The sequence below is a fragment of the Ostrea edulis genome, chromosome 1, assembly GCF_947568905.1.
Source record: "Ostrea edulis chromosome 1, xbOstEdul1.1, whole genome shotgun sequence".
Taxonomy (NCBI): domain Eukaryota; kingdom Metazoa; phylum Mollusca; class Bivalvia; order Ostreida; family Ostreidae; genus Ostrea; species Ostrea edulis.
The window spans coordinates 35,466,595-35,532,162 of NC_079164.1; the positions used below are offsets into that span (position 1 = coordinate 35,466,595).

Genomic DNA, 65,568 nt, shown 5'->3' on the forward strand with positions numbered 1-65,568 from the left:
AGAGGTCGAGCAATACAAGGATAGCACAACTGTTATTGTCAAGTACACATATGATGTCATGATGTACCTTCATTAGTGCATACCTTCTTAAATTAACTAAAATATCAAATCATGTATGAAGTTGAATTCTTGTGAATAATTCATTAATTGTCTTCACCAGACTGTACAATATCGTTAATGTACTTAAAATTGAAGCTCTTCGTGCAATTCGGCAGCACATAATACAAGCAAATCACAAGAACACACACATGAATACTAATATATATTTATTATTTAATTATCATAGGATACATTAATGAAATGCATAATGTAGTAACAATACTTAACGGAATTCAATGTATATGGATTTCATGTAAACATTATGATGACGCAATAGTGGATTTCTTCATACGGGTAATTTCAGCAGTCTCCCAGTATCGTACGTAAAATCAGATAAAAGTATACTATTAACAGTAAAACAAGGCAGAGAGACGAGTGTAATATTATGCAAATATAAAGAGAAAGAGTATCATATACAATTGCAATGTAAAGCAGAGCTGTTCACATTTATACAGAACTCACATAATCACTAATGAATAGTTATACTGTAATGAAGTGCTTAGATATCAACTGAAAAATGACCATGCGAAAACAAAATGACTCTACGTATTGGCAGGATTATCGTTGATTGATGGCAAATGTCATATGTTCTTGCTGAAAACAGCGATGATGGCCATGACAACTAGTGTAATTGTATTACATATCACCATGGAGACGCCTTGTGTCCTACACTTCAGGGAGTCGAACCTGAAAAAGATGCGATTAAAATCACATTTATCACAAGTCATTTTAACTTTGTGTTTTGAAGTAGAGACATGAAAAAATAAGGCATTGAAAACAACGATTGCTTATAAACAATATTTCATATTTGTATACTGCATCGTGGGCTCTCCATTTGTTTCTTACGAAGAATTGAGTTGAAGAAAGTAAGGAGTGAGAGTCCCATACATATAAATATGCCTTTTGAGAAGAGCACTGTCAAATACTGTTAAATATATATTCTAGCCATTTGGATATTAATATCTTAACATTTAAATTACTTTAAAAAATTCACTTCTCATACCCTATTTCACCCCAGCCCCAAAGTTATTTAAACACTTTTGTGTCACAATTTTATGCCATGTATACATTTTATCAAACATATACCCACAGGCAACAGCGCTCACCTAAGTGACATTGACCCTGCTGTTCCTCCGAAGATTTTAATAAGATTTTCTTTTTACCCTTTAAATTCCCGCAAAAACGTTTGACCCCATATCATAATCCCATCCTAGCCCCTGGGGGTCATGATTTAACCAAATTCGAATCCACGTAACATAGCGATCCATAAATTTTCAAATAGAGACAGGCTACTGACAAATAAGTTTATGTTACAATACAAAGTTCTCAATAATCTCGTTTATAGTCAGCATTTTGCTAATTATATGGTCGTCAGCACTACACTGGGGTGAGCACGAATATAGAACAGTTGAGCGATGTATCATGCAGTATCTATAATCCAGACTATCTCAGCAAATAACTAAATCGTTCCATAATTTTTTCCTTATACAAGTAGCTGCAGAAATTATATATTGTGCTTAATCTAGGAATTGCACATTTTTGCCATGCCTTCACTACAACGATCTATATTTTGGGTAGGAGAGACGTGGCAGAAGCGCGGGAACAACGTTCTCAGAATCCTCTTCGATATATCCTAGTTATGTCTTCATTACGTATAACTGATTTTTTTTTAAAATAAAATAATTCATACAACAATTCTCATCAGCAAGTTTTTCTCTTACCAGGTAATTAGTAAACATGCATATTCAGAAGAAAGCAGCATTATTTCATCCATCAAATCTATTTTTAGAGCGCAGAGATAAAAGTAAAAAACAAATTTAAATCGGTAATTTTCCACCCCATTTTGAAATGTTCATATTACATCTCAGTATGATAAAGTTATCTTACATTAATAGGTGGGGAAGGATTGTAAGATGTGTTATATTCAAGACAATTCGTAAAATAAAAATCCTGGTAAATCAGCGGACAGCCATCTTAAATTGAACGCTGGCTAACCAAGGTTGACTACATCACCTCGTTAAAATTATTTTATCTAGTGCAAAAATGCAATTGAAATTAAAATATAATCAGGGGCAGATTACTCTACTTAACTAAAACAAATGTCCTCTCCCTTTAAATATTGCCAGGATTTAACATAAACTCACAGACTGAAAAGTCCCGCCATTTTCTTTTCGTATTCGATGTCTACAAGTGAACCTTGGAAGAAGTTGCGTCCGTCTTTAAAAGGGTACTCGTAACCTTGGCGACATGCACATTTATAGGCACCTCTGGAGAACTTGTATCCGGCGATGGGGGAGCACTGAAAAACACATAGACTTGATATTTCATTGAATTTCATAAATCTCCAACGAGTCAAATTTTAAAACTTTGTCATGAACATCTCCTTTTACAAATATGTGCAATTACGGCAAACGACAATTAAACCTCCAAGTACAACGTCTCTCGTGGCATTTCTATTTCTGAAAAGGTTTTTTTTTTTAAATTTATATGCATGTCTCTTTACAGAAGGACGTAATAAAGATGTAGATGGACCCTATATGTTCATACAAAATATTATTTGCCAAAACAAATTGTAAAATTTCGAAAGGCAAAATTGTAAAATGATACTAAAATAAGAGTTCATGATTATGGTGTTAACGACTTTTTGAGATTTGTTGAATTTTTCAGTGGTCACTTTGTTTTAATTTTTAATATAATAATAAGATCTTTATTTATCCAGGATTACATATTTAGCGATAACACTAGTTTCCAATATGGTCCTGCATATACATGTAACATACATACAGACAGATATTAGCCACATAAACACAGAAGTAGAGTATCTATAGATTTACTTAAGATGTAATTATGAATGTAAGATCAATAGGTATAAATGAAGCTAAAATGTCTGGTTATAATTTCTCTTAAAACACATTACACTTGTTGAGTTTCGTATAGTTTCCTCAAAGCTTTTCACATATTGCGACCTGAAATGCTGAAAGATCTTCTATAATATTCAGATTTTGTCCTGGGTACATACAATACATTTGAATTAGAATTTCTGGTTTGCCTCTGACTAATTTCTGATACAATATGTAGAATGTGGAAAAAGCAAAGTATTAAAAATCTTTAATAGCGCATTATTTGACATAAAATATTTTATTCTTCTTAAAATGTCAATTCTCTTGAAACCTTGTTCATAAGTGTTTCTATACGACTTTTCCAGGACAAAGTTTCATCAATAATGACACCAAGTAATTTTGACTCCTGAACACTTTCTATGACATGGTTATTTACCAATAAATTTAATTTTTGACACTTTGATAATTTTGTTGCAGATCCAACAAGCATACTTTGAGTTTTAGACAGATTTAAGCTTAATTCATTTTTCCTTCATCCAAATCATACAGCGCTGAATATCTTAACACATCTTCGACTCAATGTTTTCCACTGACTTATCTGTCACATCTTGTGAAGAATCATCTGCACTGAAATGTTCAAAGAATGTTAGCAGTGAAAACATCTAGGTATAGTAAGTACCTAAAGAGATAACAAATTCTTTTATACTTCCTATGAAACACTGGTTTAATAATAGAAACAGAACGATAAATGATCTGGATTCGGAACGTTCATTGAAACCAATAAATACCTCAGACGTATTCATAATTGCCCTATGGTCGATCAGCCAACATTAGAAATTGTCCTCTAAGTACATCAATAGATTTTATCAAGTATTGCATAACCAGAAATATGGATACCTTGTGCCCTTCCTTCGGGCAAAGATTATTGACGATAGATAAATAGAACGAGATTTTTCACTACTGCTGTCATGGTTGATATTCATGGTGAATGTCCAGTCTTTCTATATCAGTCGAAGATGACTGCAGTTGTATGATACTGTATATATTGCCTAATTTTGATAAATAATTTTTTGTTTATCAATTTCCGTTTTTTCGATTTAACTTTTGAATAAATTCAGATGTCTGGTAGTGACACCTAGCGGTGCATACTTTTGACTCAGTGTTTGGGTCGGCCGGGCACCGTCACCTGTGGTGATTTTGAAGATTTACCGAACAACAAAGGCTGATATTTAAAAAAAAAACAAAAAACAAAACAACCAGGAGGCCCATATCGCTCAGCTGAGTCACATTGGCCCTGCCGTTCTTCAGCTGTTGTGATTTATATATATATATATATATATATATATATATATATATATATATATAAACTCATATGCAAAACGTAAAAGATCTATCTTAAATATTTCTGGAGATATTGATTATGTAAGATTTTTATTAGAATTAGGTCAAACTTCCATGTCAAAGTCACAAGGTCAAATACCAAAATATAACAAGGTCTTGTCATAAAGAATCTACATGTATATGCATAATATGACAACCCTACCTTAAATAGTTCAGGATATATTGAATAGGTCAGGGTTTTTTAAAAAGTAGGTCAAACTCCAAGGTCAAATGTTCAAACACCATTGTGTCACAACGTCTTCCCATAAAGAATCTATATACAAAATAAGAAAACCCTACCTAAAATGGTTCTGGATATATTTGATAGGCCATGTTTTCTTAAAGGTACATGTAGGTCAAACTCCAAGTACAAAGTCAAAAGACATGATATGAAATGAAAGGTTTTGTCATAAGAAATTCATATACAAGATATGAAAGACCGAACATATTGACTAGGCCCGATAGATTTTTACTTAAAGAACGTCAAACTTTCAGGTATATGTCACAAAATCACACACCACTGCATCACAGGAAAGGTCTTGCTTAAAGAATATACGTAAAATATGAAAGACCTTACTTAAATAGTTAATGAGATACTTTTAAATATTCTTCCTATATATATCAGCATATAAAAATTTGATCCCCTATCGTTATCCCACTCTACCCCCGGGGGACATGATTTTGATATATTTGAATCTGCATTATGTCAGAAAAAACTGGCGTGTGAATTTCAACTTTTCTGACCCAGTGGTTCTTGAGAAGATTTTAAAATAACCTCAACCTATTTCTGCATTTTCGTGATTATATCCCCTTTGAAAGGGAACATGGTCCTTTATTTGAACAAACATAAATTCTCCCTATCCAAGGTTGATTTTTACCAAGTTTGATTGTCATTGGTCCAGTGGTTCTAGAGAAGAAGATGAAAATGTCAAAGGTTTACAAATAGACGGACGGATAGACATACAACTGACAAAAGGTGATCAGAATAGCACACTTGAGTCTTCACCTTAGGTGAACTAAAAAGAACGTTTCCATTTTGAAAAAACAGGTGTTACAAAGAACAGTTTTTAAAAATTCTTTTCTCAACAAAAGTAAAGACTGAACTGACTTTAATTAACTGTACGCAGGATGAAACCAAAATCAAATAATCAGTGAACTAATCAGTATAATTAAGCATTGACGGGGCATGATAAGAATTTCGTACTTGCGGGTGTATATGCATTACAATTATGGTAATTCTCAAAGTCAGGGGACTAAGTATGAATATTTCTAAAAATTATTAGTGCCAGGACATGAACAAACTCAGTGACTTCACCATGTGATGAATGAATAACTTCCCGTAGCATTGATATGTCTGTTTTATACTTCCAGTGCACCGTCTACTTCCTGTAGCATCACTATCATTAGTAGTCAATATTTCCATAGTTTTCTCTTGAAGTTGTATTTCTTCTCTCTCTCTCTCTCTCTCTCTCTCTCTCTCTCTCTCTCTCTCTCTCTTTGATTTATTAAGTTTTTTTTATGATATTCATATTAGTCCCCAGATTTTTTCTTTCCACTTCAACACTATATTCCTAACCCAGTATAATTCATTCCTTTATTTGATTAGAGTTCATCGCTAGTATTTAAACGTCATCTTTTTATAAGACCTACTGTTTGAGATGGGTAGTGACACCTGGTGGTACGTCTGGGATGGGTAGTGACACCTGACGGTGTTTTGAAGACTATTGAGGATGGTAGTGACACCTAGTGGTGTTTTTCCAAACCTTGCTGCTTGAGATGGGTAGTGACACCTGGCGGTTTTTAAAGGATTTACTGTTTAGGATGGGTAGTGAAACCTGGCGGTGTTTTTAAAGACTTGTTTTTGGGATGGGTAGCGAAACCTGGCGGTGCTTTTAAAGAATTGCTTTTGGGATGGGTAGTAATACCTGGCGTTGTTTATAAGACTTACTGTTTGGGATGGGTAGTGACACCTAGCGGTGTTTTAAGACTTACTGTTTGGGATGGGTAGTGACACCTGGCGGTGTTTTTGAAAGCGTTTTGGATGCTGAAGGACTGGTAACACTGGTTGATCTCCAGTTCCTCTAATGGAATGTCAACGGTAACTACACCCCTGCAGAAAATTAAAATACCTTCATTACACTGTTCAAAATAAAATTACATAGTAATTGATTTACAAATAAAATATTCAAAATGTTTAAAAAGACCTAGAATCTCCAAAAGTCATCATTGACCGAAATCTAATCATGGCGGATTATCTACAGTCTCTACTGCTTAATTTCTTATTCAAGTGATGCAGACTCAAATGACATTACAATGCAACCACACCTACTCATCACCGAGGCACAGAGAAAATACCGGCACATGACAGTGTTACCAGAATAGAATGTATGCTTGTATCGTTAAATTGAATAGTGTGTTATTAATTGCAGCATTCATTTCCAAAGTATACACAGATTATACCTTTCAATTATTAAAGCTTTTAAAAACCAAGAAACCCATATGCCACATCGTTCACCTGAGATACTATAGCTTAGCTGTTGTTCAGTTGTTTTATTTTTTTTCTAAATCTTTACTCTCAAATAACTTTTGACTCCATATTGTGGCCCAAACATAGCTCTAAATGGTCTAGACTTAACCGAACTTGAATTCACACAACAAGGGGATGCATTGATTTCCTTTATATATCTATTTAAAACTTTTTATACCCTACTGTAGCCCGGCCATGCCTCTGGACCTGTGATGTAGATGAACTTGAATTTGAACTACCTGTAGATGACTAATCATGCCCCTGTTATTGTTGAAACGAACCCACATTTGGTATATCTAGCGGTCCGTGTTTGCCCAACTCTTTACTTTGTATTCCTTGTGGGAGTTATGAGATTGATCATTTTTCGTTATCTTCGTTTTTCATGAAGATTTTTAAAGATATTTCCCTATATAATTTTACTTTAAACTTTGATATATATCCTATTGTGGTCCCCACCTACCCCTGGAGGTCATGATTTTAATAAAATTGAATATGTACGACCAGAGGATGTTTGCATACTAATATGGCTAATCATGGCCCCGCTGTTTTTAAGAAAAAATGCCCTATGTATTGCTATGTTAATACTTTATCCCCTATTGTGGTCCCATCCTTCTTCCGAGGACTACAAATTCAACAAACTTCAATCTGAACTACATGGGGATGCTTGCATATCATCATGACTAATCAAAGTCCTGTTGTTCTTGAAAAGTGTTTTCCTATACATCTGCATGTAAAAGTTTGATCCCAAAATGTGGCCCCAACCTACCTACTGGGGCCATGATTTGAACTTTGTATCTAATTTATATCAGGAAGTTGTCATGTAAATTTTCTGGCCTTGTGATTTTTTTTAGAACTGTTTTAAGTGACCCCACTCTATGTCTGCCTTTTCTTGATTATCTCCCCATTTGGAGGAAACTGGCCTTTCATTTGAACAAAATTGAATTCCCTTGAACACGAATTGTGCTCCTTTGTTAGCTGATCTATTTTTATATTCTTCTGAAACATAGTTTATTCAAAATTTTCTACTTGAGAAGATAAAAATCTATTGCTGTGGCCTTCAACTCGTCATTTAGATATATTGACGACGTTTTATCTATTAACAATGATCATTTTCATTCATATGTCGATTCGATATATCCCTGTGAACTATACATAAAAGACACCACAGAGTCCTACACGTCCGCTTCGTACTTACATATTTTATTGAAAATGAATATTAACGGCAAACTAATAACTCAACTTTATGACAAACGGGATGATTTTAGCTTTTCCACCGTCAACTTCCCATATTTATGTAGCAATATTCCATTATTGCCTGCATATGGTGTTTATATCTTTCAACCGATTCTATACGCAAGAGCTTGTTCTGCGTATGATCAGTATCTAAATCGAGGTAAACTAGTGACAAACGAGTTGATGTTAGATGGGTTTCAACAGTCTAGTTTACAGTTAGCATTTCGCAAATTCTATGGTTATATGGTCGTATAATGATGTACTTTGCCAATACAACCTATCATTGGGTCAAATGCTATCTGACGTGCTTCATACCTATTGTTAGTCGATTCTTGGAACATTGATTTTGACTACGGATTACTCCGTTAACCTGATCAAGATATAGGAATCACGGTGGGTATGATCGGCCGACGGGGGATTCTTATTCCTCCAAAGCACCTGATCCCACCTCTGGAATGACTAGGGCTCCGTGTTTGCCCATCTCTTTAATATGTATTCTTCATTGGAGTTATGCGATTGATCACTGTTCGTTATTTTCACTTTTCATCCAAGGATGATTAGTGTCAAGGTTGAATGATATAGTCCCAATTGTTCTTAAGAAATTTTTTTTAAATGCTACTAAATTTTATCAATTGTCAATTATCTACACTTTAAAAAGGGCGTGACACTTCATTGGATCAAACTTGAATTACCTTTGATATGCTTTGTGAAATTAGCCCTGTGGTTTTAGAGAAGTCGAAAATGTTAAAAGCCCACAGACGGACGCCAGACATAAGATGATCAAAGACGTTCGTTTCAACTTTAAGCACAGGCGAATTACATACACTGTAGTTTCACCTGATTGTTTTAAGCCTACGTTTACCACAAAAATTCAAACGCCCGTACGTTTTGACAACTATGAGTAACCTAGAAACAAGAGAGGTGGAATCATTTATTCGTTAATTCTTTGTGATTTCAGCTGATCTTGTCGAGGATATACCAACAACTTACTTAAATTTCAGTTTGGTCCTAAGTCTATCCAAACCAATGAACGGAACAGCATACGTAATTACCCAGGCGTCCACACGACCGTCACATCGGAAGTAAGGCTGAGTCCATATTCCGTGTGTTACACTAGGCGCTTTGTATCCCATTGGGTAGTATTCAAAGTTCACCGAACTCGATCCTTTAATATCAGAGCGTACCTGTCAATTTAAGAATATTTCAATTTACAAGAGTGATAAAATGAACGAGCAAATGATATTTCTTAAAGAAAAAGACGACAAAATCAAATTCATTTTGAATTTTACATCAATCACAAAGATATGGTTCTATGTATATTATGAATATAAGTCCTATAATAAATTATCAATCACATGTTGTGTATGATAGTATGGCACAAATTTTATGAAGGAATTTCTTTCCACTTTGGGCTACTGTTGACATGACTTGTATTATTTCCAAATGAAAACGTGGACATTAATGTCTGAATGGTAAACATAATTCATACTAAATATGGTCAATCCTAACTTGTAAACCAACATGTCTTATTTTGCCTCAGATTCCTACTAAGCCATTGTTTTGTTATTTTATGTCAAGCATACATGTATTTCTTAAGTGGACTCAGCTAGTGTACGCCTCATATATACTCGTTCTACAGCTGTGAAACAGGGTCAGTTGATTTTGACTGACCGACATAAAATCATATACTAGGATATCAATTCTATGAGTTGACTTTGAGGGAATTTGAGATGAAAATCGACGAAGTCAGCCATTTTGGAGTTCACGCTGTAATGTACCCTGTTGATATTTAGTGTAGGTATGTGATTTCAATATTTGTAATTTCTTGTGATGTTAAATGTCTTCATATCGGTAACATTTTGTTTAAGGTTAATCTCTCGAAATCGTGTAATTAACAGTACGTGTTGATTTCCTGGATACCTTTGCCTTCATCCTGTACTTCTTAACGCCTGCAGTGTTCGTCTGCCAACGCTGGCGGATTCTAACGTACCAATCTTCATCAATGTATCTTTTCTTGAATCCTCCCATGTCAATGGCGTACACGCTCTTGTCCCGCTTCCAAGCAAAAGGACCGAAGAACTCCCTCGACTTTCCATCCCAGTCCTCAAACACGTGGGGTTCGAAGTATATACCGCTGGACAGCACCTTGTAATCCGCAATAACGTTTGCTAGCACCTCCCCAAACATCAATTCGTTGTGAATTCTGTTCCCACCTTTAAGGTAGCCAAAATTTTCACCTGGCATTACATTCTGAAACCAGATGCTAAGAAGGTGAGAAATTCGGAGAGCAAAGCGGGCCTGGGTGTCGAACTGCTTTTCTACCCCGTATCCAACATCCCCAGGCAGGAGCATAGCTCGATTAGAAAACGTTTTACAGTTATCTCTGTTTATCTTCTTGATCGTTTGGAAAATTCCCTGCATTCTGTCGAAATTCATCTGGTCAAACTGAGCCTCTCGCCTCTTTCTCTTCCTCTTTTGTTTCTTTATCAGAGGCTTTCGTTTGAAATCTTGATCGATGTAATCTTTTTTTACAATTTCGCGTTTAATGGGGCGAGGTTGCTGAGTTTTTCTCACAGCCTCTCTTCGAACTGGACCATAGAATTGGCTGGCATTGACTGACCGGAGTTGGCGTCCATTGAAGCGATCCGTTAGAAACGGATCGGATCCAGAATCTCTTTCTACTTTTACATTAAGGGCGCTTGTGTCCACAACCGGAAGCACCCGGAGATCTGCGTAATGATAATGACATATATAATAATATATGTGGCAATGATAATGTTAATAAGACTTGATCATAGGTAAGGGAATCCTATAGCCAAAACATCTTCAATAAGAAAAGCTTTGATTATGATAATTGAAAACGTTACCCTCTTCGTTTGATTCAACATGACTACTTAGCTAAAACAATATTGCTGCCGTAAATCGACTTACATCCTGTCGGTCGGCATTTGTAACCAACAGAAATTTCAAATTCTGTAGCTTTCTCCAAATCTCCGCCTTTCCAGGGAGGTCCGACTCTTGGGGGATAGCTGTACCCCGAGTTACATATGCAGGTATACGCCCCTCGCTTAAAGCCCTTTCCAGAAACATGTTTACACTGCAAGAAAACAACTTTTGATATGATTAACACTACATTAATTATGTGACATATTCATGCTTTCGTGGTCGTAAAATAATACGTTGCCAAGGTTTGGTTTTTTTTTGGGGGGGAGGGGGTTGGTTGGTTGGTTGGTTGTTGTTGTTATCAAATGTTTCACCTTTCTTACACATATGGTTATCTCTCAACTACGTATTATATATTGAATATCTGACTTCAATGGTCTTAATTTTACGCGCACCAGAGTGATCTTGGTTTACACTCACCTGCGTTGTCTTAGTTTTACACTTGCTGACTCCCGACAAGAAACTTGGACCAGGGTTCCCGATACTGACTGGACAAGCGTTAAAGTCGACCTCCAGAAAGTCGATATCCATTACGGCAACGCCGACAAATCTGCAGAGGGAACGATTGACTATGAAATCTTTTTATCTTTCAAAGTGATGAGATTTTTCAAACAGTGCATACTAATATATCTGTTTGGCAGTAGAAACTTTGTTTAATTTTCTAACAGAAAGATCGGGAAACAAAGGGTAGCTGTCAGGGAAGTGGTCCTGACTAAGCCATCAAAGTTACACAAGAGCTCGTTACAGGAAAGACAAAACCTTAGGAAAAGTATAAAATTTCTTACTTTGGTCGTCTGAGGTGGGTCCAGTTAGAATATCTCGGCATAAAGTCCACGATGGGTGCGACGGCGCTTACAATCCATTTGTTGGACATTTTGCAGTCAAAGTAAGCATCGGTAAAACGTACAGGCATGTACATATCGTCTGTGTCACCAATACCGGGGGAATTCGGACCAAAAAACGGGGTGGTCTGAAACTCGTCATGTAGCCAGCGCCCCGTTCCATTGGCATATTTCACATTCACAGCGTAAGTAAATTTTTGCACTGAGTCCATTGTAGGTTCATTATCCGGAAGCCAAAAGCTGTACCAAGGGGCCATTTTATAACCTTTGTGTGTGTAGTTCCCTATAGCCCCGATATCCTGCACTAACGTTGTTCTTCCAGTAGGTTCTCGGAGAATAACTCCCATATCGAATGTATCGTCAAATCTAAAAGATCGAACACCGAACAACGGGAGTGTCTTATTGAAGTCAAAGTTTGTCATCCAGTTAGGATAATAGTTGTGGTTGTCAAACATGAGAGCTGACGCGTTGAAGATCCCCTTGTTAGCGTTGGTATCCGCCGTTACAGACACGTAGTTATAAAACCACCCTGGCTGATACTGGAAGTCTGTCTGAGTTTTGTTTAACTTTTGAAATATGTAGCTGTAAAAGTAAGCCCTGTTTAGTGCCATATTATGCATATGAACGAGAGCTGTTCGGTTTTTGTACCAGATTTTGTTCAAAAGTTGGTTAGCTCTCGGAATCTGAGATACACTGTCTTTTGGTAAGGTCATCGCCTGTTGTGTTTTTGCTTTACAGTCTGTCGATTTTTGTATAGCTACCATAAGTCCGTTTATTTTACCATAATTATCCTTGGGTACCCAGTCAAATACACTCTTGTCACAAAGTGTGACTGTCGCCATCACAATGATAACCACACACACTATTCGTTCCAGCCTTTGCTCCATGGTGGGATTTTTTCTGGCTCCCCTGTGAAAATCAGAGGAAGGAAAAAAGTATTGATATACTTTGGGTTTAATGAATCTAAGAGGGGCGGGTCTGAACACGAGAACTGCGAGGGATAGCTTGGTAGCTACGTTGCCAATGGTTTTTGAAAAAAGCATATGAAATGCGTACTGAAGCATTTTAGAGTGCATGTCACCCTATTTGTTCAGATTTGAATTAGGGACTACGTTACAAGTATGATATTAGACGACAATGTTATATTTTTGAAAAAGGACTTTTGATTCATGCAGTTTTTATGACTTTGTTCTCCTGGAAAAATCGATTTCATAAGCTTGTCACTTTTCCCCTTCAACTCTATACTTTAGAAATACTTTGCTGTTCTTTCTTTTATTTCTAGTTTAGTTTGGTTCCAAAAATAGAAAATGAATAATTGTATGATAGTAAATACTAATACTAGCGACAAAAAGTAACACAGAAAATGAACATTTATATAATAGTAAATACTGACTACAAAAAGTTCAATACTGACTACAAAAATTTAAATACTGACTACAAAAAGTTAAATACTGGCTACAAAATGTTAAATACTGACTACAAAAAGTTAAATATTGACTACAAAATGTTAAATACTGACTACAAAAAGTTAAATACTGACTGGAAAAAATTAGATACTGACTACAAAAAGTTAAATACTGGCTACAAATGTTAAATACTGACTACAAAACGTTCAATACTGGCTACAAAAAGTTAAATACTGGCTACAAACGTTAATACTGACTACAAAATGTTCAATACTGGCTACAAAAAGTAATACAGGCTTCGTTCGTGTTAGCTGTAGAACTGTAGCTCTCCGAAAAAAAATATTGTATGTGGCTTTAATGAATATTTGAAGGTATGTTTGGACACAAGTAAAGTAGGAAAATGTGTTAGGAATTTTTTTATATTAAATTTATGAAATGGTGATGCAAGAATACAACAATATACTGTAAGGCCTCAACCGTGCGCATTTTTTCTGCGCCGTAAATCAAAGGTTTTTATTGGAGATGAATCTATAGCTCTCTGATGTCCCAATATTTTCCCAGAGAGCCTCGGTTCTGCGCCTACGTTCATGGTACAATCCCCGTGGGGATCCGGCTTAGAATTGGTCCTCAGTACCCCCTTGCCTGTCGTAAGAGGCGACTAAAGGAGGCAGCCCTTTGAATGGGACCGCAAAGCCCGAGATCCCATGTCACAGCATGTGTGGCACGTTAAAGATTCCTCTCTGCTCATTGGCCGTAAGCGCCGAGCATAGACCTAAATTTTGCCGACCTTCACCGGCAATGGTGACGTCTCCATACGAGTGAAACATTCTCGAGAGGAACGTTAAACAATATACATTCAATCGTTAGAAAGTATTCAGACGAACTGCCAAAATGATTTAGTTAAGGATCTACATAGTGAAAAAACATCAACATCAGTTCACATAATAGGATCTGGTCTCCCAATTCCCACTAAACCCCTTGTATTTTGTTTGTGTATGAAATTGAACATCTGATTTGGTCCCAAGACAAAAAGATGGTGTATCTCTTTAGTCTTCGTCTTCGTAGAAAAGCAAACAGGGAAAGGGGAGGGGTTTTGGTTGGATCTTTAGTGTAATTACACATTTTTAGATGAAGAGTTCTTAAGATTTATAGCATACTTCAAAACGGCTTTCCCGTTATGATCAGTACTTATTTCCTGTATACAGTTGTTCAATACTTCAAAAGAAATACCAAAAATACCCTGTCCTTAAAGTTCACGGCGCAGTATGACACTTTGAATTTTAACCTCTTCATTTCAATATTTGTTCGTATTTTCGATGAATTTGCCTGATAAGGCTATTCATTTCAAAACGCACTGAAATAGAAATTGGACACGACACGGTCTGTAGCGATGCAATTTTTTTTCTCGTTTTATTTTGTGTTGAATTGCAAGCGCCAGCACTTATCATGAAAATTTTCAGTAGGTATCTTGTCTAGATGGGAAATATTTATTCAAGGTTACAAAGTTTTCTCTTTATATAGAAAGAGCGCACCAATGTCACTTTCACGGTTGGATGCGTGTGTACTGTTACACCTGATAAGATTGTTTTCTTTTTAGTGACTCGGACTCTATGAGACTCAAAAGAAGTATGCTCTCCGCTGGTTATCCATTCAATACAATCATATTTGAAAATTAAGTTTGATTCAGTAAATTAGAAAACAAAACAAAGCAAAGCAGAAACAAAGACAGGAACAAAAACAAATTAAAAACAACTGCAACAAAACAAAACCAAAAGAAAAACGAAAACCCGACATATCCATACTTTGGTTAGGATATTTTTTAGTGTAGATGAAAGAAGTTAAAATTGAAAAACTATGACAAAAAATAATCTTCCTATACTAGGAATGTTTAACGAGAAAATCGTCGTTTGAATCCGGCATGTAGCAACAGGGTTCGGGGGAGGACAGCGTTTTTCCTTATATATTTTATGTTCGTTGATGTTGCATGCTACATTCGTTTTATCGAGTGGGTAACCCACTCACTGCCCCCACCCCATTCATCCCATTTACAGTTTGGGCAGAAGCACCCTTTTAGAATTTTATTTTTAATCATTATTATCATTATTATTATTTTATCATTTGGCTTGTCAACAATCTTTAGACTATTGTGAACTCAACCTTTTTTCTAGTTGCCCCCACCCCACTTTGAAAACAATTCTACGTGCATTTGAATTGCACCAGACAAGGGTGTAAAACTAGAACTATTTGTTTTATCATCTTCCAGAGTTTTATATAATATATTACTATGCATTGAAAGTCACGTCTGTCCGTGCCGCACAAAATCTGGTCACATGGATTTTTCTTGCAATTTTAGTATCATTTCTCATGGACAAATTGATTCTATTGATCAATATGTTTCATTTCTAGCGCAGTGGCAACTTGTCCGATAGTGAGTGAAATCATAGCTCAGCTTCCACTAATTGTACGTTCTAACAGAACAAACATACTGACACGGTGAACTGTCCCAATGGTGTTCTAACAGAACAAACATACTGACACGATGAACTCTCCCAATGGTGTTCTAACAGAAGAGACATACTGACACGGTGAACTGTCCCAATGGTGTTCTAACAGAACAAACATACTGACACGATGAACTATCCCAATGGTGTTCTAACAGAAGAAACATACTGACACGATGAACTGTCCCAATGGTGTTCTAACAGAACTAACATACTGACACGATGAACTGTTCCAATGGTGTTCTAACAGAACAAACATACTGACACGATGAACTGTCCCAATGGTGTTCTAACAGGAGAAACATACTGACACGATGAACTGTCCCAATGGTGTTCTAACAGAAGAAACATACTGACACGATGAACTGTCCCAATGGTGTTCTAACAGAACTAACATACTGACACGATGAACTGTTCCAATGGTGTTCTAACAGAACAAACATACTGACACGATGAACTGTCCCAATGGTGTTCTAACAGAAGAAACATACTGACACGATGAACTGTCCCAATGGTGTTCTAACAGGAGAAACATACTGACACGATGAACTGTTCCAATGGTGTTTTAACAGAACAAACATACTGACACGATGAACTGTCACAATGGTGTTCTAACAGTACAAACATACTGACACGATGAACTGTTCCATTGGTGTTCTAACAGTACAAATATATTGACACGATGAACTGTCCCAATGGTGTTCTAACAGTACAAACATACTGACACGATGAACTGTCCCGATGGTGTTCTAACAGAACAAACATACTGACACGATACCCTATATGGTGTTTGAAAAAAGAAAGATTGAACGCGTTGTGACTGCATCACAGATACGGTAATTCCAAAAAGCCTCCCCAAAAAGTCCTCCCTCCCCCTTGAAGATCAAGATCCCTTAGACTAAAAAAATGAAATCACTTCTGGTCGGTTTTTCAGGATACTCCGTCAGTTTTGTGAAATGCAAGGGATGGTTGGGATTGTGGGTTGGGGGGGGGGGGTCTGTTATCGAATGTCGAATTAGATCTATCGAAAGTCAATGATTTTGTTTATGACTTGAAGTTCTAATACTGATGAATAAAGAGAAAATAAAAAAAATTAAGCTCACATATTATGATTACGTCAAAAGTACATATGATACATGTATCATTGATTTGACGCATGTAATTCTGTGCAATATTGCAGAAAAGGTGATGATCCAATAAATATTAGGGTTGTGAAATATTAGGGGTGTGCACTCTCTCTTACAGTTCGCCTGTGTGTTATCTTTAGGGTGTACACTCTCTCTCTAAGTCCGCTAGTCATTAAAACACTTTCAGTCTAAATTTTCCCATTCAAAATTCTATAAATGGTTTCCAGTGATCCAATGTATATTCCTGATCGCAGAATCTTGCTGAACGTTACAGTGTATCATATGTATAGAATGCAGCCATACTCAAGTGTGCTCGCTATGAAAGACCAACAGGTGTGTGCATTGCCTTGCTTTGTCGCCACAATAATTATTTTAGGCTAGAAATATATTTTTTAACTGATTTGCATGGCAGTATATGAATGACAAATTTGCACTATTCAAAGGGGTGTTCAAAATCAATGATACGAATATGAAGCACTTTAGCACTGAAGGGTTGTCCTTTCTTATTCCCTCCCCCTTTCCGTTTAGTAACATAAAATGTTGTTATTTTGATCAAATCAATAAAATGTTACACTATGAATTTCACTCTTTCTGTTTAAAAAGAGCATTCGTATGTTTTGCGTATATATCTTGTATTCCTACTTTGAATCGCATTGGTGTTGTTTTCAGTAATAAATCACGTACATATGTTTTACCCTAATATGTACAACAAAACTTAATTAATCTACCAAAAAAGGAAGAAAATAAAAGAAAAATTCTCCCTTTTGAAACATATCAGTGCATGTGCGCGTGTTCATTACCAAACTATACAATTAGAGACTCTGTTTAACCTTGAAGTAGCTAATTTTATCATCGCTTCTTCAAACATCCTTCTTGTTGTCCGATTTCTTACTGTTAAAATTAAACAGTTTGATGCTGTGATTCAAATTTCAAAGAATAACGAAATTCAATTTACATGTGCTACCATTGGAGGGATTGTATTTCAACACAGTGAACAACAAATATCGGGTCTGTGGAATTGATTTTTTTTTTAAAGAAAAAAAGTATTATAATCGTAAATACGTAATGAAGACGCATCCGAAATACCAAAATTCTCCTTGTTAAGTTTTTGGGCTGAACTTATTGTATTTTTATTTACTACAATTAATTGATGCTGAGGATTTTGTTTGAATGAAAAAAAAAGTAACTTTTGTAACTAACTTTCATAGAAAAAAGATTCCGATATGGTGAGAATATTTAATGTATTGTTATGGAGCTTCTTCCCTTGATGGCGGCGGTTTTACATATTAGTTTGAAATGATAGAAATTCACAAACACTTAATAAGTTAAAACATTTTGATTCTAGATTTTTTTTTCTTCTTCTTCTTCTTTTGGGGGTGGGTGGGTATTTTTTTATTTTTATTTTTATTTTTTAGTATTATAATCCTCTTACATAGGAACTAAAGCTTACCTTTCGTTTTTATTGAGTCAGAGACATTTCCAAGTTCCTATCAAAGTTATAACTAAAATTTCTGGTACATCCAAGAATTAAGAACACAGTTTGAATTTAATTTCCCAGTATTATTATTTTCCCCCTCAAATATAGAGGATCCGAATTAGACTGGAAGTAAGAGAATTGAGGGTAGACGGCCTTGAAACGGTGACGCTACGAGTCCACCCTTCACACTCCAACAGTTTCAGGCTCTATTGTAAAATATACGCTGTGTAGACCATATGCGGATTTAAACTTTCCAGTTAGGTATAGATTTCACGGTTAATGAAGAATGAAATCTATCATTATAACTGGATTTTATTGAAAGGCGTTAAAAAAGACATTTGTTGATTTCATGGAGTTGATTAAGATTTTATTATTATTATTATTATTATTATTGGACACCTGATTGATTAGAATGATCAGATTCATTTCCTTAGCTAACAGAAGGGACTCTGCGTACTTCATTTTGACTGACAAACTCAAAGGACGACTCTAAGATCAGACATTGAAAATATATCATGGCGATATAGTGTGCTGAAGTGGAACAGTGTTGGTGTAATCAACTGTAAAAACTTGTAACTTCTTTACAATTTAACGTGTTTTTTTTTTAAATTATCTTTTTTTTCCATTTCATTATTTGGGGGGGGGGTGATGTTTAATGTTGTTTCATTACTATTATTTGCTTTGTGGAATGTGCATGTCATTGACAATGCATTTTTATCGTTATCTTGTGTGGAAGGGAGCGAATCAGGAATGAGTTTTTGGAGGCGGGTTATTGCCTATACGACGTTTTATCCATTAACAATAATAACTTTCATTTACATGTCGATTCGATGTATCCCTATGAGCTCAAAATAAAAGACTCCACAGAGTCGTCCACTTCTGCTTCATACTTAGATATTTTATTGAAAGTAGATATTAACGACAAACTAACAACTCCACTTTATGACAAACGGGATGATATCAGCTTCTCCATGGTTAACTATGGTCAGCTTTAAAATCGCAAGCTATTGACAAACAAGCCGGTGGTACAAGGGGGGGGGGGGGTCAACAATCTCGTTTAAAGTCAGCATTTCGCAAATTCTATGGTCGTTATAACGATCTAGTTTGCCAATATAGCCTATCATTGGGTTAAATGATGTCTGACGTGTTTCATACCGATTGTTAGACCGTTCTTAGCACACTGATTTAGACGAAGGATAACTCCATTTACATGATCAAGATATAGGGCTCACGGTGGGTGTGACCGGTCGACAGGGGATGCTTACTCCTCCAAGGCACCTGATCCTTCCTGTGGTGTGTCCAGGTGTCTGTGTTTGCCCAACTCCTTATTTTGCATTGCTTATAGGAGTTATGAGATTGATCACTGTTTGTTATCTTCACCTTTCATTCCAGGGGAAACTCTATACTGAATGTGTTTAATGAGAGAAATACTATACTGGACGCTATACCAAAGGGATGTAATACAGGCCCTTTTTTTCGGGGAAAATTTTTCACTACTTAAAAGATATCAATAACACATCGAAATATTTTCGATTTAGAGTATCAATGTTTTAACATAAAATTTCCTCCTGTATGGTATTCCATCGGAAAAATGCACCCAGGTCAGAATTTTCTCCGCTAAGGGGTCTAGTGTATGAACAAGTAAAGATAACGGACAGTGGACAATCTCATAAATCCCATAAAGAATACAAAATTAAGAGAAGGGCAAACATGGACCCCTGGGCAAACCAGAGGTGGAATTATGTGCCTAGGAGGAATAAATATCCCTTACTGACCTGTCACATCCGCCGTGAGACCAGATCTTGATAAGATAGACGGAGTAATCCGTAGTCAAAATCAGCATGTAAAGAACGCCCTAACAATTGGTATGAAACACGCAAGACTTCATTCAACCAAGTGCTACCTTATATCTGCAAATTAGATCATAATGGCCGTAGAATTTGCGAAGTGTTTCAAACGAATCAATTGAGAGACATTAACATAATTTGCAGTTGATGATGGAATATTGCTACACAAATATAGGAAGTTAACGATGGAGAAACTGAAGTCGTCCTGTTTGTCATAAAGTTGTGTTATTAGATCGATATCTGTGTTCAATAAAATATCCAAATATGAAGCAAATGTGAAGACTCTTTGGTGTATTTTATTTGAGTTCACCGAGATCTATCGACATATGTATGAAAATAAGTATTTTGATAGAGAAAACGTCGTCGATATACAGATATCTAAATGTCGAGTTCAAGGCCACAGCAAGATATTTTTCTTTTCATATGGAAGCTTTTGAATACATTCTCCACCATAAGAATTCAAAAACGAAAAATCGAAAAACAAAACGGGTTTGCTAATAATAGAACACAGTTTGTGCCCAATAGAATTCCAACAGACAGTTGGAAGACCTGTTCACCAAGGACTATGTGAATACCTGTATTGCCACTGAAGAACCCCAACGTCCTTCAATATCAACTTCAGAGTTCTTGTATGTAGAATCAGAGTGGTGTTTAACAAAACAATTTTAGGGATGACTGAGCATACGATATGAATATTTCTGTGTTCCTTTTTCATTTAAGCAAACAGCTTCCTATGATGTCAGAAAGTTACTATCCTTTAAATAAAAGGACTGCAATACGTGAAATATAGACGTGTTTCTAACAGGAACTTAATATTCTAAGATGAAATAAAACTGTGTTTTGCACATATTTATTATAAGTCTTATTACTAAAGCTGTAATTATATATAGACCCAATGGAAATGAAACATTTCTGTAGCTTTGACATTTAACCTCAGAGTTATGACGGTGGCGGATCTAGAGAGGATTATGACAGTAGCGGATCTAGAAGGAATTTCGGGGGTTGCAACCCCCTCTTAGGTTGAATATTTTGTTTTAAAACAAAAAGTTAACTGTTTGTCATTTTGCGGTCTTCAAATAAACATTCCCTCCTTTCTCGAGCGAAAAAGATACCAAAACGGATCACAACCCTCTCCCCCTTGAAAATTCGGATCCATCACTGAATCATATAAATCTGGCTACAAACTATTGATGCTTACTTGCTTGAATGTCTTTTTTTCATTTCTAAAGCTCAACACAACTTCACAAATGATATCCATTTTAAGACATGAACAACAATATCTTCCTTTGTTGAGCGTTGCTGAGGTGAATTTGTCGTCTTGTAAAGTTTTATGTGCAAATTAATAAATTACACTCCATAAAATAAAGAATACTAAACACTGCTTTTCATAAACCATACAGAACTTTTTTTTAATGAAACATTGCTGATTTCGATGAACGAGCAAGCTGACTTTCTTCCCCATGTGTACGCGGCCATTTAGATCGTATCTATAAATAAAGGTCGCATCACTAAGCCCCAGAAGAATTTTTCTCGACTTCACAGAAAAGGCTTAGGGATGATCCGATCGGCTTAACGTACATTCGGGCATGCGCAAGCTGACTTTCGCCATAGCATCCGGTTTAAGGTATTTACACCAGAAATTATTTTCACTATGTATTACTATATCGGGAACATATCATTAAAAATCAGTTTGCTACAGAAAATTGATACCGAGTAATGCAGACGGAAATATTTTGTGTTACCTGTCTCGTCTACCGACAACGAAAAACAACACCCTACATATCATATTCTATTTTCTTTTCTACCTGCAAACAAGACTACCCTCAAATCTACATATTTTTCACATGCGTGTAAACCACAGGTGCAGCACGTTTTAAATATATATAATAAAAATGTCTTTCTGTAAACAAATTATTGAATAGCATCTATTCATTTGTTAATGAATGTTGTCTAAAGAACAAACGGTGTGATTCGGAAGAGTTATCTTCTTTTTTTTAAATTTGAAAATATTTTTTTTATCACATAACAACAATATGAAACAATATACATATTTGATATACAAGTATATACTCAACATAAATCATATATCACATAAAAAATTAAATTCGAACTATCATGCATTTTATAAATTACGTGACAGATTCCGAACAAACATGTATACATGTAATGAGAATGAAACATTATATAAAATAAACTTGTATCAACATATCAGTTTTCAATTTTTTTTCTGATACATACAATTATAATCATTTATCATATATAAAACATAGAAAACATTGTATTAATGAACAACATAAACAAAAATATACATGTATAAAGAAAAAAAACCGATATATGTACATGTATATATTTTTTAAGGTTGCCATAAGAGGGCAACGCCTCACGTAGAATACAGTCCATACACAACCCCCCAGCACTACACGAGGACAGGTCTTCCCCTTGTATTTTTTATTTAATAATCATATATATATATATATATATATATATATATATATATATATATCCATAATAGCATTTATAGTATATCATTCGAAATCGACGGTGTACATATAAATTTGTAATGACAAGCAACTGTTAATGAAGTATGAATGAACTTGTTTCATCAGCCACCAATGCAGTGGCGGATTTAAGGGGGCGCAGCCGGCGTCCTCCCCTCTTAAATTTGAAAATTTAAGGTAAATCGTGGTATTGACCTATCTTGTTTAGAAAAATGTACTAAACGATAAAAGAAGCAATAATTTCTTCCACTCCCGAGGAAATAAATGACAAAATCTTTTGATTTCTTGAATTTTTTAATTGGGAGAACTTAATTTTTTCAAAAAACCTTTAAAATTTGCGTCATTTCACTAATTTTGCCATATTAAAAATGATAGAAAATAGTACAAATGACTTAAATTGTGTTAAAAAAAAATCTCTATTGTGTTGAGCGTAAAAAAACCGCATCAAAATCGATGCAGAAATAACAGTTATTGATCTATAAAGTGGCTATTTTTACCTGCTTTGAAAATGCAATCAAACAAAAATAGAAACGACCGAAAACGAGGCTATTCAGCTGTGATGTCACAACGGGATCACACAACGAATATAGTTTGGAAGATATAGAGACCAACAGTTGTGACAACATGACAAATAAGAATATTTCTAAAAATGAAACACGATAATAGCTTCGAAATTCGCACTTTTTATGGTGCACCTATGAAGAAGTGAATATTGAACTTCTAACATATAATTAACTCTCTATTCTTTATTCCTCATAGGAGTTGTGAGATTAATCACTGTTCGTTATCTTCACCTTTTCATTGTTGGAGTCGTTGAAAGTGCAAAGAAGGCCCTAATATATCTTAACTACAATTACTAAATTTGCGAAATATTGATTGTACATGTATATTGCATAATTGCAAGACTTTCATCCATGTGTTAAATCAGTTTACAACAACAACATGAAATTGATAACGAGTTTTTTGTTTATGCATTGATTTACCCACAGGTAATGGATAGAGTAAAAGATAGAGTCCACTCTTGATTTTAAAAAAAATCGTATTCATGAACGAAATTTGAATTGGTGGGAACGAAATTCAAATTTGTGGGCACGAATTTTGTTTCGTGGGAACGAATTTGTAAAAATGTTTCTCTCACTCTCCTAAACCAGCCACCGTATCTTTTCCTATCATTTTGCAAAACGAACACATCTGTTTGAATTGCGCTCATCATTTGAAATAAGCCCTTTTGGCTTCTGAATACAAAGATATCTAGGACTATATTGTTTGGGGAGTGTTTTTAGGACATACGGTTTTTTTTTAAAATAAAAAACCCGAGTATGTAAAGTTGACCTGTTTATTTGTTTGTTTTACGTCCCGTCAAGAATTTTTCACTCATATTGAGACGTCACCAGCTGTAGATAAAGTACCCCAAATATATCTATGCTGAGAGCTTACGGCCGTAGCAGTGTGGATGCACCTGCCGCGACATCCGTTTTAAGGTCATATCCGAAAGACCTGTGATTCTCACTTTTATATGCCAAACGTTTGGCGAAGGAGCAATCACTACGGTTTTAGTTCGATCACCAACCATGGTAGTTGTCTAGTTGACTTCCGAAACTTAATTGCACATGCCTAGCTTGCTTCCGGACCTTCAGTGCAAATGTCTGGTTACTAATGTTTAACTATTCTGTAAGCATAGGTAGACCAGGCATGTGCAGTGACACCTCTTCCGCTTTCGATAGTACTATGGTTCAACTCTAGTTACTATAGTTGATGCGCGAACTAGGCCTACCTATGTTTGACGGGTTCATGGCACAATCGGGGCTAGAACCCACGACCTCGAGGTTACGATGCGAACGCTCGGCTGTGAAGAGGCCCATACTAAAGTCGTGTGCAATATTTTCATGCGCGCAGTGCGTGATGGCCCAGGAAAATTAAACAATGTTCAACTCCCGAAAACGATATATAGAGCCTAGGAAGTCTATGCTGGGGTTATCTAGTTCAATCTTTCTAGGTCATCCGAATGCATGGGATTGTGTAGGAAGGGTTCTGTATGCGCTAATCACTCTTAATAAACATCCACCATTATTGTTTTAGGTCATCACGCAAACACCGCGCAGTAATTTTGTGTGGACTAACTTACTCCTGCGATCAATGAATAAACATCCGCCATAAATTCGAATTGTAAATTACAATTATATTGATTATGCTCATTCTGTGTGTTATATTATATAAAAAACAACCTCAGTTTTAGTATTTTTTTATGCCTTGTTCTATATATTTATTGTTTTAGTTTGTTTTTATTGTTTTACATGTAAAGTCCTTTAGGGTAATTATTCTGATTAGATAAAGCGCTATATAAATGTATAATAATAATATATCGTACCCTTATTGGCAGAATAATCCATCAGCTGACTTAAGCCAGCTAAGTGTTCTTGTGTGAGTCGATATCCTTCTGCGCAAGACATGACCAATGTGGAAATGTCAGACGATTATTTGACTTTCTAGGTTGCTAATCCTCTGTGTCAGGAGTTGGTCAACTCTGTTTACTTTATTTTTTACTCTTCACATATTTGTTAGAATGTATTGTATGGAATCTCCCCGGGTTTTATTTTTCCCCCGAATTACCATCATTAATTACCTCTCCCTCTTCTGAGAATAATTACGTCATCCATTATCACTTCGCGCTTTGTGGATCAGCCTGTTGGACGAATAGATAGTGTCCTAAATCGCTACCTAGAAAACAAATTGATCAGCAATCCAAAAATATAAATATGTAATTTGCAGTGTACATACAATTTACATTTGTAGATTTAGTGCTAGCTATTTTGCATATAGTTGCAAACCACGGGCTATTGTTTCCATAACAATAACCCGTGGTTTCGGAAACTGATAACGAGTTATTTTATATCTTACACACTGCCATTTTGGGGAGTGCTTCTTGCAAAAACTGTGTAGAAAATAGTAAATTAATAATATCCTATATAAAATGAATAAGAATGAGACGTATTAATAACAGCAATTAAGACTTAAATAATTTGAAGAAAAAAAATCTTTTATTGGGAGCTTTTCTATATGCTATCAATTAAGAATCATTCTATCGAAACAATGATATATAATTTCTCATTTCCACATACTCACTTTCAGACACAATCGCAAAAAGAATGGTCACCTTGTTTGGCTGATAACAACAAGACGACCACTGGAATAAATGTGAAATTAGAACATCATAATGTCCTTTGACTTAAACAAGATATCGCTCAATTTTGCATAAATATGTATATGTGTGACCTCATGTCTATAGAGAGCATGACCTCTGACCTATTTACAACTTTAATCATAGCAAGTCACGTATACCTACGTACCAGATTTGGGGTGTTGAAGTGTTCTGACCGTTTTGAAAATAACGTTGGCATCTAATTCAGCCACAGCTTAACTGGGAGTGCGTGTGAAAACACATACTTTCAATCATAATGCAGTGTGAGTAGGTGTTTGAAAATATCAAACTAAACCACGTGACTGGTGAAAAGATCAAGCACCGCACGGCTACAGATTCAAATGAGGACAGAACACACGAAGTAAGAAAATTATCATTGATTACCAAAGTATAAGTCTGCAAGCTTTACACATACCTACCCCACGGAATGAAGGCATTAATCCTGAGTCTGTACCCAGTACATTGAAATAGAAATTTCTTTGCATTTATAACCAAACACCCGTGTTTAGTGTTGTGTGCTGACGTTTTTAGTAAAAAAGAAAGAAAATTCGCATTAGAGCATCATACCTGAATCAATTTATATTCTGATCAGTAATAATAAATAAATGTGTTCATCTATGGAATTTATTTCTAAAAAGGACTAATGGCAATTATACTGATCAAAATATGAAGTAACGCTGGGCGTTAACATAACGAGTAGATGTAACACATGGTAAAAAGAAACTAATGCATTGAATATTTTATTTCAGAAGGCAAGAAAAAGAAATCAAAATTATGGATGACCCCCCCCCCCCAATAATCAGCAACGATTTTGCAAAGGCTTGAAATTAAAGTATCTACAAAAGCTTAGGTCCTCCAACGATTTGTTAGGACACTCTCCCAGACAAGGTCGATTTGGAAACAATTTTGGAGATTCTAGTATGCATTCCTTTGAGTTATTAATGATAATGCTGAATTTCATGGTATGTGAGAACTTATAGTGAGGGAGGGGCTAGGGGAATTAGGATTCTAGAGTTCTGGCCATAAATGATATCTCAACATAACTTCATTGCATTCCTTTTTCCATTTTGTTGAAGAAGCATAAAAATTTCAGTCTTTAATTTATCACGAGGAATGGTCGTGTAAAGTGTTGAAAAGTCGTATGTCTTGTTGTTGATTTGAGAAAAGATTTCAAATTTAGAATTTTTTTTAGAATCCCCATTTGATTGACTCCACTTCTGTCATATGAAGTCGCACAGTACGTTTGAAGTTTCTCCTTCAAAGCTGTTAATATTTGTGTGAGGAGCAAAGATAGGGGCTTGGTAGAACACTTACTGGATACAGCAATGTATTTTTGTAAGGGGCATTTATGAAGTTTAGGAATCCAGTATAGGTACGGTAACTCATATTTATCCGAACCATTGACTAGGATATTAAATGTGTGTAAAACTGAAGCATGGTTTTGAAGAATTTCATATTTTGAAAGGGCAGTTGGAGTATAAGTACGATTACCAAAAGTGGAATTAATGCCAAGTTCGTTTACAATACAGTTGTAATAATGAGCCTTACAAACAAAGACAATGTTGTTACAAGCTTTGTTAGCTGAAACCAAAACATATTCCTCCTGTAACCTATCTAATTCTTTTATCACTTCTGGTTTACAAAACACAGAAGGATATATGGTACATACTTTTGTTTTGATGTGTCTAATGCGGGATTTTAATATTCCTTTTATACTTGTAATCCATTCTGACAATGTATTAAGTTCTTTTTCATATTTAGCCCATCGTCTGCCATAATCTTCGACAGAATTCACAATAGAGATGAAATTCTGTCGCCAATTGAAAGACAGAGGTTCTTTTATTTAGGACCTTTCAGAATATGTGATTTGAGGTCCTCATTTTTATATTTATCAACATCACCAATAGTGATACATGTACATGTATGTCCAGCTGGACTATAGTTGAAAGAAGACGAAGAACAAGAGCACGTAGGTGGATTGAATAGAACATACTGGTGGATTACTATAAGATGGTCTATATCTAGACACTGCAAAGTATGTTTATAATTAAAAGGTTTGGATGCTATAGTAGAAGTATAGCTGTAGGAAATACAGGGTGTATACTTGAACTTAAAATAAGTTGGAATACACGACTGAACTCTTTTATGACGAGATTATTGCTTATGTTGACGGCATATATTCCTTTGCTTGTAAATTTGAGCTTAAAGGGAAAGGCAACCCTAACTGCAATGTTGCTTTTATGAATAAAGTATCACTTACTGATATCGTAAATGACAGTCTTTAACAACAAAAATCCTTGCTTAACAATTAAATCAATATTAATCTATCATGTATTTTAAATTACCCGCCGCTAAGAGAGCGACCATTGATGTTTAATTTATTACGTCACACCATCTGTTCCGGTTTATTTCATCAGTAGCACTGTAAACATGACAAGTCACGAACAGTTAAGTATTGAGCCGTATAGATTTGAGCCCGTTCTTTCGCAAGAAGAAATTGAGAAAAGAAGACGTTCAGTCGAGTCGCAGACCAGGCAAACGTTAAAACGTTTTTTCATACAAATGTCTCGAACCTCTACTTGTCATTACACAAATGATGAATCCACAGTTTACGCAGTCTTTTCTTTTCAAATGACTTGGTTGGGTCGTGAATTTCGATAAAAAACTTTTTTCACATATCCCCTTCGCATTAGTGTAATTAATTGCTTGACAGGAAGGCATCAACCTATTTATTCGTAAGATTTACCACATGCACATCTTTGATGATCTTAGAATCTCATCAAAACCGGAACAGACGGTGTGACGTCAAAATTATTGATTTCTGTGGTCTTAAATACAAAAGAGTTGCACATCATGGCAAACTCTATAGATCGCGGGAATTTCAATTTTTAACGTTTTCAAATTAGTACTGAAGCTTGTCTAGGCGGTATATCAACAGAATAGTATGACAATTTTTTATCATATAATTAATCCTATCATGTACCATGTAAAAATATTTTGGGTTGCCTTTTCCTTTAAGAAACTGCCGGCATAATTCGGAAGGAATATCATCCATAACCCGTGGTGGTTTAAAGAGCCTGTGATTGGCAACATGCATAATCATAGAGTTAAGTCTATATTCAGGTGTTGAAAAATCCAAGTATGAACTAGCTATGGCTTCTTCAAATAACGTATGTAAAACTCTCAATCGAACAGAATAAAGTTTTGTGCGAATATCATGTGGAACTAACTGTCTGTTGAAGTGAATCAAACGTGACATCATTTATACATGTACTTGGTCTTTTATATAATACAAAATACGCCTTCCATTTTAACTCTATACATTCTCCCCATTGTTTTGGACTTCATTTTGAAATCATGCGAATAAATTACACTCCATATTGTAATTGTATTCACTTTACTAATAAAAACATAAATTAAGTTTTTATTTTCATCATTTTGTAAGTTTGTACATGTAGTTAGTTTTGTTAAATTACTTGTGTAGTGTAAGAATTACGAATTTAATGGAATCTTACCAATTATACATATTTTACAGTATTGGGTAAAAATGTAGGGGGTAGAAAAACACATATTACTAGTGTACCTCCATGTTGCCCTATCATGATTATCTATGGACACACTGGGTAAGCACGTACCCATAATGCAATTCCCATGGAATTGAAATAGAGGATAACTCTTAATAGAAATCATATTTCACACTCAGTAGTTAATACCGCTTAGAAGAGATTCAAAGAATATGATATCAGTTCTTAGTATACCGTCAATTTTATAATAAGTATCAAATTATCAACAGAGCTATGCCTGGAAATTGATCTGTCATATCGTGATTTTGTGGTAAGTAAGCAATAACTAAGTTTTTTTTCTATCTTAGTAGCACATAGTTCGTAAATTACATAAATTATTATTATTATTATTATTATATTCATTTATGAAACGCAAAATTACCTATAGTTTATATGCGCTGTACAAAGGCAACAATTATTCATTCAACACATGGTTTAGATGTACTAAATTACTTGTAAAAGAAGAAGGTAGGATGCAGATACTGAAAGAACAGGTATGATAGGAGTCTTATATATGGTTCCCAGTGATAGAGATCAGCGTGAAGAAACCTGTGAACCATTACCGAGTAACCCAGATCAAATTGAGGAAACATAGGGCATATTCAAATGCCATACGAAGGTCAATAAAATAGTGGAAATTCCAAATTCCCTAATTAAAACAAACATAAGTGGCTTTAGAAAATACGATTTGCTCACACTTGCTGACCTCTTGTATAAAGTGAGACCCCCTCCTCGAAAGTCTGTCTTGGCATACTGATTCTGATTGCTATTACTCCGTTTACGTATTCAAGACATAGGGCTCACGGCGGGTGTGGCTGGTCGACAGGGGATGCTTATTCTTCCTAGGCCCGGACCTAATCCCACCTCTGTTGTGACCAGGGGTCCGTGAATAGATAATTGGATGAATCATATGATCAGTTATCAAACTGATAAACAAGTTGATGTTACAGAGGTTTCAACAGTGTCGTTCAAAGCCAGCATTTCGCAAATTATGTGGTCATTATAAGATAAGTAAGAGCATGTTATGCGAATAATCATTTATCAAATCGAGACAGAATACTGAAAAACAAATTGATGTTACAGGGGTTTAAACAGTCTCGTTTAAAGTCAGGATTTTTTCGTTTGGTGAAAAACTTTATTGGAGTTCGAGTATTGATATATTCCATAAAAGCGAATCTCTACGAATTCCTTCTATAATCGTTATAATGATCTAGATTGTCAATACAACCTATCTTTGGATCAAATGCTGTCTGATGCGATTGATACCGATTGTTATGTCAATCTCTGCACACTGATTTTGACTACAAATTACTCCATTTGTTTGATCAAGATATAGGGTTTTCGGCGGGTGTGACCAGTCAAAAGGGGATGCTTAGTCTTCTTAGGCACCTGATCCCATTTCTGGTATTTCTGGGGAATCCGTGATTGCCCTGCTTTTAATTTTGTATTCTTTATATTGTTTTTCCGTATTTTTTATTGGAATCATTCATCAATTCAATGTACTTACTAGAACCTTTCTTGTTGTCGTGTTGACATCTTATTGTTACCCTATACATGTTTGTTATACGTTTTTGTCGTCCGAAATTGGAGAGTTCGGAATTCCAAAATAGCTGCTGTCGCTTCTGATTAATTTGTAAAAAACAAAATGTAACAGCACTGTAAGAGCTGTAATGTTAGAGCACTAAGTATGTAAAAAAAGGAAAAAAAAGATCACAAATTAAAAGCTTATGCGTTTGAAGGTCCGATTTAAAACGACAGTGAAGTACAATATTGGAGTTTAAAAGGCAGAGAGTTCCAGAGACTCGATGCTGCCTTATCCAAGCGTCGATCCCCATATGTTTTCGTACGTGTCCGAGGTACCTGGAGAAGATGCAGAGATTCTGATCTTAGTGATCCTGTGGGATTGTAAACTGTGAGGATATCATTTATGTAAACTGGAGATAGGTTGTTGAGAAATTTGAAATTATGAAGAAGGATCTTATATTGAATTCTGTATTCATCTGGGAGCCGGTGAAGATCTATTAGAACAGGGGTAATATGGTCGGATTTTTTTTTTAGCGTGTTATTAATCTTGCAGCTGTGTTTTGTGTCCTCTGAAGTTTGCTGGTGTGTTGAGAATGAACACCATAAAGCGATGCATTTCCGTAATCTAATCTAACGAGTTTACTTGAGTTTTACATGCTTCATCATTGATAAATGGACGAATACAGCCAATTCTGCGAATGTTCACAGATGCTGAGCGGGAAATAGAGAGACAGTGTTTTTCCATAAAAGGGATTTGTCAAAAAATACGCCTATTTTTTTTTAAATGAAAGATGAATCACTTACAACACAGTCATCAAATTCAAGATCAAAACGGCTAATATTTTTAAGTCTCTGTTTTGGAGCAAAGACTACAACTTCAGTTTTATCTTCATTGAGTTTGAGGAGGTTGATACTCATCCACATGTCCAATAAACAACTTGGGAGTCTTTGAGACATATCAGTCCAATTGTCACCAGGTTCAACGATGATATAGATCTGTGTGTCATCGGTGTATATATGATATGTCATGATGGCATCTACATACAAGGTGAAGATAACGAACAGTGATCAATCTCATAACTCCTACAAGCAATACAAAATAGATAGTTGGGCAAACACGGACCCCTGGACACACCAGAGGTGGGATCAGGTGCCTAGGAGGAGTAAGCATCCCCTGTTCCCCTGAGAGTTTTGGGAAAAAACCCAGTAGAATCTCGGACCCAGGACTGCGCCTTGCGGTACACCACATTCGAGGAGACAAGCTTCAGACAAAGATGAACCGACGGCAACACATTGATATATATCACTAAGATAGCATTTAATCCATTTCAATGCAGATCCAGTAATACAAAACATGTTGTCCAAACGTTGCAATAGGATATCGTGGGCTATGACATCGAAACCCGCAGAGAGGTCGAGCAATACAAGGATAGCACAACTGTTATTGTCAAGTACACATATGATGTCATGATGTACCTTCATTAGTGCATACCTTCTTAAATTAACTAAAATATCAAATCATGTATGAAGTTGAATTCTTGTGAATAATTCATTAATTGTCTTCACCAGACTGTACAATATCGTTAATGTACTTAAAATTGAAGCTCTTCGTGCAATTCGGCAGCACATAATACAAGCAAATCACAAGAACACACACATGAATACTAATATATATTTATTATTTAATTATCATAGGATACATTAATGAAATGCATAATGTAGTAACAATACTTAACGGAATTCAATGTATATGTATTTCATGTAAACATTATGATGACGCAATAGTGGATTTCTTCATACGGGTAATTTCAGCAGTCTCCCAGTATCGTAAAATCAGATAAAAGTATACTATTAACAGTAAAACAAGGCAGAGAGACGAGTGTAATATTATGCAAATATAAAGAGAAAGAGTATCATATACAATTGCAATGTAAAGCAGAGTTGTTCACATTTATACAGAACTCACATAATCACTAATGAATAGTTATACTGTAATGAAGTGCTTAGATATCAACTGAAAAATGACCATGCGAAAACAAAATGACTCTATGTATTGGCAGGATTATCGTTGATTGATGGCAAATGTCATATGTTCTTGCTGAAAACAGCGATGATGGCCATGACAACTAGTGTAATTGTATTACATATCACCATGGAGACGCCTTGTGTCCTACACTTCAGGGAGTCGAACCTGAAAAAGATGCGATTAAAATCACATTTATCACAAGTCATTTTAACTTTGTGTTTTGAAGTAGAGACATGAAAAAATAAGGCATTGAAAACAACGATTGCTTATAAACAATATTTCATATTTGTATACTGCATCGTGGGCTCTCCATTTGTTTCTTACGAAGAATTGAGTTGAAGAAAGTAAGGAGTGAGAGTCCCATACATATAAATATACCTTTTGAGAAGAGCACTGTCAAATACTGTTAAATATATATTCTAGCCATTTGGATATTAATATCTTAACATTTAAATTACTTTAAAAAATTCACTTCTCATACCCTATTTCACCCCAGCCCCAAAGTTATTTAAACACTTTTGTGTCACAATTTTATGCCATGTATACATTTTATCAAACATATACCCACAGGCAACAGCGCTCACCTAAGTGACATTGACCCTGCTGTTCCTCCGAAGATTTTAATAAGATTTTCTTTTTACCCTTTAAATTCCCGCAAAAACGTTTGACCCCCATATCATAATCCCATCCTAGCCCCTGGGGGTCATGATTTAACCAAATTCGAATCCACGTAACATAGCGATCCATAAATTTTCAAATAGAGACAGGCTACTGACAAATAAGTTGATGTTACAATACAAAGTTCTCAATAATCTCGTTTATAGTCAGCATTTTGCAAATTATATGGTCGTCAGCACTACAGTGGGGTGAGCACGAATATAGAACAGTTGAGCGATGTATCATGCAGTATCTATAATCCAGACTATCTCAGCAAATAACTAAATCGTTCCATAATTTTTTCCTTATACAAGTAGCTGCAGAAATTATATATTGTGCTTAATCTAGGAATTGCACATTTTTGCCATGCCTTCACTACAACGATCTATATTTTGGGTAGGAGAGACCTGACAGAAGCGCGGGAACAACGTTCTCAGAATCCTCTTCGATATATCCTAGTTATGTCTTCATTACGTATAACTGATTTTTTTAAAAATAAAATAATTCATACAACAATGCTCATCAACAAGTTTTTCTCTTACCAGGTAATTAGTAAACATGCATATTCAGAAGAAAGCAGCATTATTTCATCCATCAAATCTATTTTTAGAGCGCAGAGATAAAAGTAAAAAACAAATTTAAATCGGTAATTTTCCACCCCATTTTGAAATGTTCATATTACATCTCAGTATGATAAAGTTATCTTACATTAATAGGTGGGGAAGGATTGTAAGATGTGTTATATTCAAGACAATTCGTAAAATAAAAATCCTGGTAAATCAGCGGACAGCCATCTTAAATTGAACGCTGGCTAACCAAGGTTGACTACATCACCTCGTTAAAATTATTTTATCTAGTGCAAAAATGCAATTGAAATTAAAATATAATCAGGGGCAGATTACTCTACTTAACTAAAACAAATGTCCTCTCCCTTTAGATATTGCCAGGATTTAACATAAACTCACAGACTGAAAAGTCCCGCCATTTTCTTTTCGTATTCGATGTCTACAAGTGAACCTTGGAAGAAGTTGCGTCCGTCTTTAAAAGGATACTCGTAACCTTGGCGACATGCACATTCATAGGCACCTCTGGAGAACTTGTATCCGGCGATGGGGGAGCACTGAAAAACACATAGACTTGATATTTCATTGAATTTCATAAATCTCCAACGAGTCAAATTTTAAAACTTTGTCATGAACATCTCCTTTTACAAATATGTGCAATTACGGCAAACGACAATTAAACCTCCAAGTACAACGTCTCTCGTGGCATTTCTATTTCTGAAAAGGTTTTTTTTTTAAATTTATATGCATGTCTCGTTACAGAAGGACGTAATAAAGATGTAGATGGACCCTATATGTTCATACAAAATATTATTTGCCAAAACAAATTGTAAAATTTTGAAAGGCAAAATTGTAAAATGATACTAAAATAAGAGTTCATGATTATGGTGTTAACGACTTTTTGAGATTTGTTGAATTTTTCAGTGGTCACTTTGTTTTAATTTTTAATATAATAATAAGATCTTTATTTATCCAGGATTACATATTTAGCGATAACACTAGTTTCCAATATGGTCCTGCATATACATGCACATACATACAGACAGATATTAGTCACATAAACACAGAAGTAGAGTATCTATAGATTTACTTAAGATGTAATTATGAATGTAAGATCAATAGGTATAAATGAAGCTAAAATGTCTGGTTATAATTTCTCTTAAAACACATTACACTTGTTGAGTTTCGTATAGTTTCCTCAAAGCTTTTCACATATTGCGACCTGAAATGCTGAAAGATCTTCTATAATATTCAGATTTTGTCCTGGGTACATACAATACATTTGAATTAGAATTTCTGGTTTGCCTCTGACTAATTTCTGATACAATATGTAGAATGTGGAAAAAGCAAAGTATTAAAAATCTTTAATAGCGCATTATTTGACATAAAATATTTTATTCTTCTTAAAATGTCAATTCTCTTGAAATCTTGTTCATAAGTGTTTCTATACGACTTTTCCAGGACAAAGTTTCATCAATAATGACACCAAGTAATTTTGACTCCTGAACACATTCTATGACATGGTTATTTACCAATAAATTTAATTTTTGACACTTTGATAATTTTGTTGCAGATCCAACAAGCATACTTTGAGTTTTAGACAGATTTAAGCTTAATTCATTTTTCCTTCATCCAAATCATACAGCGCTGAATATCTTAACACATCTTCGACTCAATGTTTTCCACTGACTTATCTGTCACATCTTGTGAAGAATCATCTGCACTGAAATGTTCAAAGAATGTTAGCAGTGAAAACATCTAGGTATAGTAAGTACCTAAAGAGATAACAAATTCTTTTATACTTCCTATGAAACACTGGTTTAATCATAGAAATAGAACGATAAATGATCTGGATTCGGAACGTTCATTGAAACCAATAAATACCTCAGACGTATTCATAATTGCCCTATGGTCGATCAGCCAACATTAGAAATTGTCCTCTAAGTACATCAATAGATTTTATCAAGTATTGCATAACCAGAAATATGGATCGTTGACCTTCACTAGTGTGTTTTCTCTGGCAATGGCAAGTACCTTGTGCCCTTCCTTCGGGCAAAGATTAATGACGATAGATAAATAGAACGAGATTTTTCACTACTGCTGTCATGGTTGATATTCATGGTGAATGTCCAGTCTTTCTATATCAGTCGAAGATGACTGCAGTTGTATGATACTGTATATATTGCCTAATTTTGATAAATAAATTTTTGTTTATCAATTTCCGTTTTTTCGATTTAACTTTTGAATAAATTCAGATGTCTGGTAGTGACACCTAGTGGTGCATACTTTTGACTCAGTGTTTGGGTCGGCCGGGCACCGTCACCTGTGGTGATTTTGAAGATTTACCGAACAACAAAGGCTGAGATTTAAAAAAATAAACAAACAAAAAAACAGGAGGCCCATATCGCTCAGCTGAGTCACATTGGCCCTGCCGTTCTTCACCTGTTGTGATTTATATATATATATATATATATATATATATATATATATATATATAAAACACGTAAAAGATCTATCTTAAATATTTCTGGAGATATTGATTATGTAAGATTTTTATTAGAATTAGGTCAAACTTCCATGTCAAAGTCACAAGGTCAAATACCAAAATATAACAAGGTCTTGTCATAAAGAATCTACATGTATATGCATAATATGACAACCCTACCTTAAATAGTTCAGGATATATTGAATAGGTCAGGGTTTTTTAAAAAGTAGGTCAAACTCCAAGGTCAAATGTTCAAACACCATTGTGTCACAACGTCTTCCCATAAAGAATCTATATACAAAATAAGAAAACCCTACCTAAAATGGTTCTGAATATATTTGATAGGCCATGTTTTCTTAAAGGTACATGTAGGTCAAACTCCAAGTACAAAGTCAAAAGACATGATATGAAATGAAAGGCTTTGTCATAAGAAATTCATATACAAGATATGAAAGACCGAACATATTGACTAGGCCCGATAGATATTTACTTAAAGAACGTCAAACTTTCAGGTATATGTCACAAAATCACACACCATTGCATCACAGGAAAGGTCTTGCTTAAAGAATATACGTAAAATATGAAAGACCTTACTTAAATAGTTAATGAGATACTTTTAAATATTCTTCCTATATATATCAGCATATAAAAATTTGATCCCCTATCGTTATCCCACTCTACCCCCGGGGGACATGGTTTTGATAAATTTGAATCTGCATTATGTCAGAAAAAACTGGCGTGTGAATTTCAACTTTTCTGACCCAGTGGTTCTTGAGAAGATTTTAAAATAACCTCAACCTATTTCTGCATTTTCGTGATTATATCCCCTTTGAAAGGGAACATGGTCCTTTATTTGAACAAACATAAATTCTCCCTATCCAAGGTTGATTTTTACCAAGTTTGATTGTCATTGGTCCAGTGGTTCTAGAGAAGAAGATGAAAATGTCAAAGGTTTACAAATAGACGGACGGATAGACATACAACTGACAAAAGGTGATCAGAATAGCACACTTGAGTCTTCACCTCAGGTGAACTAAAAATAACGTTTCCATTTTGAAAAAAACAGGTGTTACAAAGAACAGTTTTTAAAAATTCTTTTCTCAACAAAAATAAAGACTGAACTGACTTTAATTAACTGTACGCAGGATGAAACCAAAATCAAATAATCAGTGAACTAATCAGTATAATTAAGCATTGACGGGGCGTGATAAGAATTTCGTACTTGCGGGTGTATATGCATTACAATTATGGTAATTCTCAAAGTCAGGGGACTAAGTATGAATATTTCTAAAAATTATTAGTGCCAGGACATGAACAAACTCAGTGACTTCACCATGTGATGAATGAATAACTTCCCGTAGCATTGATATGTCTGTTTTATACTTCCAGTGCACCGTCTACTTCCTGTAGCATCACTATCATTAGTAGTCAATATTTCCATAGTTTTCTCTTGAAGTTGTATTTCTTCTCTCTCTCTCTCTCTCTCTCTCTCTCTCTCTTTGATTTATTAAGTTTTTTTTATGATATTCATATTAGTCCCCAGATTTTTTCTTTCCACTTCAACACTATATTCCTAACCCAGTATAATTCATTCCTTTATTTGATTAGAGTTCATCGCTAGTATTTAAACGTCATCTTTTTATAAGACCTACTGTTTGAGATGGGTAGTGACACCTGGTGGTACGTCTGGGATGGGTAGTGACACCTGACGGTGTTTTGAAGACTATTGAGGATGGTAGTGACACCTAGTGGTGTTTTTCCAAACCTTGCTGCTTGAGATGGGTAGTGACACCTGGCGGTTTTTAAAGGATTTACTGTTTAGGATGGGTAGTGAAACCTGGCGGTGTTTTTAAAGACTTGTTTTTGGGATGGGTAGCGAAACCTGGCGGTGCTTTTAAAGAATTGCTTTTGGGATGGGTAGTAATACCTGGCGTTGTTTATAAGACTTACTGTTTGGGATGGGTAGTGACACCTAGCGGTGTTTTAAGACTTACTGTTTGGGATGGGTAGTGACACCTGGCGGTGTTTTTGAAAGCGTTTTGGATGCTGAAGGACTGGTAACACTGGTTGATCTCCAGTTCCTCTAATGGAATGTCAACGGTAACTACACCCCTGCAGAAAATTAAAATACCTTCATTACACTGTTCAAAATAAAATTACATAGTAATTGATTTACAAATAAATATTCAAAATGTTTAAAAAGACCTAGAATCTCCAAAAGTCATCATTGACCGAAATCTAATCATGGCGGATTATCTACAGTCTCTACTGCTTAATTTCTTATTCAAGTGATGCAGACTCAAATGACATTACAATGCAACCACACCTACTCATCACCGAGGCACAGAGAAAATACCGGCACATGACAGTGTTACCAGAATAGAATGTATGCTTGTATCGTTAAATTGAATAGTGTGTTATTAATTGCAGCATTCATTTCCAAAGTATACACAGATTATACCTTTCAATTATTAAAGCTTTTAAAAACCAAGAAACCCATATGCCACATCGTTCACCTGAGATACTATAGCTTAGCTGTTGTTCAGTTGTTGTTTTTTTTTAAATCTTTACTCTCAAATAACTTTTGACTCCATATTGTGGCCCAAACATAGCTCTAAATGGTCTAGACTTAACCGAACTTGAATTCACACAACAAGGGGATGCATTGATTTCCTTTATATATCTATTTAAAACTTTTTATACCCTACTGTAGCCCGGCCATGCCTCTGGACCTGTGATGTAGATGAACTTGAATTTGAACTACCTGTAGATGACTAATCATGCCCCTGTTATTGTTGAAACGAACCCACATTTGGTATATCTAGCGGTCCGTGTTTGCCCAACTCTTTACTTTGTATTCCTTGTGGGAGTTATGAGATTGATCATTTTTCGTTATCTTCGTTTTTCATGAAGATTTTTAAAGATGTTTCCCTATATAATTTTACTTTAAACTTTGATATATATCCTATTGTGGTCCCCACCTACCCCTGGAGGTCATGATTTTAATAAAATTGAATATGTACGACCAGAGGATGTTTGCATACTAATATGGCTAATCATGGCCCCGCTGTTTTTAAGAAAAAATGCCCTATGTATTGCTATGTTAATACTTTATCCCCTATTGTGGTCCCATCCTTCTTCCGAGGACTACAAATTCAACAAACTTCAATCTGAACTACATGGGGATGCTTGCATATCATCATGACTAATCAAAGTCCTGTTGTTCTTGGAAAGTTTTTTCCTATACATCTGCATGTAAAAGTTTGATCCCAAAATGTGGCCCCAACCTACCCACTGGGGCCATGATTTGAACTTTGTATCTAATTTATATCAGGAAGTTGTCATGTAAATTTTCTGGCCTTGTGATTTTTTTTAGAACTGTTTTAAGTGACCCCACTCTATGTCTGCCTTTTCTTGATTATCTCCCCATTTGGAGGAAGCATGGCCTTTCATTTGAACAAAATTGAATTCCCTTGAACACGAATTGTGCTCCTTTGTTAGCTGATCTATTTTTATATTCTTCTGAAACATAGTTTATTCAAAAATTTCTACTTGAGAAGATAAAAATCTATTGCTGTGGCCTTCAACTCGTCATTTAGATATATTGACGACGTTTTATCTATTAACAATGATCATTTTCATTCATATGTCGATTCGATATATCCCTGTGAACTATACATAAAAGACACCACAGAGTCCTACACGTCCGCTTCGTACTTACATATTTTATTGAAAATGAATATTAACGGCAAACTAATAACTCAACTTTATGACAAACGGGATGATTTTAGCTTTTCCACCGTCAACTTCCCATATTTATGTAGCAATATTCCATTATTGCCTGCATATGGTGTTTATATCTTTCAACCGATTCGATACACAAGAGCTTGTTCTGCGTATGATCAGTATCTAAATCGAGGTAAACTAGTGACAAACGAGTTGATGTTAGATGGGTTTCAACAGTCTAGTTTACAGTTAGCATTTCGCAAATTCTATGGTTATATGGTCGTATAATGATGTACTTTGCCAATACAACCTATCATTGGGTCAAATGCTATCTGACGTGCTTCATACCTATTGTTAGTCGATTCTTGGAACATTGATTTTGACTACGGATTACTCCGTTAACCTGATCAAGATATAGGAATCACGGTGGGTATGATCGGCCGACGGGGGATTCTTACTCCTCCAAGGCACCTGATCCCACCTCTGGAATGACTAGGGCTCCGTGTTTGCCCATCTCTTTAATATGTATTCTTCATTGGAGTTATGCGATTGATCACTGTTCGTTATTTTCACTTTTCATCCAAGGATGATTAGTGTCAAGGTTGAATGATATAGTCCCAATTGTTCTTAAGAAATTTTTTTTTAAATGCTACTAAATTTTATCAATTGTCAATTATCTACACTTTAAAAAGGGCGTGACACTTCATTGGATCAAACTTGAATTACCTTCGATATGCTTTGTGAAATTAGCCCTGTGGTTTTAGAGAAGTCGAAAATGTTAAAAGCCCACAGACGGACGCCAGACATAAGATGATCAAAGACGTTCATTTCAACTTTAAGCACAGGCGAATTACATACACTGTAGTTTCACCTGATTGTTTTAAGCCTACGTTTACCACAAAAATTCAAACGCCCGTACGTTTTGACAACTATGAGTAACCTAGAAACAAGAGAGGTGGAATCATTTATTCGTTAATTCTTTGTGATTTCAGCTGATCTTGTCGAGGATATACCAACAACTTACTTAAATTTCAGTTTGGTCCTAAGTCTATCCAAACCAATGAACGGAACAGCATACGTAATTACCCAGGCGTCCACACGACCGTCACATCGGAAGTAAGGCTGAGTCCATATTCCGTGTGTTACACTAGGCGCTTTGTATCCCATTGGGTAGTATTCAAAGTTCACCGAACTCGATCCTTTAATATCAGAGCGTACCTGTCAATTTAAGAATATTTCAATTTACAAGAGTGATAAAATGAACGAGCAAATGATATTTCTTAAAGAAAAAGACGACAAAATCAAATTCATTTTGAATTTTACATCAATCACAAAGATATGGTTCTATGTATATTATGAATATAAGTCCTATAATAAATTATCAATCACATGTTGTGTATGATAGTATGGCACAAATTTTATGAAGGAATTTCTTTCCACTTTGGGCTACTGTTGACATGACTTGTATTATTTCCAAATGAAAACGTGGACATTAATGTCTGAATGGTAAACATAATTCATACTAAATATGGTCAATCCTAACTTGTAAACCAACATGTCTTATTTTGCCTCAGATTCCTACTAAGCCATTGTTTTGTTATTTTATGTCAAGCATACATGTATTTCTTAAGTGGACTCAGCTAGTGTACGCCTCATATATACTCGTTCTACAGCTGTGAAACAGGGTCAGTTGATTTTGACTGACCGACATAAAATCATATACTAGGATATCAATTCTATGAGTTGACTTTGAGGGAATTTGAGATGAAAATCGACGAAGTCAGCCATTTTGGAGTTCACGCTGTAATGTACCCTGTTGATATTTAGTGTAGGTATGTGATTTCAATATTTATAATTTCTTGTGATGTTAAATGTCTTCATATCGGTAACATTTTGTTTAAGGTTAATCTCTCGAAATCGTGTAATAAACAGTACGTGTTGATTTCCTGGATACCTTTGCCTTCATCCTGTACTTCTTAACGCCTGCAGTGTTCGTCTGCCAACGCTGGCGGATTCTAACGTACCAATCTTCATCAATGTATCTTTTCTTGAATCCTCCCATGTCAATGGCGTACACGCTCTTGTCCCGCTTCCAAGCAAAAGGACCGAAGAACTCCCTCGACTTTCCATCCCAGTCCTCAAACACGTGGGGTTCGAAGTATATACCGCTGGACAGCACCTTGTAATCCGCCATAACGTTTGCTAGCACCTCCCCAAACATCAATTCGTTGTGAATTCTGTTCCCACCTTTAAGGTAGCCAAAATTTTCACCTGGCATTACATTCTGAAACCAGATGCTAAGAAGGTGAGAAATTCGGAGAGCAAAGCGGGCCTGGGTGTCGAACTGCTTTTCTACCCCGTATCCAACATCCCCAGGCAGGAGCATAGCTCGATTAGAAAACGTTTTACAGTTATCTCTGTTTATCTTCTTGATCGTTTGGAAAATTCCCTGCATTCTGTCGAAATTCATCTGGTCAAACTGAGCCTCTCGCCTCTTTCTCTTCCTCTTTTGTTTCTTTATCAGAGGCTTTCGTTTGAAATCTTGATCGATGTAATCTTTTTTTACAATTTCGCGTTTAATGGGGCGAGGTTGCTGAGTTTTTCTCACAGCCTCTCTTCGAACTGGACCATAGAATTGGCTAGCATTGACTGACCGGAGTTGGCGTCCATTGAAGCGATCCGTTAGAAACGGATCGGATCCAGAATCTCTTTCTACTTTTACATTAAGGGCGCTTGTGTCCACAACCGGAAGCACCCGGAGATCTGCGTAATGATAATGACATATATAATAATATATGTGGCAATGATAATGTTAATAAGACTTGATCATAGGTAAGGGAATCCTATAGCCAAAACATCTTCAATAAGAAAAGCTTTGATTATGATAATTGAAAACGTTACCCTCTTCGTTTGATTCAACATGACTACTTAGCTAAAACAATATTGCTGCCGTAAATCGACTTACATCCTGTCGGTCGGCATTTGTAACCAACAGAAATTTCAAATTCTGTAGCTTTCTCCAAATCTCCGCCTTTCCAGGGAGGTCCGACTCTTGGGGGATAGCTGTACCCCGAGTTACATATGCAGGTATACGCCCCTCGCTTAAAGCCCTTTCCAGAAACATGTTTACACTGCAAGAAAACAACTTTTGATATGATTAACACTACATTAATTATGTGACATATTCATGCTTTCGTGGTCGTAAAATAATACGTTGCCAAGGTTTGGTTTTTTTTGGGGGGGGAGGGGGTTGGTTGGTTGGTTGGTTGTTGTTGTTATCAAATGTTTCACCTTTCTTACACATATGGTTATCTCTCAACTACGTATTATATATTGAATATCTGACTTCAATGGTCTTAATTTTACGCGCACCAGAGTGATCTTGGTTTACACTCACCTGCGTTGTCTTAGTTTTACACTTGCTGACTCCCGACAAGAAACTTGGACCAGGGTTCCCGATACTGACTGGACAAGCGTTAAAGTCGACCTCCAGAAAGTCGATATCCATTACGGCAACGCCGACAAATCTGCAGAGGGAACGATTGACTATGAAATCTTTTTATCTTTCAAAGTGATGAGATTTTTCAAACAGTGCATACTAATATATCTGTTTGGCAGTAGAAACTTTGTTTAATTTTCTAACAGAAAGATCGGGAAACAAAGGGTAGCTGTCAGGGAAGTGGTCCTGACTAAGCCATCAAAGTTACACAAGAGCTCGTTACAGGAAAGACAAAACCTTAGGAAAAGTATAAAATTTCTTACTTTGGTCGTCTGAGGTGGGTCCAGTTAGAATATCTCGGCATAAAGTCCACGATGGGTGCGACGGCGCTTACAATCCATTTGTTGGACATTTTGCAGTCAAAGTAAGCATCGGTAAAACGTACAGGCATGTACATATCGTCTGTGTCACCAATACCGGGAGAATTCGGACCAAAAAACGGGGTGGTCTGAAACTCGTCATGTAGCCAGCGCCCCGTTCCATTGGCATATTTCACATTCACAGCGTAAGTAAATTTTTGCACTGAGTCCATTGTAGGTTCATTATCCGGAAGCCAAAAGCTGTACCAAGGGGCCATTTTATAACCGTTGTCTGTGTAGTTCCCTATAGCCCCGATATCCTGCACTAACGTTGTTCTTTCAGTAGGTTCTCGGAGAATAACTCCCATATCGAATGTATCGTCAAATCTAAAAGATCGAACACCGAACAACGGGAGTGTCTTATTGAAGTCAAAGTTTGTCATCCAGTTAGGATAATAGTTGTGGTTGTCAAACATGAGAGCTGACGCGTTGAAGATCTCCTTGTTAGCGTTGGTATCCGCCGTTACAGACACGTAGTTATAAAACCACCCTGGCTGATACTGGAAGTCTGTCTGAGTTTTGTTTAACTTTTGAAATATGTAGCTGTAAAAGTAAGCCCTGTTTAGTGCCATATTATGCATATGAACGAGAGCTGTTCGGTTTTTGTACCAGATTTTGTTCAAAAGTTGGTTAGCTCTCGGAATCTGAGATACACTGTCTTTTGGTAAGGTCATCGCCTGTTGTGTTTTTGCTTTACAGTCTGTCGATTTTTGTATAGCTACCATAAGTCCGTCTATTTTACCATAATTATCCTTGGGTACCCAGTCAAATATACTCTTGTCACAAAGTGTGACTGTCGTCATCACAATGATAACCAAACACACTATTCGTTCCGGCCTTTGCTCCATGGTGGGAATTTTTCTGGCTCCCCTGTGAAAATCAGAAGAATTTAAAAAGTATTAATATACTTTGGGTTTAATGAATCTAGGAGGGGCGGGTCTAAACATGAGAACTGCGAGTGATAGCTTGGTAGCAATGTTCCCGATGGATTTTGAAAGAAATATATGAAATGCGTACTGAGGCATTCTAGAGTGTACGTCATCCTATTTGTTCAGATTTAGATTAGGGACTACGTCACAAGTACGACATCAGACGACAATGTTATATTTGAAATAAACAAGGACTTTTGATTCATATAGTTGTATGAAAACTTTGTTCCCCAAGTATGATATCAGACGAAAATGTTATATTGTTATAAAAGATAGACGGACGACTTCCTTCCCCTGTTTAGTTAGAATATTTGATAAGCTTGTCACTTTTCCCCTTCAACTCCATCCTTTGGAAATACTTCGCTGTGCTTTATCAATTTTTTAAGAACTTAGTTTAGCCCCAAAATTAGAAAATGAACCCTTGGTATTTTGTATAAAATCGAACATCTGATTTAGTCCCATGACAAAAGATGGTATATTCATTTAGTCTTCGTCTTCATAAAAAAGCAAATAGGGAGAGTGGAAGGGTTTTTGTTGGATCTTTATAGAAAAGCAAACTGGGAGAGGGGAGGGGTTTGGTTGGATCTTTAGTGTGGTTACACACATCTTTAAATGGAGACTTTTCAAAATTTATAGAATGCTTCAAACTTTATGGCTTTTTCGTTATGATCAGGTTTTATTTCTTGTATACAATCGTTCAATACTTCAAAAGAAATACCAAAAATATCCCGTCCTTAGAGTTCACAGCGCAGTATGACATTTTGAATTTTAACCTCTTCATTTCAATATTTGTTCGTATTTTCGATGAATCTGCCTGATAAGGCTATTCATTTCAACACGCACTGAAATAGAAATTGGACACGGCACGGTCTGTAGCGATGCAATTATTGGCTTTTTAATGTGGAATTCCAAGCGCCAGCACTTATTGAGAACGTATTCAGTAGCTATCTTGTTTAGATGGCAAATTTTAGTCCAGGATGCATACATTTGACAAGATCGTTGATGTTATATGCTAAGTTTGTTTTATTGAGTGGATAACCCCATCACTGTCCTCCCCATCTGTGCATGGTTTGGTCAGTAGAACCTCTTGTTAGAAGTTTATTTTTATCATTATCATCATCATTATTGTTATTGTTATTATATTATTGTAAACAATCTTAGGACAATTGTGAACTTAAAATTTTATTCCTGTTACCCCATCACCACTTTGAAAACAATTCTACGTACATTTGAATTGCATCAGACAAGGGTGTAAAACTAGAACTATTTGTTTTATCATCTTCCAGAGTTTTATATAATATATTACTATGTATTGAACGTCACGTCTGTTCGTGCCGCACAAAATCTGGTCACTTGGATTTTTCGTGTAATTTTAGTATCATTTCTCATGGACAAATTGATTCTATTCACACAATAAACTGTTCCAATGGTGTTCTAACAGTACAAACATACTGACACGATGAACTGTCCCAATGGTGTTCTAACAGAACAAACATACTGACACGATGAACTGTCCCAATGGTGTTCTAACAGTACAAACATACTGACACAATCAACTGTTCCAATGGTGTTCTAACAGTACAAACATACTGACACGATGAACTGTCCCGATGGTGTTCTAACAGTACAAACATACTGACACGATGAACTGTCCCAATGGTGTTCTAACAGTACAAACATACTGACACGATGAACTGTTGCAATGGTGTTCTAACAGAACAAACATACTGACACGATGAACTGTTGCAATGGTGTTCTAACAGAACAAACATACTGACACGATGAACTGTCTAAATGGTGTACTAACAAAACTAACATATTGACAGGATACCCTATATGGTGTTCGAAAAAAGAAAGATTGAACGCGTTGTGACTGCATCACAGATACGGTAATTCTCAAAAGCCATCCCAAAAAGTCCTCCTATCCCCTTGAAGATTAAGATCCATTAGACTAAAAGTCCACAACAAAAAATACACCCAAAATTATTTTTCCCTGAAGATCCATTAGACCAGATATAAATATTGAATAATAAAAATTCCTTTCCGTTCGGCTTTTCAGGAATACTCCGTCAGTATTATGAACTGCAAAGGATGGTTGGGGGAGGGGGTATCGAATTAGATCTATCGCAAGCGAATCATTTTTTATTACTTGAAATTCTAATAATGACCAAAAAAATTAAATAAAAAATCAAGCTCTCAAATTATGATAAAGCCAAAAGTACTTAAGATATCATTGATTTAAAACATGTAAGTGTGTGCAACATTGTGGAAAAGGTGATGATCCAAGAAATAGTAGGGGTGTATACTCCCTCTAGGTTTGCCTGTGTAATATTTAGGGGTTTACCTCTCTCTAAGTTTGCCTGTGTATTATATAGGGTTGTACCTCTCTCTAAGTTTACCTGTGTGTTTTAGGGATGTACACTCTCTTTATATTCATCTGTGTGTTATTTAGAGGTACACACACTCTCTATGTTCGCCTGTGTGTTATTTAGTAGTACAAGATCACTACGTTTACCGGTGTATTATTTAGGGATGTATCTATCTCTAAGTTTACCTTTATTTAGGGATGTACCTTTCTTTAAGTTTACCTTTATTTAGTGGTGTACCTCTCTCTAAGTTTATCTTTATTTAGGGATGTACCTCTCTCTCAGTTTACCTTTATTTAGGGGTGTACCTCTCTCTAAGTTTACCTTTATTTAGGGGTGTACCTTTCTTTAGATTCACCTGTGTGTTATCTATAGGGGTGTGCACTCCCTCTAAGTTCGCCCGTGTATACATGTTGTTTATATGTGGGGTGGGGTGATAATTGATTAATCATAAGAAAACTTGGTTAGTTAGAATACAAATATAAGGTAATTGTCTGGTATTCCGGTATTCAGAGTACATTGAGTTGAACGATCGGCTAGAGCACGTGTTTAAAATTCTTCCAAAACCGCCTGGGGTTAGTTATCTAGTGTAACCTTACTTCTAAAAACGTTTATATTTTGAAACTACATATTTTCCTCTTTTTTATTTCAATTATACATACATACATACATACATACATACATACATACATACATACATACATATATATATATATATATATATATATATATATAAAGCACTAGATTTCATTTATATGTTACATATGTCTCTGTAATTTAAAAGAATAGTTGTCGAATTCATTTTTTAAAAATATCTTTTTGTATACATCATCAGAGTGATCGTAGTACTATCATTCTCACTCAACCCCTCCCCACCCCCACCCCCTCTCATGCAATGGCTGAAAATTAGATATTCAATGTTATTTCGCCCCATTTTGGGAGCAGGAACGAAATAAACAGTACGCACACAAACCCTTTGGCTTGGACAAATAGTTCAACCGCTAGTGTTTGTTTGTTTGTTTGTTTATTTCGGTTTTTAGGGGGTGTTTACATCTGAATAAACACTGCTCTGTAAATTGATACCCATTTTTCATTAAAGAACACTCTCGGTCAAGATTTTTTTCCAAAATATTCTATGAATAGTTTTCAGGGATCCAATGTATATTATCGTGTTGAAGTAAACCATTTACGCCTTTATCATACGTTTAGAATGTAGCCATACTCAGGTATGTTGAATATATTTCTAAACTGATTTGGTAAGTTAAAAGGTTTTATTAACATAGCAGAGCATGGATGGTAAATTTGCACTATTCAAAGTATTGAAAAGGGGTGTTAAAAAGCAATAATGCGAATATGAAGTACTTTAGTATTGAAATTTTGTTCGCAAAGGTTGCCTTTTCTCTCTCTCTCCCCCCCCCCCCTTTCCATTTAACAAAATGTCCGCTTTTTCGGATTTTGAAAGTGTTGCCCATATTTTGAATGCACATTTGTTGACCCCCGTCGTTACTTTTTTCATTTGTTGACCCCCGTCATTATTTTTTGAATCAGTGTTCATTTGTTGGCCCCCGTCGTTATTTTTTTCATTTGTTGACCCCCGTCGTTATTTTTTGAATCAGCGTTCATTTGTTGGCCCCCGTCGTTATTTTTTTAATCAGTGTTCATTTGTTGGCCCCCGTCGTTATTTTTTGAATCAGCGTTCATTTGTTGATCCCCGTCGTTATATTAAAGCTGTTGTTGAACCCCATTTGCGACCTCAACGCTATGACATAACATCCAGGCCAAGCCGCCCCGAGCTACTGCATACAATGAAAGATCAAACCTGGGTAAACTCAGCCTGCTCTTTAATGGACACTGTTTCACGCTTTATTGTTCGGAACTGGCCAGCGCCTGACCCTAGTCACGGACTTGTCAATACCGCTCAATATTGAATGAGATACTTAAAATGTCTCCCTTTTTCGACAAATCAAATGTTGTTATACTGATTAAATCAATAAAATGTAACACTATGAAGTTCAATCTTTCTTTTTAGAAAGAATATTTGTATGTTTTGCGAACATGTATATCTTTGAATCGTGCTGGTGTTGTATTTCGTAAATAATCACGTACACATTTGTTATCTAATCCAATGGAAATATGTACGACCACAAAAACAACAATTATAATCAACAAGTAAAAAACAAAGTAAGAAAAAAAGAAGATTTTCCCCCTTTTGAAACATATCAGTGCATGTGCGCGTGTTCATTACCAAACAATACAATTAGAGACTCTGTTTAACCTTGAAGTAGCTAATTTTATCACCGTTTTGTTTCATGTTTCCTCAAACATCTCTTTTTCAGACTTAAATCTAAAGTTTGACGCCGTGATTCAAATTTCAAAAAATAACGAAATTCAATTTACATGTGCTACCATTGGAGGGATTGTATTTCAACACAGTAAACAACAAATATCGGGTTTGTGGAATTTATTTTTATATTAATAAAAAAATATTATAATCGTAAATACGTAATGAAGACGCATCTGAAATACCAAAGTTCTTCTTATTAAGTTTTTGGGCTAACTTATTGTATATTTATTTACTACAATTAATTGATGTTGAGAATTTTGTTTGAATAAAAAAGAATCAGTGCCGCCTGTTACCAACATTTACATATTAACAACAACAATTCCGATATGCTGAGGATTTTAATCTATCTTCTATGGAACTTTTCCCCTCTATCATCAGTTTGAAATGATAGAAATTCGTAAACATTGAATAAGTTAAAACATTAAATTCTAGATCTGTTTTTGAGCTGTAGGATTATAATCCTCTTACATAGGAATTATAGCTTACCTTTCGTTTTTATTGAGTCATTTCCCTGTCAAAGTTAAAACAAAAATTTCTGGTACATCCAAGAATTAAAAACACAATTTGAATTTAATTTCCCAATATTATTATTTTCCCCCTCAAATATCCAGGATCCGAATCAGACTGGAAGTGAGAGAATTGCGGGTAGACGGCCTTGAAACGGTGAGGCTTCACACTCCAATAGTCCCAGGCTCTATTGTAAAATATACGCTGTGTAGACCACATGCTATCACCATTTTAAGATTTAAACTTCCACACTTGGATATAGATTTCACGGTTAATGGAGGGTGAAGTCTGTCATTATGACTGGATTTTTTAAGAGATTTTTTTATAGCATGAAATTTGTTGATTTCATGAAATTGATTCAGTTTTTATTTTAGATTTTGTCTTTCTTGCTTTTCTTTTTATTTATCTGATTTTTGGGTGGGCTTTTTTTTTTTGGACACCTGATCGAGTAAAAATTAAAATGATCAGATTTTATTTCCTGAGCTAACAGAATGGACTATGTGTACTTCATTTTGACTGCCATCACCAATTTAAGGACAATTCTAAGATCTAACATTAAAAATATACATGTATGTGGCGATCTAGTGTGCTGAAGTGGAACAGTGCTGGTGCCATCAACTGCAAAAACTTGTATACTTTCTCTTCAAATTATACGCGAGTTTTGGTTTATTTCTTTGTTATTGTTTGTTTGTTTGTTTTGATTGGAGTTAGGGGATGGGGGTGTTTTGATTAATTAAACTGCGTTTGGGTTTCAAAAGATCTTTTTGAGTACTGGTCAGTGTTTTGTGAAATGTGCATGTCGTTCACAATGCTTTTATTCTCATTAGCTTGTGTGAAAGGGAGCGATTTATGAAGAGAGGTTAATTAATAAAGACATGTATATAATTAATAAAGACATGTATATAATTAATAAAGACATGTATATAATTAAACACGATGTAAGAATTAGCGATTGGAACTAAATTTGAATGCAATACCAGAAATTATCTATTCTCGCGGGAGTTTTCTGACTTTTCATTTGTTCTGATTGTCTTTCGTATTCCGCTCTTTGGTTCTTTCAGGTCGTCCACACTGCCATTTATCGCAGACTTTTGAAGGATCCGGTATATTGATTCCTTGTTTGCGGTGTTGTAGTGTAAACTTTTCCCCTCCATCCCCGGGAAAATGGACCCAGATTATATTTTCCTTTGTAAAAATGGACCCAGCGTAGAATTTCCAAAAGGGAGAATGAACCCACGCTTATCTTTCGCCATAGGAAAAAAAAGGCGCCTCAATATTGAATTTCCCCCAAAATTACAGCACGCTTTTCCACCTTCTTCCATTTGTAGCTCCGTTTCCGGTTCTTAACCAGAATGTACAAAACAACATTAAATACAATCAAATTAAAATTAGCGTACCGATAATAGATGAGCGAATCAAAGGATCTAATTTTAATTAGATTGCATTAAATAGTATGTTAAAATTCATTTTATACAATTAGGTCTTTGTCAACTTGTTCAATAAATATATTAAGTTGAGAATAAGTTGAGAATGTCTTATATATATTTCTAATCTAAATGATCGATTTGCTAGTCAAATACGTAAAGGAATAAATGATAACCTTTAGCGTACTTCTACGTGTATCACCGGTATATGCATTACAGTACTGAATCTATCTTATTTTTCAGAAGAACTTTACCTTAGGCCTATCTATACAAGTCGACTTGTTAGACATATATATTCTATATAAATGAACGAGTGTAAGAGGGAGGTTCCCGGCATTGTATTGTAGCACTAATACACACACACACACACACGTGCGCGCGCGCCTTCGATGTTCTGTCCAAAATAACCCCTTGTTAGTTCAATATTTATATATCCTCATACAGGAATTTTTGCTTATGTCACAAAAACCTTGCTTTGTATGATAGATACTAGTATTCGGAACATAAAGATCTTTTTGAAAAATAAAAATCTTCGCCGATTATACATATTGCTACATTCTTCCATTATTACATACCTCATAATACAAGCTTCACGTTTACTCCTTAAAAGACATTAATGATAAATATTTTTGTCGTAAGGTATCGATGTTGTAACACAGAATTTCCCCCAGCATGGTATTCCATCTGAAAAATGCGCCCATGTCAGACTTTTCTCCGCTAGGGGATCTAGTATGTGAACAGTAAAGATAAGGAACAGTGGCCAATCTCATAAATCCCATAAAGAATACAAAAATAAAAGAAGGGCAAACACGGACCCCTGGGCAAACCAGAAGTGAAAATATGTTCCTCGGTGGAGTAAGCATCCCTTGTTGACCTGTAAAACTCGACATGAGCCCTACATCTTGATCAGGAAAACGGAATAATCCATGGTCAAAATCAGTGTGTCAGGAACAGCCTAACACACCAGAGTGCATTCGACCCAGTGATAGTTTGGATTTGCCAATTACATCATTATAACGACCATGGAATTCGTGAAATGTACTTTGAATGAGACTGTTGAAACCCCTGTAACACCAACTTATCTGCCAGTAGCGTGTCTCGATCTAAAATCAATTATACACAGAACATGCTCTTGCATATCGAATCAGTTGAGAGATATAAACATCTTATGCAGTTGATTATGGAATATTGCTACACAAATATGGGTAGCTAACGATGGAAAAACTGAAGTCATCCTGTTTGTCATGTAGTTGTGTTATTAGATTGGCATTGACATCTGTGTTCAAGAAAATATCCAAATATGAAGCAGAGATGGAAGATTGTGGGACTAAAAACTGTGGAATAAAAACGAACTGACAGAGAGTTTTTGTTCACTTGAGAGATTTCTGTTGAAGGATCTTAATGAAGATTCGCAGCGGTACCCTGACATGACATAATTTTTCAAGCCTAGAAACCAGCCTCGCTCATACCCGTGATGGCTGTTGCTCGGAAACAATAGGTTATCATCATCATAAAGTAAATAGGCCTATTACTATGCTCCCATTTCTTCGCTTCCAATATGAGTCATCTCATGAATTCGCCATGTTGCAGAAGGTTCAGTTTAGGACTAGTTGCAGACGGTATTTAAAATGAAATAACTGAACAGTATGTTTAATGTTTCTATTTTATTAATTGATGAAATTCTTATCTGTGTACAAAATAAACTCTGTATAAATATTCTGATACGGTTTGTTGTTGTTTTATCTTGTTTCTGTTATGATGTCATTGCAGTGGCGGATCCAGGACCCCCCCCCCCCAAAGGGGGTGGGCACATGTGAAAGTCAAATATCAACCAAAATACTCAATCCTTTTGGAAGCCAATCTGGAATTTTACGCCATATGAATGAAAGATTCTCGAATGTGACGTTAAAAAATATATATACTATTTCTATTCTTTTTTAAATGTGTGGCAAAAGGGGGAGAGTGCCTCTAAATCCGCCACTACATTGCGTAAACAGGAAAGCCATGTAAAAGTACCCGACTTTTGAAGCGGTGATTGTATTCATACGCAATCTTGAAGACTCATCACGTGACTGACTTCATGTTATAAGAAATTGAATGTCAATTTCATTAGTATTGCCATATAAGGAAATACATTGACAAATGTAAATATAGAACGTATGACCTCAAATTATGAACACTATCTAAACACAATACAGAAATGTCAAGTATCGATACAAGTTACTTCAGGGAATGTACAGTATATAGTATGCAAATATACGTAGTGAAATATACACATAAATATGTAAAAAAAAAAAAAAAAAAAAAAAAAAAAAAAAATATGCAGTTGTGTGTTTAAGAGAACATACACATTCATATATCTTTAAAATAAACATGCACAGGTTTTTAACATTACTCGTTGACATAATTTCATAGATTTCGTTATATTTGGTCTCGTCCAATATTTCCTGTGTATATGTAGATACTCTTTTCTTATACTGGATAAAGCACTGCAATGTAAAAGAAAATGATATTCATCTGTAAATTTTGTTTCATTACATAAAACACATAATCTCTTGTTATATGGTATACTAAACCATCGGCCAGTCTCTGCTGGGAGGCGATGGTTCGTGGTACAAAATTTCAAAAAGATGTTGTCGAAACTCGGTTTATTTCAAGATAGATTTCCAGACCAAAATTTGTTTTAAAAATCCTGTACATTGTACCCTTGGAAGAAGTAGAAATATCACTTGACCATGAGTGGACAAATTGATTCTTAAGACTTTGTTTTACAGCGTTTGTTATCCATTTTTCATTCACAATACCTTGTTCATACACATTTAACAGATATTAGAAAGTCCACATATTTTAAAAATTCTATAAATACATTCAAACCATGAATTTTTACATGCACCATTATAGTACTATAAATCTTTGTCAAGAATGTCTAAAATCTTGTTTTCGTGACTAGGCGTTAATTTGGCCCAAAAAATCATTTTGAATAGCATACACATTAATATAAACAGGAAAACGTCCCGTCTCGTCAAATACCATAGATGACGGAGTGGAGCTTTTAAAAGTTTTCATATCCCCCAAATATCACATCCGCAATCAAATTAACACTGGCAAAATGATTTTGTCAAATAGGTACTTAACTGGTACATCAAATTGTCTGATTTTTCTGATACTCCATACATAGCTTTTTGGGCTTATTCGCAAAGATGTTTGTAGCTTTGCAAAAAGAACCTGATCTGGAAAATGCAATGCCTAGATATTTAAATCCTTTCACATTGTCAATAATACTGCTATTATTATAAAAACATTTCTTCAATATAGGACCCTTCGAGAAAATCAAAATTTTAGGGTTTTTTCAACATTAACATTGAATTTCCACTGCGTACAGTATATAAAAAATATTCCACGGAATCCACGCTTGTTGCAAATCCTCAGCGGATTCAGCCAAAATTACTGTCATCAGCATACAATAAAATTAAAAGCTTCAGATATATGATTAATTCCTCTTTAATTGATTCAGAGATACTTTGAAGGCCCACTATTCCTTTCTCTTGTAAAAATATAACAAGTTCATTAATGTATAATGAGAACAAAAACGGGAGATAAATTCTCCCCTTGTCTTACCCCAACACTGCATGTGGAAAAATCACAGGTAATACCATTTATATTGATAATTGATTTTATCCCTACGTGAGAATAAAAATTATCTTGTTGTTGCCTTCAATTCGACATTTGGATATATCGATGACGTATTATCTGTTAACAATAATAATTTTCATTCATATGACGATTCGATATATTCCAGTAAACTCGAAATAGAAGACACAACAAAGTCGTCTACTTCTGCTTCATATTAATTAGATATTCTATTGAAAGTAGATATTGGCGGCAAACTGGCAGCTCGGCTTTGTGGGAGACGGGATGATTTCAGTTTTCCATCGTTAACTTCCCGTGTTTATGCAGCGATATTTCCATTGTCACCTGCGTGTGGTGTTTGTGTCTCTCGGCTGGTTAGAACAAGAGATTGTTCTACGTATGGTTAGTTTTTAAATCAAAACAGGCTACTGACAAACAAGCTGATGGTGCAGGGGTTATAACGGTCAGGATAAGCAATTCTAAAGTTCTATGGTCGTTATATACCGATCTGGTTTGCCAACACAACCTATCATTGGGTCAAAAGCTGTCTGACGCGTTTCATACCGATTGTTAGGCCGTTCTTGACACCCTGACTCTGTTTACCTCATCAAGATATAGCGCTCACGGCAGATGTGACCGGTCGACAGGGGGTGCTTACTCTTCATAAGCACCTGATCCCACCTCTGGTATATCCAGGGGTCCGTATTTGCCCAACCCTCTGTTTTGTATTGCTAATAGGAGTTATTAGATTGATCACTGTTCGTTATCTTCACCTTTCATCCCTATGTACATATTCCTTATATAAGTAAATCATTTTCCTTTAATACCATTCACAATTAACTTGTTTCAAAGTCCGTTTCTTCATACAATGTCGAAGGCCTGTTTAAAATCTACAAATGCACAAACTAGTTTCTTCTTTCTGTTGATGAAAATTTATGACAAAAATTGTAATGAAAGAACATGGTCTAATGCTGAATAATCGTTCCAAAACCAGCTTGGATCGCTCAAACTTGACCAATTTATCTGGAGCCCCTGCATTACTTAATCGTTTCACCATATATTCTACAATGTAAAAGCAACAATTTTCAAGTTTATAAAAGGTTGCTCATAAACATGAAAGTAATCGTTCATAAATCGATTAGTATCGATTGTGTAGTTTCATCTCTGTTACAATATGGTATCAAATTTACCTCAACTTGGAAAATCAAACCCGAGGTTCTAGATGCGGTCATACAGATGAAATAAATTAATCCGAAGTTGGGCACATGGTGATTCCAAGTGAATACCGTCCAAATAGATTGTCTTTAATAAAGATACATTCAACATCTAACCGCATGGAGAAGATTGATTCAAAAATACTTACATAGCCAAAATTCTTATAAAAAAAACTTACATAGACTGGTACACGAGTAAGATGTGTCCTTGAGGCTAACGAATGTACATACATGTAGATATACCAAAATACCCAACTTAATCAGTATTCTCTGTTAAAGACCCAACTTTAAGTTAACGCCCCCAAATTTTACCTGTGTCGCGATCAATGATAAGCCGCTGGTCAATCAAACTTTTAACAATAGAGCTTAGGTTGATTGACGTTTGCAGAGACCGTGGTCTACAGCTACCTGAGAAAGATGTTTTGATAACAATCATGGTTAGGATGACCGGCAGTCTTCAGATCTCGAGGAAAGCCCCAGTATACCTGAGTTTTGATAGCATTGACTCGCACCTAGAATATTTTAATTTCTAACGTCCCCTATACAATGCAATTTATCATCGTATTTTCTCTCTCCATCTTTATACATGTATTATAGATTAAACAATCAGAAATCAAATAATAATAATAATAAAACCAAACAAACATAAGTTATTGGAATATTTTCTATTAATGATTTATTGTGGCTTTATATTTATAAAAACATGAACAATTCTTTATTGGCGCAGCACATCAACATGTATAATAGTTATATTGCCCATTCGTAAAACTCTTACAGTAGTTTAAAAAAAATGCTTCTGTTTGAGATACCACATGGATTATAAATTACACAATCAGAAATCAAACAATAGTAAAAAAGCATAAGTTATTGATATATTTCTATTTATAATTTATCACGGCTTTATATTTAGAGAGAGAGAGAGGGCGAGAGAGAGAGAGAGTTACTGAGATATTTCTATTTATAATTTATCAGGTTTTATATTTATAAAGAGAGAGAGAGAGAGAGAGAGAGAGAGAGAGAGAGAGAGTTATTGAGCTATTTATAATTTATCAGGGTTTTATATTTATAAAGAGAGAGAGAGACAAATGTGTAAAACTGTAGCAGTAATATAGATGAAATAATATGGCATGGCAATAGTGTTGCATACGTATGGCAATAATTACTCATTTAGTCAATAATTGAGAGTAAGGGAGAGAGAGAAAGGGGGGGGTAGACTAGCTATGTGTCAACTTCTGTTTGGGATACCATCGTTACACAAACACTACGTCCACAGAAACCCTAGAGAGAGAGAGAGAGAGAGAGAGAAGGGGTGTAGACTTCGTGTCAGCTTCTGTTTGGGATGCCATCGTTACACAAACACTACGTCCACAGAAACCCTAAAGAGAGAGAGAGAGAGAGGAGGGGGGGGGGACTTCGTGTCAGCTTCTGTTTGGGATACCACCATTACGCAAACACTACAGCTACAGAAACCCTACAGACGGCCCATATTGAGGGGTATCTTGATCATTCTTCATTTGGTTGTACATGTACACAGATCTACATGGATTTATTCATTCTCTTGAAACATGGATATTTTACCTACTACACCCACGACACCGCGAACTCCCAGGACACCAGGAAGTGCTCGGAAACGCCGGGTAATATTATATTTCGGAAATTATTTATATACGATATATAACAATTTAATTAGAAGTTTTAAAAAGCAAAGGTTTAGAAATGGGCTAAACCTGTCATTTGCAATACATAAATATGACCAAGTTTGAAGGTTTACGGGAAATAGAAATGCGGTATGCATGTAGGTAGAAATTTTAATTATTTTTTTTTTGCACAAATCAAGACACTAAGCATAATTTGTAATAACCTGAGAAATTTCCTGTGTATATCATAAAAATATACACAACAACTGATCTCTTGGCCAGGTAAAATCCAGGTAAATAACATTGACCATGGATAAGCTCCGCCCACATTCAGTGATCCGTGGAGCAACCGTACGGTGTGTTTTTTTTGGGGTCTTTAAATATCATTGCTGTACACTTGGCATTAATTCCACATTTGCTAATCTTACTTATACTCCAACTTCCGTTTCAAAACATGAAATTCTTCAAAACCAAGCTTCAGTTTTAGACACATTTGATATCCCAGTGAATAGGTCCGATGAATATGAGTTACCGTACCTATACTGGATTCCTAAACTACATAAAAACCCTTACAAAGATACAATACATTGCTAGGTCCAGTATATGTTCTACCAAGCCCCTATCTTTGCTCCTCAAGAAAATATTAACAGCTGTGACGGAGAAATTTTAAACGTACTGTACCACAACATATGCCAGAATTGGTGTAAATTAAATGTGGATTCTAAAACATTCTAAAGAGCTTTTAGTCGTAAAACTTTTCTCAAATCAACAGCATCAAAACTTATGACCTTTCTACACTTTACACAATCATTCATCACAATGAATGAAAGACTAGACTTTTTGACATCATAGACAGTTGCTTCTTCAACAAAAATGGAAAAAGGATATATTCATATCTAGTTATCAGTCATCCAAAAAATCACTCTGATTCCATGCACAAGTACTCTGAAGTTGAAAACATATGTTGGGGTTCCTCATTGACAATATCTTCGTAGCCTTTGGTAATCAGGGGTCTGTTTTACAAAACAAATTAAATTGTGTTACACAGTTATTAGTTTGAATTAATGAATTGAAATGTTTCTGAAACTTAATTTTCAGCATTATGTTTTCACTAGTTTACATTGGAGTGAAGGATTTTACAATAAACGAGAAAATGTCAGTATGTAAAGTTGGTCGTAAGTTATTTTGTAAAACGCACCCCAGGTCTTCCAACAGTCCGTCTGTTGGAATTCCCATGGGTACGACTTGTGCCCCCTTTGTTAGCTGACCTGTTTTTATATTCTTTTGAGGCAGAGTTTATTCAAAAGCGTCTACATGACAAGAAAAAATCTCTTCCTGTGGCCTTCAACTCAATATTTAGATATATCGACAGGGGTTTTTTTCTATTAACATTCATACATGTATGTCAATTCGATATATTCAAATCAACTTGAAATAAAACACACCACAGAGTCCTTCACGTCAGATTAATACTTAGATATTTTATCAAAAATAGATAATAACGGCAAATTTACAACTTAACATTATGACAAACGGGATGATTTCAGTTTCTCCATCGTCAACTATCCCGTGGGGATCCGTGTTACATGTAGAATTAAAAAATTAAACGAGACTTACCTTGGTTAAGGTGAAGTTTGATTGAGATTCTATGAGAAAACAGAATCAATGTAGAGATCACGTAAAATTGTACTGCGCATGTGCGGATTCAGGATTTAAAGCGAAAAAAATTTTTGTTACATCATTTACACACAAATACATTGTATATCATATGACTGTGTAAATGAAATTTAATCAATCATATAATATTCCATCCCTACATATGCAGGGTGGGTGGGTGGCACGTGATCTCTACATTGATTCTATTTCCTCATAGAATCTCAAACTTCACCTTAACCAAGGTAAGTCTCGTTTAATTTTTTAATTCTATTTCGTAAATATCAATTACGAGACCACGTGAGATTTTAAAGAAACAAAACATTTTTTCTTCTTGAACACCCACAATTTATTCAGTCAAAACACTGTTCATAAAATCAGTGGTACATGTAGCTGATACAATTGGTTTATTGTAAAACTTTGCAAAATTTCTTTCATTCGTCCACCCTACTTTGTTCAGAATATCATGAACAGGCACAGAGTTAAAATTAGCCTTTGAAACTGTTGCCGCACGAACACCCTTATATCAATACCAGAACGCATCATTATATATCTTATCCAACGCGACAATGTATCTTTAGATGCAGCATTATGAGGCCTTACATAAGAAATGAAAAGAGCATCATCATTTTCACTACGCAAGTGTGAGGTTCTCTTCAAATATTCAACAAGTAGAGTATAAACACATAGTCTCCTATCTGCTGGATAGGCTTTCAGAACAATGTTTGGCCTTCGAAACCCTGGTCTACAAGTCTTTAACAAAGAATCAAAGTTTAATACAAATGAAGATGTTTTCTTCTGCATACAACTCAATTTTAAGGCATGAATGGTATACACTCTAGCAGCACAAGTTAGGCAGATAAGCATACAAAGTTTACAAGTAAGATCTTTCAAAATTAGATATTTCACAGGTGACAATTTCCTGAGGAAACTCAAAACAATAGTAACATCCCAAACAAAATCATGTCTAGGTGTAGGAGGTCTCAAATTAAAAACCCCTTTCATAAAACGAATAATAATAGGGTGAGACCCAATAGCATGTCCATCAATAACAAAACCTAATGCAGACAATGATGCTCTAGCTGTATTGAGAGCACTATAACCCAAGTTATTATGATACAACATAGTAAGGAATTCAATAACATGATTTACAGAAATTTGAGATTGATCAATTTTCCTTTCACAACAGAAAGAAACCCATTTCTTATGGAAAGTCTTGTACTGTTTCTTTGTACTGCCTCTCCAAGATGCCAAGAGGACATCAGAAGCGTCCGACGAAAACCCCGAGTCTTTGAAATGTCTCCCGACAATCGACATGCCATCATCACAATGGATTTCCTCAATGGATGACGTTCTTTGGAGTGTACAAGATACAGTAGATCCTCCTGTTGTGGCAAGATTCGTGGGTGTTCGATCAACAGTTCCAGAACTTTGTTGTACCATACTTGAGTCGTCCAGACTGGCACCACCATGATGTATTCTGCTCTTTCTTCCATGACCTTCTGCAAGCACCTCCCTATCAAGCTAAAAGGAGGAAAGATGAAACTAAACTATTTGCTCCAATCAACAGTAAATGCATCAACAAAACTTGCATTAGGGTCAGGCTTCCACGAACAATAAGTATCAACTTGTGAATTAAGTCTACTTGCGAAAAAATCAATATTTGGCATTCCAAATACATTAGTAATATCATGAAATACATCAGTTCAAACTTTCTAGATTTCCTATCTGCAACCACATTATCTACTCCAGGTATGTGAGAGGCCAATCGCCAAATATTCCTATCAATGCACCAAGCCCAGATCTGACTTTCTATTTCATTGCATAAATTACATAAGTTAATACCACCCATGTTATTTATATAACAAACAGCTGTGACATTATCCAACATAACTTTGATCGACTTGTGATTTCTGTCTTTGAAAAAAGATTTCAGTGCATAAAAACATGCAAGAAGTTCTAAAGCATTGATGTGATAAGACTGCTCAGTGTCTGACCAGTGACCACATATCTCTTGATTATTGAATGTGGCACCCCAACCCAATAATGAAGCATCCGAATAAACTTCAAACTGTATAGGCCCATGACATATACGTCTACATGCTATGTGAACATTGTTCATCCACCACAACAAATTGTCCGTCATTTCATCACTTATACACATTAAAGAATCAAAATTCCCACTAGAACATTTAAGGGCCTCAATTTTTTCCTTTTCAAGGGATCTATAATGCAGGGGCCCAAATTCAATGGCTGAAAAACTGGAAACAATCAGACCAATAACTGATGATACGTTTCTAATTGAAGCTTCAGACTTGCTGTGCAATTTCTTGCATTCATTAGAAATATTATCCTTTCTCTCATCTGTTAATGTAACAGTCATGTTAACTGAATCGATAATATTGCCAAGAAAAGCAATTTTCCGTGTTGGTTTTAAGGCTGATTTTCCATAGTTCACAAAAAATCTCAGTTTTTCAACCAATGTGACCATTGCAGTTGAGCCCTTGCTACATTCCTGTATAGTGTCTCCTACCAGTCATCTATGTATCCCACATTCACATGACCTAATCTTCGTAAAGTAGCATATACAGACTTCATAAGTTTTGTAAACAATATTGGAGCACTAGATAAACCTTGAGGTAATGAAGTAAATTGAAACAATTTATTTTCCCAGAAAAACTGCAAGAAACATTGGTGTTCCATAGCTACAGGAATGGAATAATAAGCATTCTTAAGATCCACAGATGCCATAAAGCAATTAGGGGTTATAACTTTTAAAGCACTTTCGAATGTGTCCATCTTGAAATGATGGTATTTAATGAACTGGTTCAGCTCTTTTAAATTCAAAATCATTCTAAATTCCCCATTGCGTTTAGGTCGAAGAAAAATTGTCGACACAAATCCAACATTGTTTGTATTAATTTCTTTAATAACTTCCATTTCCAGAAGTTTACCAATTTCTCTCTTAATGTATGAACATTCTTTCTCATTAAACTTAATTTGATGAGGAAGAGAAGCTGGTATACAGTCATTTTCAAATTCTAAATGACAATGTTGGACAATATCAAGAATGCTATCACCTGAAGTGAGTTTTTCCCATTCCAATGTAAATTGTTTCAACCTTCCAGCTTTAAAATATAGATTTTCTGGAAAAATCTGTTGACTTACCTGGAAGTCTACTTGCTTATGTTGGGTCGAGAGTTCCCTCGCCGCCCTTTGAAGTTTTTTGGGTCACTGTACCCTGAGTAACCTCTAGTCTGACCCTGAGTGGAACGGTTTTGAAAACCGGATCTACGTCCACGATTGTTACCAAATCTATTCCTGCCAGGGAAACCTCTGTCAGACCTTTGCTGTGTAGTAAAACTGCTTAATTTGTTGCCGATGCGACTACAGTTACCGATTTCCTTCACAGTTTTAGGGACATCATCCCCAAAAAGATACGAGATATATTTCACATTATGTGAACACAAATGTGCATACTCCCCCTTCATGTTTGTTTTCATAAGTTCTCTGCGAAGCATGTTGACCCAGCAAAGCCAAAGCTTCCATCTATTAAGTCAAAAACACATGGGTTATCTAGCTTCACAAATTTTGACCGTAATAGTTGCTGCTTTAACCACAGAAGTCTCTACGTTTTGTAATTTCTTGTCAACTGTACGAGTATTAGGTTGTAGAAATCCCCAGACTAACTGGTTTGTTTTCACTGTAACCAAATTTTCACAATTTTCTGGTCTAGCATTCACAGAGTCTTTTGTGAGTTCAGTGAATCTATCATCTTCTATCCCTTGTCTAAACCAGTCATCAACACATGAAGCTAACTCTGAGTTTACAGAAGTATCACATACCTCCTTGATTTTGAGTTATGCTCCCGCCGATTTAAATTTATCGTCAGCACCTGACGATATCGAAGTGTCTTTAGTAGCATCACTAGTATCAGCAGTGTGATGGTCAGCAGCACCATCATCATTTACATTGACCACGTCACTGTCAGGAATAAAACAAAAATCGTCACAATTGTCGTAATCTTCCGCCATTTTAAAAAGTTCATCAACACGATGACTTAAGGTATTAAAGTTCTCATCCGCCTTACATTGACTTTCCTGGATCGACTTCAGGACGTTAAGCACGACTTTGATAGATGGGTCAGCGCCATTCGCGCCCGGCGATACATTAAGTCTTCGAACGTCTGAGCCCCTGTCCTTCGACGACGAAGCCACTGAAGGCTGACTCGACACCGAGTTTGATTTGGCGGATTTGCTAGTTTTCTTACTACCAGTAGTCTCAGCTTTCCTTTTTCTTGTGTTAGCCGTATTTTCTCCGGCATTATCTGCAGGAATAACTGCGTTATTCTCTGGAGACAACATGGCGTTCGCCATAGTCCAAACCACGTGCGCACAGAAACACGGAAAAAAGGACCAAAGTCCGCTGGATCTATATCAGTGAAAACTGAGCAGGAACCACGTTTCACAGACGTAGTAAATTATCAAACCTCGTTTGACAGAAAAGTAGATGAAAAAACTGTCATCCACGTTGGCAGAATAAAATGCACGTCCTTCCTCCCGCACAAGTAACAGGACACTGAATCCGCACATGTGCAGTACAATCTCACGTGGTCTCGTAATTGATATTTATGAAATAGAATAGGTCCTCAGTACCCCTTGCTTGTCGTAAGAGGCGACTACAACGGGCGGTCCTTCGGATGAGACCACAAAATCCGAGGTCCCGTGTCACAGCAAGTGGGGCACGATAAAGATCCCTCCTTGCTCAATGGCCATAAGTACCGAGCATCGGCCTAAATTTTGCAGCTCTCCATATAAATGAACTATTCTCGAGAGGTACGTTAAACAATATTCAATCAATCTGATTAATAAATTTCCCATTTTTATGTAGCAATATTCCATTATCGCCTGCATATGGTGTTTATATCTCTCAACCGATTCGATACGCAAGAGCTTCTTCTGCGTGTGATCAGTTTTTAAACGAGGCTGGCTACTGACAAACAAGTAGATGGTACAGTGGTTTCAATAGTCTCGTTTAAAGTTAGCATATGGGAAATTCTATGGTCGTTTATAGAGATCTGGTTTGCAAATACAACCTATAATTGGGTCAGATGCATAACGCGTTTCATACGGATTGTTAGGCTGTTCTTGGCACACTGATTATGACTACGGATTACTCTATTTACCTGATCAAGTTAGGGCTCACGGCGGGTGTGACCTGTCGACAGGGAATGCTTACTTCTCCTAGGCACATGATCCCACCTCTTGTATAAAAGGTCCGTGTTTGCCCAACTTTCTATTTTGTATTCCTTAAAGGAGTTACGAGATTGATCATTGTTCATCATCTTCACCTTGTAATACAGGTCACCAATTTGTAATGGAAAGTCATTGGACAAAAATTTCTCATGAACAATTTCTCAATTCAACTGCATTAAAGGCAGTCACTATTAACATTGAAGCCAATAATAACCGTTTTGTTTTGAGTCAATTTATCATCTCCATAACCCTTTAAAAAAAGACAGTTATTCATTATCATATATTTAC

At 35.7% G+C, this 65,568-nt stretch overlaps 2 protein-coding genes across 4 annotated transcripts; both read right to left on the reverse strand.

Annotated features, from left to right (window-relative positions):
• Positions 1 to 255: 255 nt before the first annotated feature.
• On the reverse strand, positions 256 to 18,581 carry LOC130049413 (uncharacterized). 2 transcript variants are annotated; one of them, XM_056146909.1, is made up of 9 exons: positions 18,349 to 18,576; positions 11,808 to 12,773; positions 11,443 to 11,572; positions 11,011 to 11,176; positions 10,000 to 10,808; positions 9,070 to 9,263; positions 6,312 to 6,429; positions 2,244 to 2,398; positions 256 to 786 (listed from the first exon to the last, which is right to left on the reverse strand). In XM_056146909.1, the coding sequence occupies exons 2-9, from the start codon at positions 12,749 to 12,751 to the stop codon at positions 681 to 683; spliced, it is 2,622 nt and encodes an 873-aa protein (XP_056002884.1). In that variant the 5' UTR covers positions 12,752 to 12,773; positions 18,349 to 18,576; the 3' UTR covers positions 256 to 680. The 2 variants fall into 2 exon arrangements, with proteins under 2 accessions (XP_056002884.1, XP_056002890.1); XM_056146915.1 differs by lacking the exon at positions 256 to 786 and having other exon boundaries at positions 2,258 to 3,566; positions 18,349 to 18,581.
• A 14,083-nt stretch (positions 18,582 to 32,664) lies between these two features.
• Positions 32,665 to 50,663, reverse strand: LOC130046397 (uncharacterized). Of its 2 annotated transcripts, XM_048889393.2 has the most exons (9): positions 50,447 to 50,663; positions 44,226 to 45,191; positions 43,861 to 43,990; positions 43,429 to 43,594; positions 42,418 to 43,226; positions 41,488 to 41,681; positions 38,732 to 38,849; positions 34,655 to 34,809; positions 32,665 to 33,197 (listed from the first exon to the last, which is right to left on the reverse strand). In XM_048889393.2, the coding sequence occupies exons 2-9, from the start codon at positions 45,167 to 45,169 to the stop codon at positions 33,092 to 33,094; spliced, it is 2,622 nt and encodes an 873-aa protein (XP_048745350.2). In that variant the 5' UTR covers positions 45,170 to 45,191; positions 50,447 to 50,663; the 3' UTR covers positions 32,665 to 33,091. The 2 variants fall into 2 exon arrangements, with proteins under 2 accessions (XP_048745350.2, XP_048745377.2); XM_048889420.2 differs by lacking the exon at positions 32,665 to 33,197 and having other exon boundaries at positions 34,674 to 35,975; positions 50,447 to 50,644.
• Positions 50,664 to 65,568: the final 14,905 nt, after the last annotated feature.

Coding starts and splice junctions, on each gene's coding strand:
- LOC130049413 (XM_056146909.1), bottom strand. CDS start 12,751: ATGGAGCAAAGGCTGGAACGAATAGTGTGTGTGGTTATCATTGTGATG. Junction 11,573..11,807: donor ACCCACCTCAGACGACCAAA/GTAAGAAATTTT, acceptor TTCCCTCTGCAG/ATTTGTCGGCGTTGCCGTAA. Junction 11,177..11,442: donor GTAAAACTAAGACAACGCAG/GTGAGTGTAAAC, acceptor GTTTTCTTGCAG/TGTAAACATGTTTCTGGAAA.
- LOC130046397 (XM_048889393.2), bottom strand. CDS start 45,169: ATGGAGCAAAGGCCGGAACGAATAGTGTGTTTGGTTATCATTGTGATG. Junction 43,991..44,225: donor ACCCACCTCAGACGACCAAA/GTAAGAAATTTT, acceptor TTCCCTCTGCAG/ATTTGTCGGCGTTGCCGTAA. Junction 38,850..41,487: donor AGGACCAAACTGAAATTTAA/GTAAGTTGTTGG, acceptor AATTTTCTGCAG/GGGTGTAGTTACCGTTGACA.